The 72,089-nt window shown below is 37.8% G+C and overlaps 1 long non-coding RNA gene across 1 annotated transcript; it reads left to right on the forward strand.

The window, feature by feature from the left end:
• Positions 1 to 36,632: 36,632 nt before the first annotated feature.
• LOC148128267 (uncharacterized) lies at positions 36,633 to 42,303 on the forward strand. Its single transcript, XR_015741158.1, has 2 exons — positions 36,633 to 37,068; positions 42,025 to 42,303. It is a non-coding gene; the product is annotated as an uncharacterized LOC148128267 (long non-coding RNA).
• Positions 42,304 to 72,089: the final 29,786 nt, after the last annotated feature.

Below are 72,089 nucleotides of genomic sequence, written 5' to 3' on the forward strand. Positions count from 1 at the left end.
AAAAGTTTGTATTCAAGTTACATGTATTAAAATGTTTATTAAATATGGAAAATATATTATGTTTCAGAGTTCTGAATTATATGAGATGACAGTTGGCCATCTCACCCTCCCTAAATCCTTTTAGACAACATATATAGTTAAAACAAGAAATTTATATCTGTATAATCAAGGAAGGGGTTAGGCCAGGGGTGAGCCTAAACTGCGAACAACCACAGGATGTAAACCACTGTTAGTCTCTTAGCACCCATTTGGGAATCTCTAGATGATTTCCGAAGTACGACTAGAGCAACTGGAATCAATATTTCAAGGTGATGGTGAACATAGCAAAGCCTTGAAGCTTCATTTTAGTTTGTAATCCTTTTACCTTAGTGATATTTGTGGGGACAGGTCAAAACAAGCAAGATGGTGCATGTGACGTCATGATGCCAGCTCTGCCTCCTTTATATGTACATCAGTGTTGCATGTATATCTAAAAGAGGTGAGTCTTGCATGTTATGTTTCATCTGTCATCTTGCCTAGTGCAGCCTCCCCCATACTGTATGCACTTCAAAACATGTTGTCATTACCCTCAAACCTAAGCAAGCAGGGACCATTGCCTAGTGCTTCAACATCTCGCAGACGACATACAAATCTCCCTGACTTGAATCTATATGCAGCCTTTATTGATTTCAAGGCAGCTTTTGACAATATCTCAAGGGTAAGACTGAGACATTCAGACAAGATCCTCCATAGATAAAAGATTCTTTTTCCTAATTCATAAACCACATGATAAAAACAGCCCTAGAGTAAAATTGGGAGGCAGGCTCTTTATGACTTTATTTAAACTGTCAAGATATATTTTATCACCATTGCTTTTTAACATATATCAACTCTCCAATTTAAACTCTTGAGAGTTTATATCCATGCCCTAAATTAGCCAATAGACATCACCCAATTCTACTCTATGCTGATGATGCAGTTCTTCTCCCTTTGTCCTCTGTGGGCATGAAGTGGGCACTAGGAACTCTACCCCTATTAATATGAGGAACAATTAATCAATATTGATAAATCTAGTTTTATTTTTTTTTCTAGCAAAAGATAAAGACACAGGTGAACAATTGATTCCTATGAATTAAAGCAGATCATTTGTTTTAAATACATGGGCAAAGTATTGCAGGCTTCTAGGAAATTAACAACCCAGGTAGATCCTGCCATTGCTACTGCCGAAAAGAGCAAAGGGGGGCAATAACTAAGTTTTATAGGCAATAAGGGGCAAATTATATTCTAGCACTTTAGAGAAGAAAATGATACCTTGAATGTCCAAATGAAAAATAAAACCAGCACCAAAAATGTAAAATAATGTATGGTAGAAAAGTTCTAAAACTAAAGCTGCACAGTGTAATACAATCAAAGCCATTAATATCTGGGCTGTTTCTATAATACTGTACAAGGTATTTTCATTGACTGGACACTGTGGAATTAGATCACAATATATACTTCTGCATGCTCAACACCTGAAAGAAATTGAAGGCAAGGTGAATAGTAACAAAAGTTGGCAATGGTTTCTGAAAGAATCCATCAAGAAGGTAGCACAAGAACAAGCCCTAACAACAAATGCTAGAAAAACAAAAACTAAAAAAAGGAAACAACTAGAAATGTAGATGATGCAGAGAAAGATGATTCTGTTGAATTTTGCTATAGCAAAATTGCCCAGATTAAAAATGTAATATCATTATATTATATGCAACAAAGAAGAGGACGTCAATCTATACTCCAAAGTAGCAGAAGGCAGGACAAGTTGCAATGGATGGAAACTAATTAAGAAGAGAAATAACCTGGAAATAAGAAATTTCCTGACAGTGAGAACAATTCATCTCACTGGAACATTTTAAGAAGAGATTGGACAACCATTTATCTAAAATGGTATAGGCTCTATTTAACCCTACTATAGGGTTTCTATTGGACTAAAAGACCTTTAAGGTGTCTTCCAACTCTGTTATTATATTATATGGCAAAACGATACATTGGAATTTGTGTAGAAAAAATCAACTTGATGCCCCAAAGTTCATGCAAGTTGACAAACTACTCCAGGCTGATTACTAAAACATTATGGGATTTCCAAATTCAGAAGAAGCAACATCTCGAATACAACACACTAGACATCACAGTAGTGGAACAGAACCAATATGCTATGTGGTTTTAATCTGTCATGGTTAATTTATTTTGAAAATCCAGTTAATAGAATTAATTGAATAAGACATTGTTCGACTAACCATGAATTACCATGCTGAGAAAACTTAACATTTGTGAATAATTGATAAGAAAATGGAATGACTTTCTCAACTATAAATGACAACAAGCAGAACTAATTCCTGTTGGTTAACAAAGTATTTTTTTAACAGGAAATCACAAGCCTATGACTCACAAGAAAGAGTTGACTAAAGCCAATGTAAACTTCATTTAGCATTGGCTAAATGAAAAATGGGGTACATGGGGACTGTGTATGGGGGATCGTTTTGGCTGGCAGAGTGCTGCAGACCATCCAGGCTGAAAACAGGGCACACCACATTTTGGCTGGCAGAGTCATCATGGACATTTGTTATTTCCAGGCCTGCCTCACAGGCCAGATCTAAACACCCCGTGGGCCAGATCCAGACCGCGGGCCTTGAGTTTGACACCCCTGGATTATAAATTGTAAAAATGGAGGTTTTTTTTTAATTGCACAGCCTCCAATTTACTGGCTCCTTCAGATGTAAATACAATAGTTAGCAAACTTAAAAATTAGTTATATAAAGTTGAGCAACCATATTGGGCCAAAAATATAGGGAAAAAAGTATTAATTCTTTTCTAACATTTCAGTTTCTGCAGTCTTCATATTCTTTGTTAATCTTAATTTTTAAAAATGGGTTATTAGTGTCCACTAGATGGCAGAAATGAAACATGGAAAACTTTCCATGAGCCTTCTGTTGAAAGATTTTCTCTCTCTTTTAATGTTCATCATAGAACTAAACAACATCTGTAACTAAAATGTATTTTTAAATGGTGCACAATATCATATAAAACAACATCTTTATGGTGCCAAATTCTTAAGGAGTCCAATTTCTAAAGAGAACTTTTTTTCAGTTTGATAAATTAACAGCTTTTTTGGAGTGAGAGGATAAGAATATTTACTAAGAAGAAACTGCTGAATTCCTGGAAGAAGAAAGTAACACTTTATTCTTCCCTTGATCCCAAGAGGGAAGTCAATAACTTGAGCCTAGAACAATTCACCTTGGAGAGGTGATTTTCTGTCCTTCAAAAATGGGCAACATTTTAGTGGGTTCTGCCCTTGATACGTGGAATATCAAAGGCAACCTGGAGAAGAATGCTTGATTGTGAACCAACATGTTATGGGTTTTTTTTCTGGCAAAAAGTTACTCAAAATTGCAAATGCTAGAGGAGAAATGTACACAACTATTTATATACAATTCTGTACAAAAAGACATGAAAATCAAAAATTAAGAAGAAGAACTGAAGAAACCAGGAGCCAAGACATTTTTCTATTTCAAGTATATTTTATTTATATTGTTTGGCTTCGCATTCATGGTTGTGCCACATCTTCGTGGGTATGGGTCACACAAGATGCTACCACCACACTTCCATGTAGAAAGCAGACTCACACCCATACAGATGATGAGACACGACCACAGACCAGAAGCTGTACCACAGCTACATCACTACCCACTTCAAACCCCTCTGACCCATACATGAAGCGAACGGACGCCCACCATGAAGATGTGGCATGACCACAAACGTGAAGCCAAACAACAGGATCACAGCTCACCAACTCAAATCTCCCAGCAACTAAGACTAACCTGAGCACAACCAAGCCCCCACCTGAACAGAACACACCCCCAGCCAATCAGAACACAGCCAACCCCCCCAACCAATCAGAACACAGCCAACCCCCCCAACCAATCAGAACACACCCCACCCAATCAGAACACAGCCAAACCCCCACCCAATCAAGTCACACCCCACTAGCAGTTAAAAGGAAGAAGCAGCTGCAAGCTCACATTACTCCGAGAAGCACAAAGCCTGAAGATGACGAATGAGATTTGTCGAAACATCGCCAAGATACTTCCAATTTTACTCAGGAGAAAACCCGAATAACCAAAGATCCACATACAAATACCCATGAAAACCTCAAAAAACACACACACACACATTCGTAGATTTTCATGGGTACAGGTATGTAGGTCTAGGTGTGTTTGGGTCTTTTTCCATGTAAGATTAAGAGTTTCTTGGTGACGTTTCAGCGAGGTCCCACTCACCATCCTCAGGCTGGTGCTTTCGGCTTCGTGCCAGTGCAAGCAGTGCAGAGCTGCCATCTCTTTATATATACTGGTGGGGGGCTTGTGTGCTGGACTGATTGGCTCCGCTGCTGCCTGTTGATTGGTTGATGGAGTTGATGTTGGTATAATGAGCTGTGTGATGTCCTTGTGAGTTTTGTTGTGCAGATATCCTGGATCTTGTGCTGTAATCTCCTGGGTCGTTTGTTTTGTAGTGATCTTTTTTCCATTAGCCTCTTGTGTTTTAACAGCTTGGGTAATGAGTTGTGTGATGGCCTTGCGAGTTCTTTTGTTGTGGTATCCTGGGTCCTGCATTGTAATCTCCTGGGTCATTTGTGTTTTGATCTCTTTTCCATTAGCCTCCTGTGTTGTAATGGCTTGGGTAATGAGTTGTGTGATGACCTTGTGAGTTTTATTGCTGTGGTATCCTTGGTCTTGTGCTGTGATATCCTGGGTCATTTGCTGTGTTGCAACTTCTTGAGTTCTTGTGGTATAATTTCCTGAGTTTTCTGATGTGATAGCCTGAGCAGGTGGCCATGATGTAGCGTTCTGGGCTTTAGTCTGGCTTCGAGTTTGGGGTCTGGGTCTGTGTTCTTGGCGTGTGTCTGCTTGTTTGGTTTTGGAGTTGGGGTGTGTGACAGCTGGCGAAGCAGCTGTGGTCTGGTTTCTGGGTGGTGGTTGTCCTTCATTTATATGATGGGCTTGGGCCTGGGTCTGATGAGGGGGTTTGGCAGTGGTGTCCCGTGTTGTTTCAGGTCTGGTGTTGGTTTTCGTGGCTGGGACTCATTTGTTGGTGAGGGCTAGCTTCCAGATGTCTGGTAGGTGGGAGGTGTCATCCTGTCTATTCATGTTATGGGGGTGTTTCTCTATCTTGATTGCTTCCCTGATTATTCTCTTGTTGGAGTGTTCAGTACTGGATATTAATTTGGTTCCTTCAAAATTAATTTCATGTCCTGTGGCTTTAAGGTGCTGGAAGAGGGAGGAAGTATTTTCTTCTCTTCTGACTGTGTTTTCGTGTTCTGTAATACATGCATTTATTCTGCTGTTGGTTTGTCCAATGTATGTGGCTGGGCAATTGATGAATGGTATTTCATAAACTCCTTGGTTTTCTAGCTGGATCTTGTCTTTGGGGTTTCTTAGGATGTTGGCTATTTTTTGGTTAGTGCTGAAGGCTGTCCTGATATTGAGTTTGTGGAGAATTTTGCTGATTTTGTCTGTGGTGCCTTTGATGTAGGGGAGGAGCGCAATACCATTGTCTTGTTCTGTGTCTTGGTTTTTTGGGGGTATCTCTCTTTGGATTAGGTTGGTGATTGTGTTTCTTTGGAGTCCGTTGGAAATTAATACGTTAGTGAGGGTGTGTAGTTCTGTTCTCAGGTGGTCTTTGTCAGATAGGCATTTGGTTCTGGAGATGAGGGTCTTGGCTACGGAGTTGATCTGTACAGGGTGGTGATGGGAGTGTGCATTTAGGTAGCGGTTGGTGTGTGTTTTTTTCTGGTAGATGGTGTGTCCTAGGGAGCCATTGGGTTTTTTGTAAATTAGGACATCCAGGAAGGGAAGTTGGTTGTTGGTTTCTGTTTCCATGGTGAATTGTATTTTGGGGTGTAGGTTGTTAAGATGTGTGAGGAAGTTGTCCACTTTTTCTTTCCCGTGTGGCCAAATTACGAAAATGTCATCTACATATCTGAGCCAGATTTTGGGTTTGTGTTCGGATTTGTCTGGAGCATTGGTTTCAAAGTGTTCCATGTATAGATTAGCGATGACAGGTGAGGGGGTGATCCCATGGGTGCTCCTTCTATCTGTTTCTATCTTTGTTCATTGTGGATGAAGTATGTGTTGGTTAGGCGGTAGTTGGTCACATCTAGGATGTGTTTGGGGGGGTTGTATTTATTTTGGATGGCTGTCAAGGCTTCTTTGATGGGTATTTGGGTGAAGAGGGATATGACATCGAAGCTCACGAGTAGGTCGCTGGGTTGTAGGTTTTGTTTCTTTATTGTTTCTATGAAGTGGAAGGAGTTTTGTATGTGAGAGGCCATGGATCCTGTGTAGGGCTGGAGTTGTTTGGCGAGAAATTTGGCAAGATTCTGTAGAGGTGAGCCTATGGAGCTGACTACGGGTCTCAGTGGTGTTCCTTCTTTGTGTATCTTAGGGAGTCCATAGAGCTTAGGGCATCTGGATGATTTTTCTCGGGGGATGATTCTCTGCTGGATCTCTTCACTGATGGGAGATGCTTGTATTTTGGATTTGGTAGTTTTTTTCTAGGTAGGTGGTAGAGTCAGTATTCAGAGGTTTGTAAGTGGGGTCGTGGAGTAGATCGGATAGTTTTGAGTGGTAGTCTGATGTGTCCATTATGACTGTGCTGTTGCCTTTGTCTGCTGGGAGAATGACTATGTTGTCTTTCCTCAGGTTGGTGAATGCTTTTTGTTCTTCTCTGTGTAGGTTGCTTCTGGGTGGGTTGCTGAAGCAGAGGACATTGGTGACTTCAAGTCTGATTTTGTTGGCCGCATCTGGGTTGATTTTGGTTAGGCTAGCTTCAACTCCGCATATAATGTTTTCAGTGGGGATGCGTTTGGGGGCGACTGCAAAATTGAATCCTTTGGAAAGGACATTGGTTTCTGCTATGGGGAAGGTTCTGTCTGATATGTTGTGTACTGTTTGTTTCATGTATTGTTGTGGGGAAGGGTGTTTTAATGGCTTGGGTAATGGGTTGTGTGATGACCTTGTGAGTTTTATTGCTGTGGTATCCTTGGTCTTGTGTTGTGATTTCCTGGGTCGTTTGCTGTGTTGCAACCTCTTGAGTTCTTGTGGTGTAATTTCCTGAGTTTTCTGATGTGATATCCTAAGCGGGTGGCTGTGATGTAGCATTCTGGGTTTTAGTCTGGCTTCAAGTTTGGGGTCTGGGTCTGTGTTCTGCAAAACAAACGACCCAGGAGATTACAGCACAAGATCCGGGATATCTCCACAAGAAAACTCATATATATATATATATATATATACACACACTGCTCAAAAAATTAAAGGGAACACTTAAACAGCACAATGTAACTCCAAGTCAATCACACTTCTGTGAAATCAAACTGTCCACTTAGGTAGCAACACTGATTGACAATCAATTTCACCTGCTGTTGTGCAAATGGAATAGACAACAGGTGGAAAGCATAGGCAGTTAGCAAGACATCCCCAATAAAGGAGTGGTTCTGCAGGTGGTGACCACAGACCACTTCTCAGTTCCTATGCTTTCTGGCTGATGGTTTGGTCACTTTTGAATGCTGGCGGTGCTGTCACTCTAGTGGTAGCATGAGATGGAGACTACAACCCACACAAGTGGGTCAGGTAGTGCAGGATGGCACATCAATGCAAGCTGTGGCAAGAAGGTTTGCTGTGTCTGTCAGCGTAGTGTCCAGAGCATGGAGGCGCTACCAGGAGACAGGCCAATACATCAGGAGATGTGGAGGAGGCCGTAGGAGGGCAACAACCCAGCATCAGGATCACTACCTCCGCCTTTCTGCAAGGAAGGACAGGAGGAGCACTGCCAGAGCCCTGCAAAATGACCTCCAGTGGGCCACAAATGTGCATGTGGCTGTTCAAATGGTCAGCACCCACAGATCACTTTGCGCATGCACACAGAACTCAAAGATTGACCTCAGTGAGGTGAGCTGTTTTTTTAGCTCAGCTGAGGTGTGGCAATCCGCTCTGACGTGCAAATCAGCTGAGTTAAAAATCAAGGGAATATAGGACAGGAAAGGATTGGGGCAGGTGGGCAAGGCCAGTCAGAGGTGGGTTTTGCCAACTCTCTGAACTGGTCAAAATTTCTGCTACAGGTTTTCCCGAACTGGTCTTAACCAGTTGAATACCACCTCTCTAGACAAGTACATACATACATACATATATGCATACACACACACACACACACACACACACACACACACATATATATATATAAATAAAAAATTCTATGCCAGATAATGAAATCCATGTTGAGAAGGCTCATAAGTAACATTCAATTTTCTACAGTCATCCATATTTATTAAAACAGCCCAGATACTGTTACTGAAGGTTTCACTTATTTGCAGGTCACATATCTGCTATAAATTTAGAAAAACTACAAATGTGTTTGACCAATTTTAAAGCTCTCTATGCCATCTGGCATCTATCAGCTTTTTCTGTTCCTCCCCCCTGCTAATGGAAAACATCAAACTTGGACCTTGCTATAATGTCTTCTACAATAACACAACACCAATTTCTCATGCCCAAAGCTTTAAAGTTTTGAAAATTATGAAGCTTCTCTTATCTCCATAACACTTCTGTTATTTTCAAAACACTCTCCACTTTGACGTGTCTAGCAAAATATCACTTGTCTTCCCATAAAAATGCTTTCTTATCTTCCCTCATCATACAAAACGAATGGGCTTTATGCGTGAACAGAATTAATTCCTGGAAAAAGAGTTCACCAACCACCACTGTACTTTTTTGCTGATTAAGAGGAATGCACATACTCAACACAATCATAGCATAAGAGACATTTACACAACAACAATCCAGTTCTGTTGAATAGTGTTGCTCTGCTAAAGTAGAAAGAGCTGGACATAAGTTGCTCTCCACTGGCTAAACACAGCAGCTGTTGGAGGATTAGGAATTCAAGCATTGTTTACAATGGTTCCAATTCTTCATAAGTAGCTAATATCAGTCATGATAGTGAAGAAAGAGATGTTAGCCTGGTATACATTCTAATAGGGCCACACAAGTATCCATCGTTGACTTCCAGTTGTACATCATCATTCAAGGCTGAATCAGAAATGTTGTGGAAAACCTGAAGGTTACTGGAGCCTGGGTGGAACAAAACAGGATAAGGTTAAGCACTAACAAGCCAGAATAGTGATTATCTCAAGCTCCAGTTTTATATCTAGATGGACTAACACTTCCCAGAAGGAACTCACAGCTGTTGCTGAAGTTGCAGGTGGTGGTCATTGATTTTGATCAATTTCAACCTTGAGAGGAAAGCCCTGGCAGCAATAATTTATGCCCTCATCACCACTAGTCTACACTTGTACAATGTACACCCTTGACATAGGGTTGCCTTTGAAGACGTCTCAGAAGCAGTGATTGGTATAAAATCTGCTCCCATGTTGGCAGGAAATACTTGCTACAGCCATGTGACCTCTATATTTCAGGTACTGCAGTGGCATCCACTACATTTCCAGATAAAGTTTAACATGCTAGTTTTGACTTTTAAAGCCCTGCATGGCTTAAGCACCAGGAATCCAACCAGACTGTTCCTCCTAGTAGTATTGACTTGCTTGCCAGACTGCAGATGTTAAATGTTCCCCACATACAAAATATAAGAACTGTGTTTGTCTCTGATAACCCCAATTTTTGGAACAGCTAGCCCTCAAGAGGTATATAAGTATAATAAACAAAGAAACCAGTAACTATCCAGGCCATGAACAGCTATATTCAGATACAGTCCCAAGGATATTGTTCAATGTTAATAGCTGGAACATGAGCTATGGGTTTGGGCTGAAGGATAATATAGGCAAAATCCTGAAATGAAGCTAGTAGGAAGTATTTTCTGTTAATGAGGCTGATAGAAGGCTATGCTTTGGATTTTTATTCAGAGTATTATTGCAAAGGATACACTGTAAATTGGAAGCTCCCTAGATATTATGTAGCTTGCCTACAGTTTTCTTTTGGATGACTGCTGAAAGTTTGGACAGCTTCACATAGCCTGCCACTCATGCCAATTTTATTTCCACTGAAGGATAGCAGAGTCCTAGCTATGCCCAGTTCTAAAAGCAAGGTATTCTTAAGAAACATTGAATTAAGTTTTAAGTTCTTGGTCAAGCTTTTTGATTAATGTCCTTCAGGTAATCTGAAAAGATTGTTTATATCATCACCAGATGTGGTATTCAGCAGGTTCTGACCAGTTCCGGAGAACCAGTAGTGAAAATTTTGAGTAGTTTGGAGAACCGGCAAATACCACCTCTGACTGGAGATTTTACAATATCCTTCCCCTGCCACGCCCATCAAGCCACGCCCATAGAACCGGTAGTAAAAAAAAATTGAATCCCACCACTGATTTTGTTCCAGTGGCTTCACTTTCTGTCCAATAAATATAGAAGCCAATCAACCTGTGAAGCAGGAACAGCATCTCTGCTTTTCCAGCCCATCCACATTTCTTAGAGATTGGAGAGAATGTACAGTTGAAGGACATAGGAAGAGGTAACACAATGGATGACAGTTTGGCAAATATGGTGGGGCCATGATTTTTCTCACTTTTGATCATTCAGTATGTGAATGATAATTCCAAAATGTGTTATGGAATTTTTACCTTCTTATCTTGCTGCTCAATTATGACTTCCCTTTGAAAAAGGCATAAATAATTAAGAATAGCCATCTATGTTAGATATGGCTAAATTTTGAATCCAGGAACTTTCTGAAGTGAAGCAGATTCTGCACTGATCAGAATTCAATGTGGAGTTTTCAAAAGTTCATAAGCTATTTGGTGTTTTGTCATGGTGTAGCATTGTTGTATTCAGAATATTCACCATATGAGTACTCCAATTAAATAGTGCCTCCTGCTGACATCCATCAAATGATCCTGGCTTTCTGCAGTCAACATGTGTTCAGGACAATTCTCAGCAGGAGTTCTGCAGACTGTCACGCTGAATATGTAATGCCTCCAGTAACCTGACTTCATTATAGCATTGTCAGAATGAAATTGAGAACAGAGGAATCATCCAGAGCATTCATATGAGGTACATTTTAGGTATAAAACTGAACAGAATTCTTGTCTGAAAAAGAGTATTACTTTGGGTTTTTTTTAAAGATGTGGAAAACAATATAAAATGGAGGCTGAATGACTGACAGGTGTCACTTCTAATCATAACACAGACCATAATACAGCTACATTAGGACAGGATGCTGATTAGAATTTTATGTGATATTTGGCTCAAGTCTGATTTTTATTACTTCTTTTTTCTTTGAGCAGGACTGTTTAAAATGTAATGGTCTGAGGCTTACTTTGCATCATATATCTACACATACACACACACAAATACATATTTATACGATATAGTATAAACACACACACACACACACACATATATAATCTTCCCAGGTTTATTCTCTCCAATCAATTCAATTCCAAGAATTTTCTTTTTACGTCCTTCATTTTCTCTTCCAATACAATAATTCACAATCTTGTCTCAAGGCATTACGTTTTACCAATACTGCTATTTTTTGTTAATCTGTCTTGTTTCTTAAAACATCTTAGTTGTACAGTCTGTATTATTCTTTTCTTCCTACCCCTTTTATTTTGGCTTTAGTACTACAGTGAGATTTTGTGCTGAAAAGTATTGCCCTTTTCTCCTCTTTTATTACTAGTTGGCGTGCAATAATTGACTAAATAATTCAGAAATCAGACTTTAATTTGATTAGTGTAGGACTTTAAAAAAACACACAGAATGAATAATCTAATGCAATCTAATTCCCATGTGGTGGTGGTACACATGTCAAGTGTCGGAAATAGTCTAGTGGCCCTCAGAGGAAATCATTGAAACGTTAAGGTTTTGAAACTTATTATAAATGATAAGTATAAAGCAGAATACCTGTAAAAGTATAAAGGAAAAATAGGCTTTTGCTCCTATCATGGTGGGACTCAGACTCTGATATATACTTGCTAGAACAGGATACCAAACATTGAAAACCACTGATAATATATTCATACTTATTATTAATAAAGTATTATGCCATGTTTTAACTAATCAATAGGAAACTAGTTATAAGATGAAAAGTAGAATGCACAGAGGCATATTTGGAGCAGGTACTTCTTGGGTTATAGTCTCTATTTGACATGCTTCACAAAGAAAAATAAAAACATCAATTGGAGAAGACTTTTGAACTTTTTTGGGGGAGGGGGCAATGTTGTTTACATAGATGCTGATATTACAACCGGCACTTCATACCAGCAAAGACTGGTCTGGCACACAATTAACACAATCCTTGGTTGATGTGCAGGTATAAGATCTGCCCATTCAGACAAGCCCTTTCCCTGCTGGAAAGATTCAACAAATCCTATTGATAACAAGCCCTTTATTTTCTACTTACATTATGACTGCAATCCTATGTAGACATACTTGGGAGTCAAATCTCGTTCAACTCAATTCTGTGCATACATATTGCTGTAAACAAACAGATTTCGGGTATATATTATCTAATCAAGAAGACAACAAAGCAGAGCTGTGTATTTTCCAATAATTGTTTTTGCAGATGCTCATGGGATTAAGCAATCATACTCCCCCTCTATATTATTACTCAAGCACTTAATAGATTATGTAAACTCTTGTTATTTGAGTCTTATTTTTGCTTCCTCTAAGGATTTTTGGTTTGTACTAGAAATCTAGAGTGCTTTGCAACACTTTCTTCTGTTTCAGAGCTGTTAGAAGATAACCCAATGTGTCTGTCCCCTGTGATGGAGCTTGATATTTTAATGGATTTTTTTTTGTTACATGTGGTTATAACTAAAATAAATACTTATATAACTGAGAATGATGAAGACTTGGTCAGGAAGATAGAATAGAATGGAATGGAATGGAATAGAATAGAAGAGAAGAGAAGAGAAGAGTTGGAAGGGCCCTTTGAGGTCTTCTAGTCCAACCCCCTGCTTAGGCAGGAAACCCTACACCATTTCAGACAAATGGTTGTCCAATCTCTTCTTAAAAACTTCCAGTGTTGGAGCATTTACAACTTCTGGAGCAGGGGTGGGATTCAACCGGTGTTACTACTGGTTTGGCAACTACACTTCGCGCGCATGTGTGCGTGTGTAAAAAAACATATCAACTATGCCATCCGGACAGCTGAAAAGCACTGTGCACAGGTGCACAGTGTTTGAAAAGCCTCTTTTTTCTTGCTTTTTCAATCTCAGCTGTGCTGTGGAAAGCAGCTGAGGTTGAAAAAGCAGGAAATAAAGGACAGGTAAGAGACCGGGCGGGCAGGTGGGCCAAACAGCAGCAAACACAGAACCAGTTTGGTGTCTGCTGCTCTTCAGAGGTACCAGTTCTATAGAACCGAGCAGAACCGGTAGCATCCCACCCCTGTTCTGGAAGCAGGTTGTTCCACTCATTAATTGTCCTGTCAGGAAATTTCTCCTTAGTTCTACAGTAAGTTGCTTCTCTCCTTGATTAGTTTCTACTCATTGCTTCTTGTCCTGCCCTCAGATCAATTGTTATTTTGGAAAAGTGTCTCTCTTTAAGCATAGACTTACTGGATCTACAAGATCTATCTATCTATCTATATCTATCTGTCTATCTATCTACCATTGTCCTGCCACCGCATTTAGACTTTTTCTTTAAATCTGTTGGACCTTCATTTTTTACATAAGCATGTATTAACCTGGTGTTCTCCAAATACTTTGGAACATAAACCCCTATCATTTCCAGCCATTATAAAGCCATCAGGTTCAACAAATTTGTCCAGTGTGTTCTCAGCCACCCTACTCCTCAACTATTATAGCAGACATGGAACTTATGGCACTTAAGGCAAACTTATTGTTTTTGGCAGAACAATACTAGGCTTCTAATTAAGTTGATTGAGGATGGGCTTAGTTTCAGAATTTATGACTTCAGAAACTTCATTTTTAGCTAGGATCTGAGAATACCATGCCAGAAGAAAGAATCCTGAGGAGACAAGATAGTTGTGTGCAGGTACATATAGGGAGGCTACAGGGAAGATTGTCAATATTTTTCCATGACTACAGTAACAATGAACAGAAGTATAAATTGCTGCTGCATAAATTTCACTTAAATATAAGAAAAAAACTTAGTAAAGATATGTGTAACAGTGAAACTGTCTCCCTATGGAAATTGTGGGTGCTCCATCTCTGAAGGCTGTTAAAAAGAGGCTAGATGGCCACATCTTGTGAATAGTTCATAGTTCTGTCGTTAACATTTGCTTTTCTGCAAATGCATTGTTTATTCACTTTCTTTGGTTAAGAAAATTCAAATACTTCCTTTCTTCCTTTTGTTTTTCTTTTCTTTCTCAGAACTAGATTCAAGGAAGAAAATCTCCCCAAAGAACTGGCTGTCCTAGCATTCAAGCAAGAGCCAACAATGATGGAGATCTATTAGGACTTTCTCAGGATTGAATCAACAGCTCTGCTAATCCACATGAATATATTAAAACTAAACTTGGAGAATTTAGCATGCAGAATAGATGCCCTACCAGTTGACACCATGGCCTTTCTAATGCCAACCACTGTCACTATACAATAGGAATGACCTGTTATGTGCCATATTCTCACTATGGGTGCCTCCAGATCTTGTCTCTGTTTTTAAAAGCAGTTCCAGATCTCTTTGATTCCCCACAGTGTCAGCTATGCTGGAAATGGATAGAATGATCTCTTTAGTTTTTCAAATTACAATGACAATAGGAATATGTCTGCACTAGTCTCTTTTGTATAGAGGTGGGATTTGTTCTACAAGAAAGAAGGATATAAAATAGTAATATTTTATTAGCTTTCAATATCAACTATTTTTTTCTTCAAAGCAAAAATTGTAACTGACACTCATACTTAGATACCCTTAATTTATATGATTACAGTGTTATCTACATGAGGCTTTTCTTCAAGAAAAGAACAAACCTAAGGATAATACAGAATCCTGCATTTTAGCAAAGAGCTCTATCCCTATTCCTATCTATCCAATTGGGGCAGATTAGTATGTGTTCTGTCTTTAACTTTCTGGCTGAATATAAAGACAGTTAGATGAACTCTACAAAGGCTTCCATACAAAGTTTCTTTATTGGATTGAAATAGGCATCCTCAAGGTATAACTCACAGAGATTCATCTAATGTCCAATCTTTGCAGTCATCTTCATGGTGTGAAAATATAGTTATCTTCATCTTATAACGATGGAGCAAAAGGAAAGACACCAGCACAATGCTGGGGTCCAAGCAAGAATAAAGGGAACTCTCCCAACCCAACCAAGGGTCAGTTCAGTGACCAATGAGGATTACAGATGTGATCACATGACATGGACTACATTTCCCATGAGGTGTTAACTACATTTACCCTGAGGCATTCCCTTAAGGGGACATTCCCTTAATTAGGACAATTCCTAATTAACCATATACTGTCTGGACAGCACAGTATGACTCCAATAGAAGTTATATAAAACTTATTGAAAATTGTCTAATTGTCTTGATTCATAAAGAACTATCTTGAAAAGTTTACTCTATATTATACAGCAGATCAAATGGACTTGAATTCATCTTAAAGTTCTTGAGGTTGAGAAACACTGATAATAGTTGATTCTTGTGATTTTATGAGTACTATGTCAATAATACTGTTTCTAGACTATTATATAAAACCATTAAGCATTGAGTTAGAAAAAAACAATTAATCAGAATTACAGCTGGAAGAGGCTATTTAGACCATGAAGCAATAAGAACAGCAACATATATCTTCTTTTATATATAAAAAAATGCAAATTGTAACAATTACAAAAGCCTTTTAGATAGTGCTAATTTTTATTTGGTTACTTAGTTATAACTCTTAATTTGATAAATGGTGTTTACTTTGAGCTAAAAGGTATATAGAATATGCAGCATGAATTCAAATAATTGCTTGTTGTTTAAAGATGCTCAGCAAAAGCACTTTTGTCATTAAAGTGTTCTTATTTCAAGGACGGGTTGTGTAAGATTTCCCCAGTCGCCACAATTTTCCCCCTTCCAAATTGTCTATTAATTTAATTTACCTCAAGAATTTCAGAAGAGGCTAGTGAAAGCTCATTCTGGCTTTGATGTCTCCTGCTGGCCTCATTAGTAGGGCTGGATGTATTTAATGGAAGTTATTTGCTTTTAGCTGCCAAATAGATCTTGAATTAACCATCACATGATGACCTTGGGTTGATTTGGGAGAACTTTTCATTTGCTATCTTGATTACACACAGAAACAACAATAACAAAAGCTGCTTGCAGCTTTCTTCTAAATAGCTCTATGGTATGTTTGCAGCTCTCAGAACTTATAGTCAAGAACTTTTTTTATCATTATATGAATAGTAGCAAACTTAGACCATGACTTTTCTCTGATGCCACAACTGAAAAATTTTCATGTTTTGTTTTATCTTTTAATAATTATACTCTTTAATAATGGAACTATGTTTATTCAGGAATATATTAAATACATCATAGTCATATTTATATTCTGAATACAATTATATTCAAATATTTATTTCACTCCCAGGTATCTATAGCAGTGATTCTTAGCCAGAGCAACTTTAAGGTATATGATCCAACATGCTGCCTGGGGAATTCTGGGAATTGACATTCATACATCTTTAAGTTGCTGAGATTGAGAATCACTGATTTATAGGACTAACTATGATTGTCACTGTTTTCCTTTTCCGTCCAATGGTTGCTATTCTGAAGCAAAGAAATTTGGGATCAAAAGTATTGTAGTCTATATTCCCACAACATACTTAACCTGGTTACTGAAGCAAGCCATTTTCTGGTTTGCACATTCCACTGAATAGCAGTGGAAGCACTTAATAGTCCTTCCTTCTCTTACTATTTTCCCCATAACAACCTTGTCAGATGAGTTGGGCTAAGAGAGAGTGTCTGGTCCTTAGCCACTCAGCTGGCTTTCATTTTTTTTAAAGGCATAGAATTCAGTCTTCGGGTTTCTAGCCTGGCACCTTAACAATCAAACTTGGCAAACACTTGCCAAATGCTTTCTTGAAATAATATCTTAAACCATATGACCCCCCATTAAATACAAAAGGCTGCAAGAATTAGGTTTCTAAAGCTTGTGCATTTTGTACAAATAAAGGCACTAAAGAAAAATTTTGCAACCTGCTTTTCTTCATTCAACAGGTCGGAAATGTTTGACCTGACTCAGGCAACACTACTATTTTTGTTTTGGTCAATAAGATGTTCTATTTCTAGAAATCCAAATAAGGCATTTTTCTCAAATCTAATTCTTTAAAGCCTCTCTCCAGATCTAAATCTTTCAAGCATGTATTTCAAAGCTGGATGCAGGGGCGGGGAGAGATGGTGGGTTTGCTTTGCACATTCCGTTTTTAAGGTACTAATTATTTTAATCTCTTTGAGATTTTTGTTGTAGTATGTTTGATGCCTTATTTAACCTTTTGTAGATTTAACCCTTTCCTGCCATTTCTGAATTTCGAATTTCTGGCTGATTAGTGGTCATTGCCCTAGTATTTATGTTGCATAGTTTTAATTTAGTTCTAATCTAATGATAGTCTTCCAACCCAGATCCTGGAGCCCTGTTGCTGAATTTTTGGAATGTATATAACTGAGGAATGGAGAACTCATAGTGAGATATTGGCAAACTACATTTTTCAGGACCCCTTGTTGAAAAATGTTAGTGGTGTGGTTCAGTAACATGTGGAAGAATACTTTACTCTGTCTCTGTAGCTGAAAGACTGAAAGAAAATAAATTCTGTTAACAATTGCATTCTAAATTATATCATGAACTAGATTCAGTGATTACAACTCTATAAAACTGCCCTATTCATTTTTTTCAGTAACTTGGTCATGAATAATGTTTCTAGAGTTATTTTTTTCACTATCCAACTCCTTGTTCTTCCTTATCTGATCTGTTCTCTAAAGAACAAACCAATGGCAAGGATGAGGTTGAATTTGCTCAAGTGAAGTGTTTGCCAGGAAGACATGTTTTAAAACTCCACTTTTGTTTGGCTCTCCTCTTTTCCTCCCACTCCAGAGAGGGTTGATAGAAGACTATCCTCAAGAGGTGGAAGCTAAATGCAGTTGGAAAATGACGCTCTTGAAAAAAAATGTGACTTTGCATATGCCTTAACCACACACTTTTGAACAGATGGAAAAAAATGATTCGGGGAGATGACAGATGGAGGACCATTCCTGTTTTCAAACAGGAAAGGTTGCAAGAACTCTAGGTAAGGGCAGCCAAAGTTTAAGATTGTGTGTCTGCGTATGTGCATCAGCAAAAGAAGTTAATGACTTTAGCGTGAATTAGACACATGTGTGTATGAGTATTAACCATGCCACATATCCTCTGAATTATATTACAGGATAGTTATTTACTTACTTATTTACTTACTTCTTACTTACTTATTTATTTATTCTAAGATGCACTCTTAACATGGCTGTCCATTAACGATATTCTCAACAGCCTGTCAATGTATTAGATAGGTCAGATGTGTCAATCAATACCTGATATAGTGTAGGTAAGGGAAAGAAAAAGTGCCATTGTATATAAACTTTGGGACGTACTGCATGAACTCCCTTTCTCATACCATTGTCAGGGCCAAGAGAAGCAAAGTTACTTGTGCTAAGTTATTAACTTATCCTATACTTTCCTTAATGATCCTTTAGTGTGACAGCAAGTGTACTAAAAGCACATAGGGTGAAATAAAGATTCTCTCCTGTCGTATTGATTGTCAGGGTAAGCAAGCCAACAGAGACAAGAAAAGTCAAGACAAACAACAGAAGTGAATATTTGTTTAGAATGTAAAAAGAGAGGTAATTGTATCTGGGCATCTTAATTCCATACCTTTGGGGAAATGCCTATTAACTTCATAGTTGGAAAAACTGAATAATAAATGCTAAATACTGTGCCAAGGACACTGAGAGGATGTGGCTAGAAGAGAAATCTGTGTAGTGTTTTAATTGAAGCATCAGATAGGAAACGAGGAGACTGAGACTCAAGCAACTAGTTAGCCCCTGGGCTCCCTTGGTGTAAAGAACAGAGGGAATGGATTTGAAAGACAGGACAAAGAGCTACTACCAAGGTGATATGGTACCAATGGTCAGGTAAGAAGGGTTTGAATCTGGGCCAAGAAATTAGTGTGAATAAACACATCAGACAGGCCCTTCTTAGTTCATACAAAAATAAATGGGGGGAGAGGGGCACATTCAGGTTTGCAAGAGTTTGTTACTGTTAGAATAGTCTTGCTCTATACAGCATTTATTTTTTAGTCTGGTCTACTTTGTTAGGTGGACACATGGTGACTTTAAAGCAGTCATGATATAACAACCTAGACTGCATTACAGTGCTGTTGGGAATAAAAGAAAAGTGTTTCCAATATATTACAGAGCTCCCCTTACCAAAAATGTTATAGTAACACAGTGGTTATAATAGCTTCCTAGTAAACAAAAGTAGGAACCTTAAAAAGTTTCTGGCTTGAAGTCCACCAGGAACTTTTTAAAGTGCTTTTATTTCTTTGAACTATCTACTTTGCCCTATACTTAACAAAAGAAGAAAAGATTCAGCCATGCAAAATTTCATTATTTTTTGGATAATTTCAGGGCACTAACATGGCAATTTAGAAAGAAACAAAAAAAAATAAAGTTGCTTATTGTATGTGCGTGCTTTTTATGCAGGCACATAAACAAATAAACACCTCATAAGGCATGCCTACAGAGAGAAAAGCTAAAGGCCATTGCTCTGCTGGAATAGAAAGGTGAGAAGTGTAGGGGAATTATCCAGATAAATGATATGATATTCTGCTGTCTGGACTGAATACCTGTTGCCAAAATAACTTTGAATGGAAAGGATTTTGTTGTATCAAAATGGCATAAACACAGCATAGGAGCCACTTGAGAGTAGGTATGCCATAATCTTATAACTGCAAGTTCTACCTCAGCTTGTAGCTAACAGAACTAACTCTTTCACTTGCAGTCATCAACCATCATGTAGTGTGATCAGTATAAAAATCTATATTACCCTTTTTATTCTCACCAAAGGCAATTCTAGGCAGCAGGCAAACATTCAATAAAAATATATAAAATAATAATTTTACTAGATTGAATTTTGTAGTGATCATTGTTCAAAGTAATTTATAATCTTTATTCTTAATTGGTCATAGCTTTAAGTCATCATCAGAACTTTCCTTTAACCTCAAATGCTATCTCATATTAGATAATTGAGCAATATTTTGTAGTGCAGACTTGGGAAAATTATATGAATTTGTTACTCCAGAAGGAATCAGTTATATAAAACATTAGTTAAACACAAAAAGAAATACTCTACACTGTTGACCAATCAAGTTTAGCTAATCTTTTAAACAGAATTTTACCTTTAATAATCTTTTAAACTCTAACAATGTTTTAGAAAAATATCTGAGGCTACTGTTAGGGATACACCCTAGCAGAATCTGCATGGCAGTCAGGCAGGCAGGCAAAATATGTGAGATAAACGTTTTTGTAGCTTGCACTCAGTAAAACAGATACACTGTGCTAGTTAAATAGTTTATTCCAGTAAGAGTTATAGCATAGTCAAACAGTCCATATATCATTCATTAATTCAGTCCATCCAGGGATTATTCAGTTGCAAATTCCAGTGTTGAAAAACAGGTCAGTAAACTTACATCAGTCCAGTAATATATCTCCACGCAGTAGAGATATGAAGAAGACAAAACTCCTCTCTTTCTTCAGCAACTCAGCAGTAGGGAAACACACAGTTAACAAACCATCAATCCATGCAATCCAGTCAGGAATCATCAGCAATCAATCAGGTTCTCTTGCTCCCTCTTATGGCGGTTTCACACCGCATCCAAAATTACATGCTTTGCAATTTAAAGTGACACACACTTAAACTTACTATCATAGTCTATATATATTATTTTACCCAAACTACATTAGGTAACCTTGTTATTCCTAACATTCTCCCCTTTTGGGTAATATAATAATATATATATCTATTTACAACCTCAACCCATAGTCATCACAACTCTCTTTGTGTTTTACTGCACCTTGGGCTTTTGTAAACTGATCAGCAATATTTTGTTCAGTCATACAATATTCCAGTCTTATTAAACCATTTTTTACAGATTGCCTTACATTCAGATATCTAAGATCTGTATGCTTAGATCTCGTTTTCACAGCAATATTTGTAGCCATCCATATGACTGCTTGATTGTCCTCATACACTACAATGGAATCTTTAACAGTTAATCCCATATCCAATAATAACTGTTTATACAGAATTAAATCAGTACATAATAAAGATAGACATGAAAATTCTGCTTCCATTGTGGACATACTTATGTGTTGCTGTCTAATTGACCTCCAACCAATCAATGCTTTTCCTAATAGTATAGCCATTCCTGAAGTTGATTTCCTAGTGTTTATGTCTGTTGCAAAACTTGCATCAGCATATGCACTTAAAATCAAATCATCTTTTGGCTCCAAATACAATGCATAGTGCATTGTCCTTTTAAGATATCTTAAGATATGCTTTGCCGCTTGCCAGTGTCATTCAGCGGGTTCAGCGTTGAATCGAGCCAACTGATTAACGCTATAGGCAATATCTGGCCTTGACCAATTACTAATGTAGGATAGACTACCAATTAGCGACTGGTATATAGTCTTAACGAATTTTGAACTCTGAGCATCAGTGCAGCAAAATTCCTGACTCATCGGAGTTTTTGCCAGTTTACAAAGTTCCATCTTATATGTTTTTAGTAATTGGTAAATCTTATCCTCTTGAGATATTTTATAGCCACCGTTGGTTTTATTTATTGTCAATCCTAGATACTGTTTTATCTCTCCTAATTGCTTTAATTTTATCCTCTTATCTAGTAATGATATTATTTCAGTAGCTTCATTATTAGTAATTGTAATTAAAGCAATATCATCTGTAAACAACAATAATAATGACACTATTCCATTTGTCTCTTTTTTAAATAAACATGGATCAGCTAAACCTGCTTTAAACCCTATATTGTTTAACTCCTTAACAATATATTGGTTCCATTCGTAACCAGATTGTTTTAATCCATAGAGACGCTTTTTCAGCTTCCAGCAGTCATTATTTGTTTCATCATCCTTAATCCCTACAGGTTTCTTTAGGTATATAGTGTGCTGCAATGGTGCATGCAGATAGGCAGTTTCTACATCTAAATGATTTATGATATAGTTTTTCTTAGCTGCCCACACTAAAGCTGCTCTCAAGGTTGTTGCTTTTAGACTTGGTGCAAACACTTCATCATAATCACATGCAGTTTGATTAAATCCTTGAGCTACCAACCTAGCCTTATGGGTAACAGTCCCATTTTTACCTGTTTTTAATTTAAATATCCATTTACAGCCAATGGACTTTTCACCTGGAGGTAATTTAACATTCTCATAGACTTCCATCTGTTTCAATGAATTTAGTTCCTTTTCCATAGCTCTATGCCAATTCTCTTGATCCTTTGCAGGATACATTCTAAGTTCTTCCACAGTAGTTGGAACTTTATTAACTTGGCAAACTACACTCGCTTGGTACCTATCAGGTGGTCTGGTTTCACGTGTTGAACATCTAGGTATTACAGGGCTTACAGGTGGACTTTCGTCTATTACCTGTTCCTGGTTATCTATTTCTTCCTGTTCACCTATTTCTTCCTGTTCTGGTCCTATTTGCTCTTCTCGTACTTCCTCTTTAATTGGACTTTTCTTATTACTGATATGTTGGTTTGGTCTTTTGTAGGTTTCTATAATTACATCCTTATTTGAATCTTGCTCCAGTTTTTCCCATCCTACATGTTCAAGGAATTGTGCACTAGCACTACAGTAAACTCTAGTTGTACCTTTTTCCCAGAACCTGTAAGATTTATGGTTAGATTCGTAACCTACAAAAAATAATCTTTTAGCCCTATGCTGCCCCTTATGTCTCAGTTGTGTAGGAATATGCACCCATGCTGGTGCTCCAAATGTGTGCATATAGCTTAGGTCAGGTTTTCTACCATGCCACCGTGTGAATGGTAATTCACCTGTTGTTGAGTTAACAACATTATTCAATATATGATTACCACACATTATTGCTTCTCCCCACAAATTCTCAGGTAATCCTGAATCCAACAACATAGTACGAGCCATTGCCTGCAGTGTTTGGCCTCGTCTTTCTATAAAGGAATTATGTTGTGGCCTATATGGTACAGACTTTTTATGTTCTACACCTGCCATCTTCAATCTATTTTGGAATTTATTATTTACAAATTCCGTACCATTATCAGTTACAAGAGTTACTAGTTTCCTTTTAGTTTTTCTTTCTGCAAACTTCAACCAATTAAAGAAATTCTGATATGTTTCCGTTTTACTCTTCATTAAATAACAGAAACCATATCTAGAATAATGATCCATTATACTTAATATATAACGAGCACCTCCCACACTTGGTTTTTTAGGACCTATAATATCAGCAAATACGACCTCTAGAGGCTCCTTAGTTTTAAATCCATTAATTCTATTTGCTGGTATTACCTTGCTTTTTTCTTGACTGCAAGCATTGCAGTGCAAATACTTACTGCAAGGCTTCAGTTTTATACCTTTAGACAGTTCAACCGTTTGCTTGAGCATTTTAAAATTTATATGCCCTAAACGTCTGTGTAACAAATGTATGCATTCATCATGAGGTTTAATGTTATTATACACTGTGTTAGCCACCTCTAACTGATTATCTTTTAACACATACAATTCACCTTTTAAAGTTGCAGTCACTTTTTTACCTTCCTTTTCTATTATGCAGTTTTCTCCCCTAAAGGTAACTACATAACCTAGTTTAATCAAAACTCTAACTGAAAGCAAATTAAACTTAAGTTGTGGTACATATAACATTTTTACATTTTCTTGTATGCAAGAACAATGTGCAGTACCTTCACCTTTTGCTTTCAGTTTCCAGCCATTAGCTAACGATATCTGTTGTGAACTTGTGGACATCTTAACAAATCTTTTCTTATCTTTGGTTATGTAGTGCGATGCTCCACTATCTACAACCCACAAATTATTATTGTTCACATTTTCATTGCTATACATGGCTAACTCTAAGCATTTTTTATCCTTTTGATGCCTTTTTGCATTCTGGCTAGCACTGTGGCGTTTTTTTTTCTTGCAGAATCTAGCCAAATGTCCTTTTCCTCCACAATTAAAACATTTTCTAATTGTGTAGGCTGATGAAGATAATTTCTCTTCTTGTGGTTGTTCCCTTCTGAGTTGATCCCTTTCAAGCCTTCTCCTGGCTTCTTCAATTAATCTGCCAGTAATGTCAGTTAATGTGAGGTTATCTTTTGGCAGTACTTCCAGCGAAGTTACATAGTCGTCATAGCTCTCATCTAACGAAGAGAAAATTATATAAACCTGATGTAGTTCAGTGAAGATAAGTTCTTTTTCATGCAGTTCCTGAAAAATCCTGTTCATAGTGTTTATATGAGTCAACATGTCTCCATTCTTTTGAAGATGTGTTCTCAACAGCTTCTGTGTAAGATTTATACGTGCTCCTACACTATCTCGAACATAAATCTTCTTTAAATTCTCCCAGCACTTAGCAGCTGTTTCTTCTCCATGAATATGGACAAGCTGCTGGTCACAGAGTGTCAGTCCTATTATACAGAAAGCTTGCTCATTCTTCAGTTTATATTCTTGTATTTTCTGGGCATCATCTTCATCATCCGGATCCCAAGCATCTACCTCTGGTGGGTTTTGAATTATACTCTACAAACCTTCTCTGCGTAGAAGTAGGCTGCATTTCATAGACCATGAAACATAGTTTGTTCCATCCAGTTTGGATATTAGAGACAAACATGGTAAATTGACTTGTGCCATCTTTCTCTGGATATTAAACTATAATTAATAAAACACAGCTGTCTGTTTACAGTATTGTGTAACTACACTAACTCTCACTTTATATAAGCCTGTTATATCCTGGTTAGTCTGACTGTGCAGCTGGGCCCATAACCAGTGTTAGGGATACACCCTAGCAGAATCTGCACGGCAGTCAGGCAGGCAGGCAAAATATGTGAGATAAACGTTTTTGTAGCTTTCACTCAGTAAAACAGATACACTGTGCTAGTTAAATAGTTTATTCTAGTAAGAGTTATAGCATAGTCAAACAGTCCATATATCATTCACTAATTCAGTCCGTCCAGGGATTATTCAGTTGCAAATTCCAGTGTCGAAAAACAGGTCAGTAAGCTTACAAATATCAGTCCAGTAATATATCTCCTCGCAGTAGAGATATGAAGAAGTCAAAACTCCTCTCTTCCTTCAGCAACTCAGCAGTAGGGAAACACGCAGTTAACAAACCATCAATCCATGCAATCCAGTCAGGAATCGTCAGCAATCAATCAGGTTCTCTTGCTCCCTCTTATGGCGGTTTCACACCGCATCCAAAATTACATGCTTTGCAGTTTAAAGTGACACACACTTAAACTTACTATCATAGTCTATATATATTATTTTACCCAAACTACGTTAGGTAACCTTGTTATTCCTAACAGCTACTACTTGGAATTCAGTAGAAATCTCCATTAAGAATACTTTATTATTATATATTATACTATAACAAAATATTAGCAGGAAAATTGTAGCAGGAAAGAATGTGGTAATATCTGTCCATGTTTTGCAATTTTTATGTACCTTCCCCCATTAATCTACACATTTTAGTTGTACAAATCCTTAATGTGTACCTTTTAAAAAAACAAATCATATTAATTGTTCAAAAATTGGGAGAAATACAAATCCTGAACTGAATTGTACATTGAAAAGGGGGAGTAAATTTCGAGTTAAAGTGTGAATTGAATTATGTAGGAAGTCTTTGTTCATTATTTCTTAAGAGATGATTAATTGTACTATCCTGTTTGTAACCCTCTAGAAGGATTCATCAATGATTCAGTGATGAGCTTTTAGCTAAATAGCTGTGCTCTAGTTTTGTTTTCTTCTTTTGCCAGCACCTGTGGCTGACATCTTCAGAAGTAGACTATCGCCATTCAACCCAAGAACTCATCACTGATCACTTAATTGATGCCAGTTGTGAAAGTCGATGCCAATGTGTTTCAACAGTGATGTTTGCCCGCTCAGTGATCATGCTTAGAAGTATATATTGGTGGCTACACATACCTAGAAGTATGAACTGATAGCTATCATGCAAGTCTGGAAAGTAGAGTCTTTAATTGTGCTTTCCAGAGCAATAGGTGAAGAATATTTTTCTTCCCATATGTGATAGAAAATCCTCACATGGTTATAAGCAAACAGACTTAAACCAGATCAGGCCATTACCAGGACAAGAAGCAGATGTAATCCATTTCTCTTGATATACCTTCTAGCTGATTACCTACACAAATGGGAGAAAGAAGTGTAAGACTTTGAACCTTGATTTTCCTATAAATAGGGATTACATTTAGCATACAGCAGCAATTGCAATTTTTTTCACAGTGGCTTTCACAATTACATTTTTACAATAAACACGTTTATCAGAAACTCTTGTATCCCTGAATGCCTTGTATCTGTTTCAATTCCAGCTTCCACAAGAAGCCTAGTAGCCCAGGCTTTGTGTTTTAGAAATCTATAGATCTGTTAACATTAAGATTTGAAACTTGACACTTCTTGAATAATTCAATGATCAGAACACACATTTCACTCATGTAAAGTCAATGGCATCTCTAGTTAAGGCTGGGGAATAACACCTTGTTGTAATTCTGGAAAACCTCAGCCAGTTGGTGTTGATGATATCATGTGATCAATATTTAATTCAATATAAGTATACTTTATTTTTATGTTTCTGTTCCCATGTTCCTTTTGTTGTAGCTGAACCAGATTCTTCCAATAGATGGCCAAAAAGATGCAACAGAAACTCTTCTTATGGACTGGCATCAAGTGAAAATAAAAGAAGAAAAGCCCAAGGATTTAACTAGCCATGGACATCATGCTTATGTCTTCTGGACTGAGTTTAAAGGAACAGTTGCATGGCATTAGCCCTGACCCTTTGCAGATGACAGACAATGGGGTCACTCTGGGGCTCTCCTCCGCCCATTTTTCCCCCCTTGAAGCCTGTGAAGGAAAACTGGATGCTTTCCTAATGCACATACTGTAGTTTAGCCAGAACATCTGGGGCTGATGCAGAAACCAAAGGGTGAGATTGACTATGATGCTAGGTAGTAAATCAGTTTAGATAGACATGAGGTCCCATCTGGCCTTAATCTTTCACTTTCTGGGGAAAAAAACAAGATTATCATGCCTCCAAATCATCCTTTATTTATATCCTTATTATGATCTCAGCCTTTCTCATCTATTTAGTCTTTAAAATGTGTATATGTATCTCACACAGACACAAGAAAGATAGATAACTGATTTTCAGAAATAAAATGGAACTCAACAGAGTTATAACTAATTGCTTCCCAACAGCATATATTAGTCCTCTCCTTCCTTTGAAATGCTTTTTAAATCATTCATATATATTATAAACCTGAAAAAAAAACCCAGCAAAGCCTCGCGAAACAGCGCTTAAAGCGGAGGAGGTTGTAGAGATCGCCCCTCTGAAAGGAGAGGAACTGGGAACTCCAACCTTTTCTGAAGAGAGTGAATCCGAATCAGAAGACGACTCACTGGTAAGTCCAAACAAGGGCCCTATGACCATTCCAGTGAGATTAAGGGTACCCACATCAGGAGCCAAAGGGGAAATGTTGGCCTTGTTAGACTCTGGGTGCACAAGGTGCGTAATCAGTTCGGAGGTAGTAGAGAAAATGGGCTTAAGGCTAAAGACTTTAAAAACATCCATAGCCTTTTGCCAACTGGATGGATCAGTAGCTGGGGGCGGCCCTGCACATTTCACAATGGAACCAGTAGAAATGACAATGGGGAAGCATAGAGAGACTTTGTGCTTTATTGTGGCTCCTGGGATGGAGCGCCCCCTAATACTGGGCTTGCCCTGGGTCTGGAAATGGAACCCCCATGTCAATTGGAGGAGGGGATCATTGCACATACATACTGACCAATGCCCAGAAGGGGAGGGGCAATCCCAACTGAAACTCAAGAATCCCACTGAGCTAGCCTCCACTGGCACTGAGAGTCTGAGGGGGGAGGAGAAAATTCCAGAGGAATATTGGGACTTAAAGGAGGTATTCAGTGAAAAGGCCTCAGACAAGCTTCCCCCCATCACTCAACAGATTGCATCATTGAAATTTTGTCAGGAGTAAAACTCCCAAAACCGAAACTGTACTCGATGACACCATGGGAGATAGAAGAGCTGTGGTCATTTATCAATAAAAATTTGGAACGTGGTATCATCCAACCTGCTAGACCCCGAGTAGCAGCTCCAGTATTGTTCCGTGAGAAAAAAGATGGCTCTCTTCGTTTATGTGTGGATTACAGAAACCTGAACGCTATTTCAGTGGAGAACGTGTACCCCCTCCCCTTGATGAAGGATATGTTGGCCCACTTGGCCAAAGGGAAATTTTTTACGAAACTCGACCTGAGAGAAGCATACTACCGAATTTGAATTAAGGAAGGGGATGAATGGAAAAGTGCTTTTAACTGCCCAATGGGCTGTTTCCAATTCAACATTCTTCCATTTGGGCTACAGGGAACCTCTGCAGTATTCATGCAAATGATCAATCAGGTGTTGCATGAACATTTATACAAAGGGGTGTTGGTTTATCTTGATGATATTCTTATCTACACAGAGACTTGTGATGAACATGTGAAACTAGTGCAGTCAGTTCTGGAAAAACTTCGAGCTGCTGAGCTGTAGGCAAAGTTGTCCAAGTGTGAATTCCACCAGGAAAAAATGGACTATTTAGGCTATCACATATCACATGATGGCATAGTAATGGATCTGGGGAAAGTTCGTGCTGTTTTGGAATGGACCCCTCCCCACACCAGGAAACAACTTCAAAGTTTCTTGGGATTTGCTAATTTTTCCTGTCAGTTTATCCTGGCTTTTGCGAAGATTGCAATGCCCATCACAAATCTCCTAAAAACCAAAGGGGAGGTGAAACCAAAGCCTAGTAAACCACTGGAGTGGTCCATGGAATGTCAAGCCGCTTTTGAGAAGCTGAAATGACTGTTTGCTGCTGGACCAGTACTCAGGCACCCAGACATGGACACTCCTTTTGTAATCTAAGCCAATGTGAGTGACGTAGCAGCCGGGGCGGTGTTACTACAAGCAAACAAGATGGGGACTCTGCAACCGTGTGCATATACTTCCTGTAAACTAACTGAAACCAAAAGAAGATGGGCCATCTGGGAAAAATAAGCTTTTGCAGTTCACTGGGCTCTGTTAACCTGGAGGCATTTCTTAAAATGGGCAAAACACCCATTTGAGGTGTGGATGGATCATAAAAATTTGGAGGCTTTGAAAGCACCTTGGAAGCTGTCTCCCAAGCAAGTTCACTGGGTGCAGTACTTTAAGCGCTTTAATTTTTCATTGAAGTACATTCCAGGGGGGAAGAACTTCATGACAGATGCTTTATCTAGATTACCTCAATATAATAGTGCTCTCCAAGAAGTGGTATGGCCGATTGTCCCAACCAAACAGTTGGCAGCTCCAGTGGTTACCAGAGCCCAGAAAAAGAAGGAAGTTGATTTATCAAATGATTTAATTGCACAATTAAAAGAAGCTCTAAAACTTGATGATTGGTTCCTTGCTCACTCAAATAACTGTACGGTTAGAGATGGTTTGGCATGGGTGGGGGGCCAAATTATATGTGCCAGCAAAGCTGAGAAACCAACTATTACAGCAAGGTCATGACTCTAAAGCTGCTGGACATTTTGGATTTGTGAAGACCTTACACTTGGTTAAAAGGCAATTTTGGTGGCCTACCTTGAAAAAGGACATTGAGACTTATGTTGCTAGCTGTCCTATCTGTGCCTCAGCCAAATGGCTTCCTGGTAAACCAGCGGGCTTAGTACAAAATGTGGTTAGACCAACTGCTCCATGGAAGGAAATTTCTATGGATTTTATAGTGGAATTATCTGAAAGTGGGGGGAATATATTTATTTGGGTAGTAACCGATTTGTTTTCCAAACAGGTACATTTCATGCCTTATCCGAAAATCCCATCTGCAAAAATGTTGGCTAAACTGTTTATTTTACATATCTACAGGTTACATGGGGTTCCTGAATGCATAATCTCAGACAGGGGTGTCCAGTTTACCTCAAACTTTTGGAAGGAGTTCCTGAAGTTATTGGGCTCCACCCAGGGCTTCAGCTCCACCCCCACCCACAAACCAATGGGGCTTGTGAGAGGACTACCTTGGTAATGGACCAGTATCTTCGATGTTATATAAATTATCAGCAAGATAATTGGGCTGACCTATTGCCATTCGCTGAGGTGGCATATAACAATTTGGTACATAGTAGTACTGGGTTTACTCCATTTAAAGTGGCTTCAGGACAAGACTTTGTACCCATACCCGAGCTTCTACAGGAGAAACCTAACGTTCAGTCATTAGATGAATGGATAACACAGCTCCAGCTTACCTGGCAGGTTACCTGTAAAGCATTAGATGATGCTCATCAATCCCATAAAAAAATTGCAGATAAAAAGAGAACTCCACAAAAACTATATCAAATTGGTGACAATGTCTTTTTATCCACCAGATATTTGCAGACCACACAAAAGTCAAAAAAGCTTGGACCTAAGTATGTTGGACCTTTCTCAATTGAACGAATTGTGAACCCTGTGGCAACTGAAATTACCTAAAACCCTCCAACGGATCCACCCTGTTTTCCATGTTAGTTTATTAAAACCTGAACATACCTCCAACTTGAGACCAACTCAGGTCGAACCCCCTGCATCATTGCTAATTGAAGGTGAACAACATTTTGAAGTTAAAGATATTTTGGATTCTCAAAAACAAAGGGGTCAACTCCAATATTTGATTATTTGGAAACATTTTCCTCCTTCCCAAACTGAATGGGTGAATAAGAAGGACGTTAGAGCTCCTAAGCTTGGAGCTCCTAAGCATCCTAAGGCATTTCATACTAAATATCCTGATAAACCCTAAAAATAGTATTATGGCATATTATGTATATTTTCTGTTACCTTCTATTTTTATATTTTATAGGACTAACGTCTCTTTTGCAGGAGGGCCGAATGTCAGCCTTCAAGATTTTCTCCCTTTGCTTTGCATCTTTCGGCTGTCATAAGTAACGGGGGGAGGAGGGGGAAAAACTGGCGGAAAAACAAATCTGGTCACGTTGCCAATTTTAAAAGCTGATACAAAAATTTATGCCACCAGATAAAGACTGAATGCACCAATTATCACATTAAACAAGAGGAAAACCTACACACCAATTCCACCTGTTTACAAAATTTTTACAATTTTTACAATTTTGTAAACAACAAACTAAAAGACTCAAGGTCCATCCCACCCCTGATAGGACCTCATGGTAAAGACTGCAATGACGACACCATTAAAGCCAACTTCTTTAACATATTCTTCAGCTCAGTATTTGTAAACAGCAATGGATCATGCCCAGTATTTCCTAGCCGAACCACAGACAACTACAATGATCTAATACATATTGATTTTACAGAAGGCAATGTTGAAAAACCACTACGCAATCTAAAACCATCTCTATCTATTGAAGCGGATGGAATATGTGCCTACTTCTTTAAAAAGCTATCCACTGCCATAGCTGAACCTCTAAGCATAATCTTTGAAAAATCTTTCAGGACCAGCTCCTTGCCTAACCTATGGTCACAAGCCATGGTCATCCCCATCTTCAAAAAGGGAGACCCTAGCCTAGTTGAAAATTACAGACCAATCTCCTTATGTTGCGTCACCTGTAAAGTCATGGAATCAATTATTAACCAATCCATTATCCTCCACTTAGAGACAAACAACCTACTCTCCAATAAACAATTTGGTTTCAGGAAAAAACTATCCTGTAATCTGCAACTCTTACACTGCAAAAACATATGGACTACATAACTCGATCAGGGCAAAGCAATAGACGCAATCTACATAGACTTATGTAAAGCTTTGATTCAGTGGTACACGACAAACTACTCCTAAAACTAAAATCTTATGGTATCTCTGGACAATTGCATAACTGGATAGAAGCATTCCTGTCAAACAGACAACAAATGGTCAAAATTGGGAAGGTCCTATCAAATTCTGTACCTGTCAATAGTAGTGTCCCCCAAGGCAGTGTTCATGGACCAACTCTCTTCATACTCTACATAAATGACCTCTGTGATCATATTAAGAGCAACTGTGTTCTCTTCGCTGATGATGTAAAGCTGTTCAATACCACAGACAATACTGCTATCCTTCAAAAAGATCTTGACTATGTATCAGAATGTATCAAATAGCAACTTCAAATCTCAACAAATAAATAAATCTTACATATTGGCAAAAAAATAATAATCAGAAAATAAAATACAAGCTGAATAGTCAAGATCTTGTTGATGATCCAAGCTTTGTAAAGGACCTTGGAATACTCATCTCTAATGATCTAAGTGCTAGAGCCCACTGTAACTACATGGCCAAAAAGGCATTAAGAGTTGCTAACATAATCTTACGTAGCTTTTTCTCTGGTAATATCACACTACTAACTAGAGCAAACAAAACATTTGCTAGACCAATGCTCGAATACAGCTCATCAGTCTGGAACTCATATTACGTATCTGATATTACCACAGTTGAGAAAGTCCAGAAATATTTCACAAGAAGAGTTCTCCACTCCTCTACTCATTGTAGAATACCTTATGCCACTAGACTTGAAATTCTAGACCTAGAAAACCTTGAATTACGCTGCCTTCGGTCTGATCTAAGTATAGCATATAAAATCATACATTGCAATGTCCTACCTGTCAATGAATACTTCAGCTTCAACCATAACAACACAAGAGCACACAATAGATACAAACTCAAGATTAACCGCACCCAACTTGATTGCAGGAAATACGACTTCAGCAACAGAGTGGTCAATGTCTGGAATACTCTACCTGACTCTGTAGTTTCTTCCCCAAACCCCCAAAACTTTAACCTTAGACTGTCTACTATTGACTTCACCCCTTTCCTAAGAGGTCTGTAGGGGGCGTGCATAAGTGCACCAACGTGCCTACCGTCCCTGTCCTATTGTTTCTTTCATTTTTCTTTTTGTACCCATTTCATGTATTCATAACTATGTATATACTTATACTTATTATCTTGTAAGCAATTGACAAATCAAATAAATAAATAAAATAAATAAATATGGTTATGGGAAGTGAGCTGGAGGTGTTACAAAACAGAACTATATAAGCGGCGGGGGGGTAGATTCTTGCTGAGGCTTCTATCCTATGCTATGCGCAGCTCCAACTCTTCACCAAAATATGTCAAGAGATGCCCACATGATGATATACACAACTTTTAATTGGATGAGCCAGTTGAACTATTGGGGGTGGGAACATTGCCATTACTTTGTATATGTGATTTACGCACCCATTTTCTCAGATTCTGAATTCTTTTGTTGCTATCACTTGATTTCCAGTAAAAGATATATTTTCTCTAAGTGATGGAGTCTAAGTATTTCTTTCTTGGATTTTGAATGGAGCACCAGCTGACAATCTCCTTATTTTCTTTTTTGTGTGCCTTTCTCTGTAGATTCATCAATTTATAATGATATACTTCCTGCAATTATAAGAGTAAACCAAACTGTAATGAAACATAAATAACATGATTGCAGTTAAAATTAAAGAGCTTATGGTACCTTTGCTTATTCTGAAACTCTTAAGAAGCTGATCCTTTCCTGTCTGCATCCTATAACCAAATATGATCTTCACAAATGAATGCCCTCTATGATCATGAAAGAGTGCTTGGTCTTCTGTGAAACTCAGAAAGACCCCTGGCATAATATTCATATAATTAGAAACAACATGTAATTTCAGTACTAGTTTTTTGTTTACACCATAGCAGTGCAGTGTAAAAAGAGCCAGCCTGGTCTAATGGTCAGCAATCAAGAAATCCTGGATAAATATCTCCCTTGCTGGACTATGTCCCATGAAAGTAGAAGATTCCCAATAATTTTTTCTGAGCAGGTAACTTCCTCAGCAATTTTGTCTAAACTGGAATATTCTGTAGTTGATGAGAATATGCCATCTCTAATTGCCAGAGATGTTCAAATCAGTTCCCCAGGCCTTCTGACTGCTTCTGCCTATTTCCATCAATTTTAGATTTTGAGTTTATATCTCATATTTACTAAACTAGAGGTCCCTCCATTCATAGCATAACATATAGAAAAGGAGACAACTCAGCATTTCCAACAAGAATTCTGCATCTGTTCTATTTTTTTTTTTTTTTGTTAGTTGCAAAGTCGTGTCCGACCCATCGCTACCTGTGGTGGGATTCAAATTTTTTTACTACCGGTTCTGTGGGCGTGGCTTGGTAGGTGTGGCAAGGGTACAGTAAAATCTCCAGTCAGAGATGGCATTTGCCAGTTCTCCAAACTATTCAAAATTTCTGCTACCAGTTCTCCAGAACTGGTCAGAACCTGCTGAATACCACCTCTGATTGCAACCCCCATGGACAACATTCCTCCCGGCCTTCCTGTCCTCTACCATCATCTGGAGTCCATTTAAGTTCACACCTACTGCTTCAGTGACTCCATCTAGCCACCTCATTCTCTGTTGTCCCCTTTTTCTATTGCCCTCAATCTTTCCCAGTGATAGATTCTTCTCCAGTGAGTCCTTCATTCTCATTAGGTGGCCAAAGTATTTGAGTTTCAACTCCAGAATCTGGCCTTCTAAAGAGCAGTCAGGGTTGATCTCTTCTAGGATTAATACCACTCTAATGGGAGAAAGTGAAGAGGAACTAAAGAGCCTCTGGATGCAGATGAAGAAGGAGAGTGCAAAAGTTGGCTTGAAACTCAACATTAAGAAAAATAAGATCATGGCATCCGGCCCTCTCAATTCCTGGCAAATAGATGGGGAAGAAATGGAGATAGTGACAGATTTTATTTTCCTGAACTCCGAGATCACCACAGATAGGGACTGCAGCCAAGAAATTAAAAGACTCTTGCTCCTGGGGAAGAAAGCCATGGCAAATATAGACAGCATATTAAAAAGCACCCTGCCAACAAAAGTGCATATAGTCAAGGCTATGGTTTTCCCAGTTGCAATGTATGGCTATGAAAGTTGGACCATAAGAAAGGCTGAGCGCCAAAGAATTGAGGCCTTTGAACTATGATGCCACGTTCTATTTATTTGTATATGATTATGCCCATCTGTTAATATCTGTCAGTCCTTCCAGGTAGATGTGATTAGGAAATCAATTTAATACATACTAATACTATTTTTATTTTTAGGTTATAGTAACAGTTTTTTGCAAGTCTGAATAACCTCCAGTCCTCTCTGCCTTTATCTTCATGACAACTAGGGAGAGTCTTGCCTGAGTCTCAGGTTACAGGTTACAGTTCTGGTTCTGGTTCTGGTTCAGATTCAGATTTCTTTTATCTAATCATTGTCTTGGTTACAACTCTTCCTCCTTTCCTCAAGGTTGTTCCTTCTTCCCATTACAATCTCTGGGAGATGAGCTGCTCTGTCTACTGCTCCCTGAGGTCCAGGAAGGTGCACATCAATTAAGCAGCCTACAACAATCTAGATCAGGGGTGTCAAAATAAAGGCCTGTGGGCTGGATCTGCTCCCAAATGCCCTGTTTTGGCTGGAAAAGTACTAAAGGAGGTGGTCCAGTCTGAAAACAGAGAGGGAAGGCTGTACCCTGTTTTGGCCAGCAAGGTGCAATCTCTGTACCATCTCCCCCCTCCCGTCCAGCCAGTCCATGGAGAACTGCAATGCTGATCCATCCCTTGAAGAAATCCAGTTTGACACCCTTGATCTAGATCAGGGGTGTCCAACCTTGGCAACTTTAAGACTTGTGGACTTCAATTCCCAGAATTCCTCAGCCAGGGAGTTGAAGTCCACAAGTCTTAAAGTTGTCAAGGTTGGACACCCCTGATCAAGATCAATGTTTTTCAACCTTGGCAACTTCGAAATACGTGGACTTCAACTCCCAGAATTCAAGCTGGCTGGGGAATTATGGGAGTTGAAGTCCACACATCTTATAGCTTCTTCAAACATAGATTTAGATGTTTATGAAATACAATTCACAAAGACAAATGGATGTGCATAAATGAAGTGGCATCTTTTTTTAAAAAAATAAGCTTATCAAAGCAGAGAAGCTAGTGGGGGTGGGAATCTAGTTTTCTTACTTGGTGTCATTCCACTGATAAACCACCAGAGAGCAGCACCATTCAGGTTAGTGTTCCTCAAACAACCTCAAAAGTTATAATTGTAGCCTCACTATATATGTGATATAACATGTTGCTCAATACATTAAATGAAACACTTGTTCTTCCTCTTGCATTACTCACTGATTCCCGATGCCAACAAATTGCACGGTCATATGAAAACTATGTGATTTATATATTTGATTCCAATTTGTCCTCTGTTTTTATGCTGTTGAGGGAAATTCATAAAAATTCATCACAGATGTAATAAGGATTTTTTTTTTTAAAAAAAAGGAGGAATTCAATAATTCAGTAAGGGCAATCAGTCATATAAATGTTTCCATGGAACTTCCTGAAATGGCATTTGCCTTAAGTAACCTATTAAGAAGGATGGGGAAACAGAATAGACATGGTTTTAGACAGATGAAAATCCCATCACCTCTGATAATTTAAAGATTTGGTACTGCCTGTCCTTTCCCTTTTCTGAAGCTACCGCAACATCATAGATCCAGAGATTGGACTGGACTTCAGCTGATACAGTGCAGCGGCTCAGCTACACAAGCCCCTTTGTATCCTGCATTCTACCAAGAACTCATAAGATAGCCTCAACAAGATTTCTGTCTCAGCCTCAACTTTCCTTTCTTGGTCCACAGCACAGGAGATACTAACATAAAGAAGTACTCTAAAAACCTGTGACAGCTACAAGAGATTGGGATGATTCGTAAGCCACTTTTGCCAGCTGAATCTGCTTTCTCCTGCAAATACCCGATAGCACAGTTTAAAATCCAGAGATGGGTGAGTCACAAATGAGAGCGTTATACGCATTGTGTTCAAAAGATGAATTGTGAAATGTGAAAGCAAGATTTTTTTTCTTTTTTAAAAAAAACCCCTTTGTATATGGAGAATATCTTTCAAATTTGCAATATCAGATAGCATAATGAAGTAATTGTGTGTTCTGATGTGTTTTTCTACCAATAATTTTGATTGATTGATTGAGAGGCATAAATAGATGGCATGCAGGCAAAAGCCCAGTGGTTAATGTAATATTGCAATGTCATCCCACTGGGAAAGATTTAAATAACCTGTAAATAAGTTAATTGTAATTAAAATTATAACCAATCTAAAACAATACATTCTTCTAAGAAATTTTAGAGGTTTAGTTTTTCTTTACCTACATTGCTTGAAAATGAAGGACGATGTTAATTACTACTGCTATTATTCATTCAGTCTTTAAACTACTTATTTTCTAAGATCTGAATTCTAACTTAGCTTAGGAACCATGATAACTTTGTGGCAAAAGTTAGAAGTCCCCCCAAAAACAAGCAAGAAGTTTGTTTCTTTTTATCCCAGTTTTATTTTAATCAACTCAAGGTGATATTTGTTTATACCATTTATACAGCTGTCCATCTCATGATGGTATCTACTCAAGTTGGTATTTATTTATTTATTTATAATATTTACACAGCTGCCCACATGAATCTGGGCAGTGTGCAATAACACATACATATATATTCCTGCCTTCTATTTTCCCCACAACAACCTGAGATGAATTGGACTGAGAGAGGGTGATTGACTCAACATTATGCTTCATGCTCGAGAGAAAATTAGAAATTCACAGCCTATAGGTTTTTAATTCAGTACCCTGAACCAATATACCAAACTCAGATAAGTATTTGCAAAGTCAGTGATATCAAGTCCAGTAAAATGACAACTTCCAAATATTTGGTAAATCCCTTTGGTGTGGTTGCAAGATCTTGGATTACTATTGGTATTATAGTTGGCTTTTTCTTTCAAAATCTTTAACTTGCAAATCTTGATATTTTGCTATTTTTTCCATACCTCAGGATGGATACCCTATCTCAGGATATTGCTCCATCTATGAATCACAATTTTTATTTATTTTCAATAAATAAATAAATATTTTCAATATTTTGTTTCAAGTGGGTGGTCCCAGTCATTTTTGTTAATAGAACAGCTCAACTTTTTATATAAATTCCAGTGCACAATTTTTGCAAACTCTATTATAATATTGCATGTACAGAGTTTGGGTAATTTTGTCTCAGCCACTAGTAGGGAGATCTACAATTTCATCTTTGATCTTATATAGTTGGCAATTGTTATCACTTGAAAGACATTCTGGAATGAATGTTATTTGTTTGTTTGCATAGCCCATTCTTGAACTGTCATGCTTATTCCATTTTTTAAAAAGAATTCCAGTTTTAGCCATTGCCATTTATGTTTTAATGATAATGGGGGTGATGATTTGCAATTCTCCAGAATGATGGGGAATGCCACCATAGATAGCATAGAAAATGGCAGGTACATTAACTTGGGGAGCAAGATGACATAATAGCCAGGAGGGGCAGGTTTATTTTCCTAAATAGCTTGACCTTCTCTATTTGAAGAAAGGCAATTGCTTTTCTAGGTTATTGTGAAACTATGCTATTAAGTAAAAATCTGAGTGCAAAGGAAAACGTTACGAGGTTCAGAGTAAATACATTCCCTGTATTAAGAAACAATTTAGTTATAGTGAAATTTCATATTTAAATAGTTAAACATTCAAGTATAAATAACAGCAAAATGCACATGTTTTAATGTAGCAAGAGGTATATATTAATTTAAAACATTTATAGAAGTAGTGCAGAGATATTATGATTTCAGTTGTCTTGAGTCAGAATCATCAATCTCTGGGTAGAAACAAACTGATATGTGAACCATACAATTTATTCTGCTCACTGTCATTGTCTCTGCTGAGTATTGATATATCTTCCTCATTGTAATGGTTGCCATGTCCCCTTCTATATCAACTAAAGGGAAAATGGTATTCTTGAGAGTGCAACTGATGGTACATCCAGCTGTATGTTACTGAACTAATCGGTTTAATGACAAATCCAAACACCAGATCATATCACAGTACAGTTATGATTTACTAGATGCTCCTCATATGTTTTATTTCCATATTATTTTCCATAGAACCAACCTGAATTCCAAAATAAAAAAAAATAGATATTCATGCAAATATACTTCATGAATGACAATCCACTGATACTAAAATACTAAAAGTGTAATAGAATTACAAGAACATAATATTTAAACCAAAAATGAGACCTTTTGGTCATCCCAAGCTCTGTCCAATTGATCAGGTTTCATTTCTCATCTCTGACTTTCTTAATTGTACAATGAATCTGTCCACACAACTCCTTTGTTTTTGGAACAAATAATAATAAAATCAAATGCTAGTGCTAAAGAAGTATAGGAAGTAGAACTTTTTAAGAATGACTTCTCCAGTTCAACCCCAATTGAAATAAATGTGATGTTAAATAAAAATACGGTACTGTCAGTTAAGGAGTTTGTTGATAAGCTAGTTAAATGATGGATAAAATTACTCACATGACATCACAGTACCATCAAAAAGTTTATTTATTCACCTTCATAGCTGCCCCTTCAGCATGCAAGTCTGAGCAGCTAACAAACAGCTTTTTTAAAAATCAGCAATATAAAGACCAGCAATGAAAACATATTGTGCCAGAGGCAGCTTATGCATTCATAATGAGTAAATATCTTTAAAAGAATTCACCTAACTTCCTGGAGAAAAAATCATGTTTTCAATGCCTTAAAAAGGTAGGTAGAATATTTGGGGGGGAAGGTAGAATAGGATAGAAAGAAAAAAGATATCCTGGGTCCCATCAGATTTTACTAGAAGGGATCCAGAGTATATCAGCCTTCTCAGTTGTTGAGATTAAGCCTGTTCTTTCCTATCCAGATCTCCAGAGCCTCCGGGATCACTTGCGTGCAATGTGGCTTTATGTAGTTGTTAAATAGAAATGAGGAGAGAATATGGCCTATGGAAACTCATTAAACCGGAACTTAGGAGTGGACCTCTCATCTCCAGAACTGGCCCAGTAAGGAGTAGAATTACTGCAACACTATGTTTCCCCTCTCCCCAAACTCCTGAACTAGTCCAGAAAAGTACCATGATTGGTGGTACTGAATGTCTCTAAGAGATCAAAGAGGGGCAGAAGGGATATACAACAATCCATCCCAATCTACCAGAGATCAACCACAAATGTGGTCAAAATTGTCTCAATGCCATATCTAAGCCAACTGGAAGGAGCCTGGATAATTCACTTCATCCATGGCCAGCTGTAGCTGCAGCCCAATCACCTTTCAAACAAATTCCCCCAAAAGGGAAGGCTGGAAATAGGTCAAAAATTATGCAGTCCTTGATGCTTTCTGAGCTGAACAATTAGAAATAATAGCAGTAAATCACTTTCTGAAAATTATTCTGTTCTTGGATGTAGATGAAAGTGGAAGGAATGCAAGACAGCTTTGTTTTATACTGGATGTGTTGGAGTGAATTTCATGTAATGTAACAAGTTTTCTCAATCTGGTGACCTTTGAATGGAAGTTAAAATCCACCACTTCTGAGGAAAGACTCATGTACAGAATAACTATGCCTGAATAAATAGTAGCAGCCAAATAACATATATGAGGGTGTTGCTTTATGTCACAGAGCAGCATCCTTAAAAGCAATGCTCAGTCTGGTGATGCCAGCTGTTAAATAATCATCCAAATATTAAACTCATAGGGCCAAACCTACATAGTTGATTGGGAAATGCTATTCAATTAATTGCATAAGACAGTAATTCTTCATTTAGTTCAGACACTGGTCTGGCATATACCCTGGGTGTGGTGTGAATAAGCTTCAGGCTTATATATACCCTTTTCATAGAATGATGAAATTGGAAGGGACCCTTAAGCTCCTAAATCCAAACTCTACATGAACAAGCTATACCAAAGGGCTGTTTAGTCTGGTTTTGAACATTGAATTCAAGTGAACCCACTAGATCAGAGGTTGCCAACCTTTTGGACCTCAGGGGCCACCAAACTCATAATTTTAGTTCCCAGGGACCACTAACCAATTCTGTGGGTGTGGCCTAATTTGTGGGTGTGGCTTGGTGGTCATGTGACTGGCTGGGCATGGCTTGTGTATAAATATTATAAATATTTATACAAATATTGAATTTTTTTTATAAAAAAGAGCAACTTTTACCCAAAATCAGGCAAAGCAGGCAGATTGAGTTGCTCACAGAATCACAGATTCATTCAGAGATCTATCTATCTGCTATTGGCTAGCTCAGTCTGCCCCATAAAATTTGCTTGCAAGCAAACTCACAAAATTAACTCACAACACACCATGCGTGTAAATATTGAATTTTTTATTTAATAAACAACAACTTTTACCCAAAATCAGACAAAGCAGGCAGATTGAGTTGCTCACAGAATCATTCAGTGATCTGTCTATCTGCCATTGGCTAGCTCAGTCTCTCAAATTTGCTTGCCATAAGTCTGCACTGAATTAGCTTGCAAGCAAACAGTCCTAAGGGAGGTTCAGCTGTGCTGAGCCAAAGATCTAAAAGATTAGCTAGAAAGCAAGAAATCCACCATTTCCTGCTTCCTAGCTAATCTAAATCTCTGGGCACAGCAGAACAGATGATGGCCGGAAAAAGGAAAAATAGCAATTTAGTAGGCAAGTTTACCAGATGAGTGAGTGGGTGGGGAGGGTTCCCATGGGCAGCGCAGCCTTGTGTTTCTGCACAGCCTGGATTAATTGCTTTGTGGGGGTGCTCTGGGGGGGTGAGATTTCTCTGGGGCCCACCAAAATTTTCTCACGGCCTACCAGTGGGCCATGGCCCACCAGTAGGTGACTGCTGCAGTAGATCACTCATTATTTTGTTTCCTTTCTGACAGGCTCTTGAAGACTCCTTTCTGTTTAAGAATAAAAGAAAAATGGAAGATCTGCCTATCTCCACAACAACCTCGTAGAGTGAATGAGTCAAGTCTGTCTACCACTCTGAAATGTTTATTTCTAGTCATTAAATTGATAAATAAGTGAAAACTATCCAACAAAAGTGAACTATGAAAGAGTAAAAGTTCAGGCATTTGCAGGTTCCTATTAGAGTTTTGAACAGCCTCAAAATTTATTGAAATGGTGCATAAAACACTCTAGAAGTAAATGTATTCAATACAGTGTTTAGAATTTCTTTTTAGATTTTTATAATGAAAATGCAGAAATGTGAATGTCCCTTCTACAATATGTGAATATTTAGGGCAAGACCAACGTTCAAGGAAACAGTTCTCACATATAGCTATTAATTTTAGATGCCAGAAAGAGAGATTATTTGAGCACACTAAGAATTGCATCACATAGTTGCAACTCACCTTAGAAACTTTGTATAAGAAAGCGTGGTTTGGCTTTTGCATATTGTACAAATGATCCTAAAATGCGGGAGTCAGCTTTGGCAAACCTAAAATAAACTTTCAATCCCACATACAAGGCCATTGAAATAACATTCATCAACCTGAGATAAAAATGTTTTTCATTGGTGTGACAGCCTGATATATAGATATCTATATATTCTATTCTTCTCATTTGCTATAGGGAAAAACTGGTTCAGTAAACTTCATGAATTGCAGAGTGTTCTCCTTGGAAAACAGAATTGCATAATATGTTGTTATACTACTGCACGTAGTAAAAAAAATCCTGGATCACCGAGCCAGAAAAAACAACACATGAAAGGACAAACTGACTACAAGTTCGCTGTTTTGGATGGAGAAGGGTATCTGGCAAGATCCTGCTTCTTTTAGCTCATGTGTTTTTCATTTGATTTAGTTCATGTAAGGTTCTTTCAAGGAGAGGGAATAGAAATGCAGTAAATCTCTGTAGGAATCAGCGCTGTGTGAGTTTGAGAAACATACTGGGCAAATCAGCTTGTTTTGTCCATTAAATAAGAGGGATCTGAGAGCCAACTGAGAATTCAATTAAAATGGATGAGTGTGTGGAGGGGGAGATAGTTGAATTGAGAATTGGCATTTGACAATATGGAAAAGAGGAAAGTTAACAATTTCTTCCATTTATGTAGTTCTTTTTCTTCTCTTCATCCAAGACAACCCATAAATGTAACTACTTGGAAATCTTCCATTAAGCCTTCCGTTGTCTCTTCACTTTCTTACATTTCCCAGATAAGATCATACAAATATACAGTTGGAAGAAACTGCTTAGGTCATGACATTCACCTTCTGGTGGAGGCAGGAATTCTCTCTCTTCCAGCAAAAAAGGTACAAAGTGTTGCAGATGTTCATCTCTGCTGATGGATTGCCTATATTTATCTAAGGATAGGAAGAGACCTCAAGAGATCTTTTGGTGGTGCCTCAGTGATTGCCAGCTCACACAAACCAGTTCCAGGTAGCTGATTTGCTTCCATAACTGCCACTTCAAGCCTAGCTCATTCCCAGATATGTTGAGACTACAGCTCTCAGAATTCCTGGCCAATATATCATGGTGATTGACAATTCTCAGAAGCTAAGCGCCCAGCATATCAATCAGATGGCAAGTTGGGGAAAGCTGCTGTAATAAATTCTAATAATTAATCAAACACCTTTTCTACTCAAAAGTATGGAGTTCTGATGCTCTATTTAACAGAGAGAGAGAAAAAAAACCTTTTTTTTTTACAAATAAATCTTCTAGCATTTGAGTAGTACTGTGGGAATTATAAAATAGGAACTTCTATACCACCATCTGTTCAATCTGCAAATCATTCCCAACACTGTTAAAATTTAATCCTCCTTTTCCCACATTGTCTGTATTGTCTCCAAAATGAAAACATGTTCAAGATGGCATTGTTTATATGCTAGCAAATCTGGATCTTGCAGGGACCCAGATTCAGCCAATCATTACTCAATCACAGTTAACTCACAGCTGAGCAAAGACTGTAATAGGCCCATAGGAACTCAGTAGCTCAACTTTAATCTTGCTCATTACTGAGAATTCTTAAACCCACATGTATTTCTGTACAAATGCCTAAGGGTTTGCAAATCCTTTTATCCTGATAGACTGCTGTGGGGCAAGGACAGCATGAGTTGTAAAAATATGAATGCAGAGAAACATAAAAAGTCACCTTTTTAACACAGTGCCAGCAACTGAGCTATAAATGTATGCATTTGGCAGCAGCTATGCCAAATGCATAAAAGCAGGGGTGGGATTCTACTGGTTTGCACCTATTCACTAGAACCAGTTGTTAACATTCTAAGCAGTTCAGAGAACTGGTTGTTAGAAGAAATTAGTGGCCTAATTCTGTAAGAAAGGCAGGAAGGAAACATTCTGGTGTTGCTTACAGAAACTACCTCTCAGTTAAGCCTTATTACATTCTTGGCAGGACTAGACTTCCTGTCTCAGGAACTTCTCTGGAGTTTTTTTTTCCTCCTTTGCTGGTACTTTGCTTGTGTGAAGTGCCATTCAAAGTTACAACAGCACTGAAAAAAGTGGCTTATGACCGTTTTCCACACTTACGACTGTTGCAGCATCCCCACAGTCATGAGAGGCCAGACGAGGAGATGCATGCCTTGATGTGAGTGATGTTGAGTTGGCCATACCCAGCCAGTCACATGACCACCAAGCCACACCCACCAACCAAGCCACACCCACAGAACCGGTTGTTAAAAAATTTGAATCCCACCCCTGCATAAAAGCCTCTGTGCTCTTTCTTGACTCGTGGCCCAATATTAGCAGATCTATGAAATAGAACACATAATGTAGAATAAGAGGATCAGATGTCTTCTACTCCAAAGCCCTCCTTGAGCAGGAAACCCTAAACTAAAGGTCTTCCAACTTGGCAAGTTTAAGACTTATGGACTTCAACTCCCAGAATTCCCGAGCTAACATGACTCGGGGAGGAATTCTGGGAGTTGAAGTTCACAATACTTAAAGCTGTCAAGTTTGAAGATCCCTGCCCTAAACAGAGATATCATATAGTATCATACAACATTATGCAACAGGAAGATATTCTTTGTATGGGTCATTGTTTTTGGAGTGTACATGTTGCTGAGTTAAGAACCATGTGCATAGCCCTCCTTTTGCTTACAAGCAAACAAAAGGGGTTTTTGTGGGCCAGCGACTATGGCCATTAATACAGATGCTAAGCTCTAGTGACAACTTTGCAAGTAACTGGAATTGAATGAATGAATGAATGAATGAGAATAGTCTGCAACTTAATGACCTCTCCCATGTCTATGGTAGTAACATGAGACTGACGGGACTTATTTCATGTTGGCTACCATGCTAGTTATATATAAGAAATCTTCTGGATAACGGTGCAAAGGGACATTGGACTCAAGGATGCCATATCATGTCATGATACCAGTTGGATGCAATTGACTGTGGTAAACTGTCCTGTGTCTTTGGCCCAGATCCATTGAATAAACTAACATTATAATGAAAAAAGTGTGACTGTTAACCAGGAAGTTCATAGCAGGAATTATATTTATGATTATTACGATTGTCTATTATTGATTTTACAAAATCTTTTCCCTAATTGCTACAAGACAAACATCTTTGTTGTATCTTTGTTCCTCCCTTGAAAGTTGGTTTCCAAGACTCAGTAGCACAACGCATATAGCATCCATCCACCAAAATGGATTATACAACCAGCCATAAGTCATGTGTTCCCAAAGCAAAGGGTATTTTTAGGCTTGTGTTTACATTACAAAATTTTAAATTCCCAAAATTTCAGTAGCACAGATCCTATTACTAATTTGGGTATTTTAATTCATAGAGCCTTGACTTCAAGTTCCTTGTGAATATTATAATCCAACTTAATGGAATTAACCCAAAGGAAATATTAACTGGCTCTCCTAGCAAAGCTCCATCATGTGCAGTTAATTCCCAATGTTATTTTATATTTAACCACAGTACTCTAGTCTGGATAGATACTTATTTGGAGAACAGGGGTCTGTCAACAAATTATTTGTTATTTTTCTTACATATTTCATCTTGGAAGAAAAATTAAACTTTAAACAAAATCCTACTTGTTGCAGAGAAAATGCCAAATTTTGTTGCTATAATGATCTTACAATCTTACTCTTGCCTTTCATTTTATTATAATTTTAAAGTGCAGATGAATTAGAAAAAAAATGTAGGTTGTATTTACTGCTCGGTCATTTGAATTTTCTTGGTTTAAGGACTTAAGGACAAAAATTCTAAGCCAAGAAATGTTACAGCAATTAAAGAAGAAACCCAGTAATAAATTTATATCTGTGTGTGTTGTGCTGTGCTGTGCATTACCTTGCAGGCAAGTAATAAAGAAAAGTATGTGTGGATGCACTATTCTGCTCGAGTGTTCCTAATGCAACTAAGATTATATAAGTTTAAGAACTACTAATATAATCAGTTTATTCAGCTTTGGCATATATGTGTGCTCTCATTTACTTTATTTACTTTACATAAGCTTATTCAGGCAATTGAGAAACACCAACAGTCTTTTTTAAAAAAATAATAATCAGCAGCTGCCCCCATGTGCAGGTGATAAACATCTGAAAAAATAACACATACTTTTCTTGGGCTTGCACTACAGAAACCCAAAAGTTGATTGTTTCAGAAAACAATCTTAAGAAAAGCTCTGGACAGATGTATTGATTGAAAAGAAACATTAAGAGTTTAGCTGTTCTGATTCCCCTATAATCCATTGGCTGACAGACCTGCAGGATACATTTCAACAAATCCAAAAGATCCCTGTCTCTTCTTTCTATTGGGAGGGGACTTTGGGGGAACAGATACTATTTACTTTAGTAGGCGAGACAAGTGTTGTATTCTACTGTTTCCTATATTTGTTGTGTTTTAAAGGTGCTTTAAAAAATTATGCTTTAGGCAAATTTCCTAAAATAGGATGTAAAGAGTATTCTTATGGATAGCCACCTTAGCTGTTCTTGCCTTACAATTAAAAAAATTATCAAAACAGGGGAGCCATTGCTGGTACCATCTTTCAATTCTACCATACATTACATACATAGCCCTTCCCCTCTGCCTCTCTCTCTGGGGAGGCACTGACCTAGGGTGATAATATTTAGGAAATCCCAACATCACCCCCCATTCCAAATCATTCTAAAAGTGCAAATCTTTGCATTAATGGGAGGTGGCACTAATTATGGTCTTAGGGTGCAATATACTTTTAAGGTGATATTTGTGTGAGAGAGAGAGAGAAAGAGAGAGGAGGAAGGGGGGAATGAAGGAGGGAGGGAGGGAGAGAGAGGGAGGGAGAGGGAGAGACAATTTAGGTCATGATTGCTGGTAAATTTCTTGCATGGCATTAGTATGACTCCTAGGTTATAGCCAACACTGTGTAATACATGGATTATTTACTTAGGGTGGCCAGTCATTAAAGTTTGTCCAGAAGAATGTCCTACTATCCATCCACCCAACCAACCATGATCCATCCATGCATCCATCCATGCATCCATCCACCTTTCAAGGTACCAAACAAAACACAAAAAACCTTACCCTGAATGAAAAACTAAGCGTTAACTGGACCTACTATGATGACACAAAATGTACTGTGGGTGGTGATGACACAAAATGTACTGTGGGGGTGATACATTGTGGGTGGTAATCATGAGTATTGGTAGACATCTTACACACGATGAGATTTTGTTCTAATGTCCTACAACAATTTCTGCCTTTCTAATGGTACAAGAGATGAAGACAAGAAAATGGTATACTTGGCTGTATATCACAAATTTTATTGCACTTGTATAACACGCAGCAAACTTAGAAATTTTATTACAGATTAGTACCTATTCCAAATTTTGGAGTGGGATAATGCCTTTAGCATAACCTTTCATATGGCCTTGATCCTCTTAGCTAATAGTCAAACTCACAGCATCACATGATGTATTGCGACTTTCTCCCTTTTGCTAAAATGGGGTGGGCCTGGCCAGTGGCTGCGGGGTGGCCCCTGGGGTGCAAGTTTGACACCCCTGTACTAGCTAATCTCTTGCCAATTGAAAAGATGGCCAGCAAGCAAAGAATAGGAGTGTTTTTGCTACTGAACTCTCCAGCTCATCTGTCTATATCAGAGAAGCAATGTCTTTTCTGATATATTCCCCTTATAAAATCTCAGTGGGTATCTGATCAGGCCATTCTATGAGTCCAGTTTATTCTGGCAAATCACTGTTTTGCATTAGATAGTCTTAAGCAAGTACATAAAGATCTGTTTGAGTCTAGCTGTATTTATTTGTGGAAAAGCTAGCTGTTTTCTAAAATATAAAGAAATAATAGCACAACTCGTATTGCTCCATGTCTTGCTCCCCCCCCCCCCCATCCTGCTGGCAAGCTTGTATTTCATAATAACACCAAATTGCAGTAACTGGAACACCTGGACAGTATCTTTTTATTATATAGCAGTCTCTCCATTATTGCTACATCAAGAAACAAGTCATCAGTTGCATGGACACTGTTAGGCCAGATAAGCTCCACTACCTGAAGTTCTGACTACGCCTTCCTACTCTTCCCAAATTGCAGCAACGTCCCTTAAGCATTAGTTGCAGTTATAGGGACTAAAATGCAAATATTTAGAATTAGAGAGTCAGTTAAAATACATATCCAGATGGACCAATAGACTCAATGGAAAATAAGTTATGTCATTTGGCCTTTCCTCTTCAGGAAGTAAAAATAGTCTAAATCCAGTTGACTTCTACAGGGCGTTCATTCAAACATTAGTTTGCTAATTTAGGATTTGAAAATAAAATTTAAAAACAGCATATATCATAGTTTCTGTAAGCTAATATATTTTTATACTTCATTAAATAAATTATTTTGTGTAATCCAATTCTCCAATCTGTTCAGTGAATAAAATAATTCTACTATACTTTTCTGTTACTAGATTTGCTATGTTAAACCAGAAGACTTTCTTTCCCATGCTGACAAGGAACATTTTTTAAAAAAATTGGCTGTGCTGACACATTTACATTAACTTTTCAACCGGTAGCTTTGATTTTTTTTTAAAAAATGAAGTAATTCACATTGTCCTACTGAATCTCCGCTGATGACTTACATGGGAAAAAGATGTAGGTAGTAGCTTGTTAGGATCTACTAGAACTGAATCCCTGTAACAATTCAAAGCAGGACTGTGTGTAAAGATAATAAATGTACTATATAAATTACTTGAATGATTGGAATAAATTTCTTGATTTTAGCCTGAACATTATAATATTTTCTGGATTTGATAGATATTATTTTTCATCACTGGTCTGCCACTATCCTGATCCTTCAGATTCTTAGAATCAATAATAATTTAAAAGACTTCTAGATGTTAATGTTATAATATAATTAGCATATAAAAGAAGTGTAAATTGCTTTCAAGAATTACAGACCACACATATTGCTTGGTTACTGTTTTTATGTCCAATGTGTTTGTGAAACAGGCATGTATCTGCTAGCCACCAGGCAACCTTTGAAGTAAGACCTTTTAAAATATTCATTTCAACTCAGCCTCTATAATAGCAAACAGAAGGGGAGAGTAATGACTTGGACGGTGATCAAAATTGAGCCACTGGCCTATTAACAAAGAAAGCTGCCTAACTTAGGAGAATCTCAATGTTGGCAGAAATATAGAAAATCTATGTTCTAGCAGGTGAGAACACTTACGTGACCTCGGCTGACCCATAAGCTATGCTAATTTAGGGTTTTTTTTAGTATTTGGATTGGGGAATGCCTGGAAACCACAGTACTGTGGATTAAACTAGGATCAAAAGAAAAAAAAATGAAAAATGTCCTGGAAGAAGACAACACAAACCATTTCTACAAATACAGAAATACCCCCCAAAATACAGTATAGATATGATGAGCTTGTGGGCATCTTTCGTTTTTGCACATTCTCACCAACTTTGCAACTTTAACTTTTTGCAGCTGCTTTACACTGCTACATAAGTCTCCAATTTGTTGTACTCTGTCCTCCAGTTCAATTGACTGGTACTCCCTATAGCATGACAAAGGAAGAAAGAAAGAAAGAAAGAAAGAAAGAAAGAAAGAAAGAAAGAAAGAAAGAAAGAAAGAAAGAAAGAAAGAAAGAAAGAAAGAAAGAAAGAAAGAAAGACAATGCTTCAACCCATTTCTTGGTGTTTGCTGTTCATGATGAAAATCTCAATCAGTTCTAGATCAAGGAAAACATCAGTTCCACCATAACACAGGAATACTATCTTTTTAGAAGAAACCTGATTCTTAAGTCAAATTATTTTCAACAATGTATGGATATATTTTAGAGAGAAGTTGTTAATTCTAATGCTTGTAATAAGGTGTCACAAACAGACTTTCTTCCTCATGACTAGTGCCAACATCATCAACTTTATGCTATAAACAGTGGTGAAAAAAGAGTCGATATTCTCTGAGCATAAAGATACAATTGATTTTATATGTGTGGATATCTGTGGAGGTTCTCAATCATACAGGTCATAGCTGTCTCAACTCAAAGATGATTTTTATTTTCTTCAAAAGACAACTGGATTTGTTTCTTTTCCCTTCTTCCTCAAAGAAAAAACAATCCAGTTGCCTTTTGAAGAAAATAAAAAGGACTTTGAGATTTATATGTGGGTGCTTCAGTTCAGTTATAACTGAAACATACATTGGCCCTGAAAGTACATATCCAGAGTAGAGTTTGTCAACTTGCCTGTTCACTCATTTTCTACTCCCAGCAGTTTTAGCAGAGGATACCTCCAGCAGTGGTGGGATTCAAATATTTTTACTACCGGTTCTGTGGGCGTGGCAGGGGAAGGATACTGTAAAATCTCCAGTCAGAGCTGGTATTTGCCGGTTCTCCAAACTACTCAACATTTCCGCTACCGGTTTTCCAGAACTGGTCAGAACCTGCTGAATACCACCTCTGACCTCCAGTCTTTGGAGAGGTTTCCAGTCCTTGCTTCAAAGATTGATAGCAGAGAAAAATATATCATATGAGGGATTCCAGAGGCAGAATGGCAGTTTAGGATTCAAGAGCTTGGTAGCATGAGTCATCATTGCTAACTTTAGAAAATTTCATCCAGAGGGAGAGGAAATGTGACAGATGCAAAAACAAACAAGAGATTAAATAATGTTTTTGTTCTATATGAAGTTTGGCTTGTTTTAATTCATAATTATATTCTCTAATGCTTCTGCAGTGGTAAGAACTGCTATAATGTCCATGGTATCATTGACCAGTTTTTAAAGCTGCTGTTCTTTTTGTTGATAGATGAAGCAAGCTTGCCTTTGATACACATATTATGTTATTTAGTGACTTCTGGCAAGGTGGACAGCATGTTCCAAAGTCTTTTCCAAGCCAGCAGCTTTTGTTTGTTACATTCTAGATGTCAGCATAGATGGATGTCATCCTGTAAGGATGTACAGTCAAATTGGGAGGGATATGACTGGCAAGAGCATTGACAGATTTATTAATAAAGGAGTTTTGTTATGTTACAAAGTTATAGCATGTATTCTAATATAGGAGCATGAATAGATTATTTAATCAGCAGCTCCTACTGTTGTTTTGACATGAAAAGAAGGGACAAGAGAGCTTGCAGCTGATCTATGCTTCTCGCAGCCAACATGTGACTAAAGTTCCCCACCATTCTTCATCCACAGCAAAATGATAGGCTGAGAATATGATTTATATGGTGAAAGTTGGGGGCATGGGACTCCATCCAGCTGAATAATGGTTTTTATTTCAGCTACATCTTCTCTGCAACACTTCCACTGAGAATCTCAAAAACTGTTTGCTACATCAAATGGGGCTTTCATTTTTTAAATACTTCACCATGATTGTTGGGATTTGGGGCAGAATACAGTTTAAGGTAGAGGAAATCATTCAACAAGGGGATTTGTTCACAAAGAAAGTGATCCTCTGGATCGACTCTTTGAAGTTACAAAGTAGGAGCTCAGAAGGCCTTTGAAGCAGCAGTGTGAAACATTCAAGCAGATATGGTTGCTTTATGAGGAATTCCATTTGAAAAATATTTCCAAGAGAATACATATGTAATCAATTAGACATAATAGCAATAGCACTTAGACTTACTGTATACACCACTTCGCAGTGCTTTACAGCCCTCCCTAAGCCGTTTACAGAGTCAGCATATTGCCCCCAACAATCTGGGTCCTCAATTTACCCACCTCAGAAGGATGGAAGGCTGAGTCAACCTTGAGCCAGTGAGAATTGAACTGCCAAATTTCAGGCAGCTGGCAAATAGCAGAAGTAGCTTACAGTACTGCACTCTAACCACTGCGCCGCTGCAGCTCATAATAAGGGGAAGCAGAAGAAAAGTGTTAATTATTGTGGTGGCAGAGGGCTAACTGGGGTGGGGTGGGGTAATAATGGGGCTGCTCACCTATTAAGCTGACTTTTCTTACACTAAATAAATTAAATGCAATTCCTGTATTCATATAATGACATTTTAAACTTTCCCCCTTTTCTCTGTCTCCATTTTCTCCCTTTTGCTTCTAATCCTTCATTAATCCCCCACCCACTCACCTCCAAAAAAATGTGAATTTGAATTTGGACAAACATTGCTAAAAACTAGAAACATGCTGTGGAAGCAAGCAATAAAGAAAATAATGTCCCTAAATGCAAGGCAGCCATACAATATGAAACAAAGAAATAAAACATTGCGTTCCTGATGGACCATAACAAAGCATAGCCAATTCATTATGTACTGGCTAATATTCAGGGTGTGTGGTGTATGGATCAGGTAATAGACCTGGCAATCTGTTACCAAAATTTGGCTGGGCAAAGTCAACAATGCCTTGTCAGAAATTTTAGGTTCTTTAGCAAACTTAACACCAGGGGAGGTGTATTGGCTTTTATTGTTATTCAGCAGTATTGTTTAGGGTGATCAACTCACTATTAAGTTAACATAGACATCTTCTGCCTGGATGCAATGTCCATTGTGCTCAAATTTACTGAAGTCATGAGTGTGATGAGCAGAGTCTTTGGTGGTACTTTGATATGGTATCATCTTACCATATCACCTAGGATTTCTTTTAGCTTGTGTAGGGCAGTGTTCCTCAGGCTTGGCAACTTAAAGATACTGGTTGGGGAATTCTGGAAGTAGAAGTCCACACATGATTAAGCTGCCAAAGATGAGAAACATGAGATAGGGTATAGTCTAGAACAGCTGTCAAACTCACAGCCTGCAGGCCAGATATTTCACACACTGGCCATGCCCACGCCTGGTTTAACGAAGGGGAGAAAAGTCCCAATACATCACGTGATGCCACCATGATAATGCCAGTTTGACAGCCCTGGTCTGGAACATCATCTGTCAACTGTTTGTTGTATAACTTAGCTTTATGGCAAGCGGATGGCTAAGCAACCATTTGGATCTGAGAGACTGTCAATGCATTTGTGGAGTAGAAGTTACTCCACACAGTAAGACTGCCAAAGAAGGCTGTGGTCTTTCTAAAAAGATGTCCTTGGATCCAGAAGTTTTATATAACTGTCAACCAGTTTTTAATCTCTTTTTTATAGAAGGTTGTTGAGATAATGGGGCAGACTTAAAAGAAGCAGATTGTCTGCATTGTTTTTAAATAGAGTTGAGGATTAAATACAGGACAAAGATGGCAGGGGACACTTTCTTAGATGATGTATATTGGGACCTAGATCTTGATAGTGTACCATCTCTTGCACCTGTTGGACATCTTATTGGTTTCCAATATCACCAAGAACAATATCTTACAGGACAGCTTGCAGGGACTGAGAATTGGATCAGTGAATTGCACAGGCAGAAATTTGATTGCACCATTGTGGTTGCCATTTTTGTGGTTGACTATTTTGATCACATCCTGTGGGCTACATCTGTGGCAAACTTCTTCAGCTGAAATAAATACAGTAAAATGTACATTTACCATAATGTGCTGCCTCCTAAGACAAGTGTATTGTTTCTGTATTTGCTTTTGTATCTTAAGCACACAGCCATACTGAATGGGGCACTGTACAAACATTGTAAAAAGGTTTTCTCTCCAGTTTCTTCTAAAGATACCTTGAAAGAAATCAGACCCCTCTTCCTCCTCCTCCTCCTCCTCCTCCCAGATAAAGCTTTGAATTAATATGCATGGCTTCTTCCCATGATAAACAATTTTTATCAAGATCAATTGCATTTAATAATGGACTGTTTAAAGAAATGCCATATGGTTTTAATATAGTTTGAAAAGAGACGCATTAGAACTGGAGAAATACTGCAGCAGTGGCCCATTAATACGTTAATTGATAAATGCTGAAAATGCCTTGACAAAAAAAATGAGAAAGGGAAGGAACTGCTATGTCACGAGTCACTAAAGTCATTCTGCATTATTGCCAAGACAGTTTATATAGCTTGCTTCATACAGTTCTTCAAGATCAGTCTTGCTGGCCATTCAGTACTTTGGAGCAGGCAATGGTGGTAGTGTCTCAGAGCTTCCCTGCTCTTCTGTTACAATAATTTAATTTCTTTGGTGCCTGATGCTCTTAGCAAGACTAACCATAACACACCCAGATACAATGCTGCCATGTGTTTAATCTTACTTGTGCCTAAAGTTCAGGGTTTTTCTTTTTTAAAATAGTGATGGTATTGTAAACTAATATATTATTCCTCTTAACAATGGCTCAAAGCACAACTCTTTTCTAGAAAAGTTCAGTGCCCCAAATAGATAAACTCAATAAGGCACCATGCTATTCCATTGGGCTCAGTTAGGTATTGTTTTCCTTTCTGCTCTTAGGAGCAGAACATTCCTTGAGGAATGTTTATTTCATCCTTATTTTATCAACTCAGAATTTATCTTCTGCAAGGACATTCATGGGGGACAGTAAGGGAATCAAAAAATCAAGATGGCAGCTGTGACCATGTGATTGACCCTGTGCTTTGATGCAAATATAAAGTGGCAGGATTTCAATCAACTGTTTTGATATCCCTCCCTTCTATGGTCTAATGCCTCTTTCTTGTATTATGTTCCTTTTGCAGACAAGCTAGTATTAACAAAACTATTTATCTAGTATTAAATGAGCAATTTGGTTGGTTGTAAACTATTTGATCCTATTTACTTTAAAGCTGTAAATAAAATGCATTCTATGCTTGAGCCATAGCTAGGACAGAGCAAGGGAGATATTTAAGTTTAACTACCTGGTAAAGCTCTGATGAGACAACATGAAACAAAAACTATAAAATGTTGCTTTGTTCATATATTATAACTCAATGATCTGAAGTACAGGTGGTAGAAGTGAAATGCTAGTGATGACTTTTCCCCAACATATGTTAACAAAATTTGAAAACCACCTTGAAGACAAGGCAGCAATTTTATGAAATGTCATATGGGTTTGTCAAGAACAAGTTTTTCAGACCAACCTTCACTTAAAATCAAAGTTCTTCCAATCGGAAATATAAATCAAAAGGGTTGCTATAAAAATAGAAGATACTTACTTTGGCAATAATACTTATATTCTGAAATAGTACAAACCAATAATGAATCAGCAGTAGTCCTGTAGTTGCCAAAAAGCAAGTGTAATTTAATCTGCATCAATGGGGGATACAAATAGTTCTCAATTTACAACCATTTTTGGCAATTATTTGATGTTAATAATGGTGAAGTAATATTTGAGCTTTAAATGTTTGCATATTTTCATGTCTTTCATTGTTAAATAATAACAAGTCATATGACCATATTTTGCAACCAACAAGCAAAGTCAATGGGGAAGCAAATTCACTCAACAACCATATTACAACTGCAGTAATTCTCTTAACAACTGTGAGAAGAAATTTTGGTTCAACTATAGTGGTAAGTCAAAGACTACCTGTATGTATTTCCATTTTAATTGCTATTTGAAATTGTGCTGGGAAGCAGAATAAACCTTGATTTATTGAATATAGAAGATGGCCTTTAATCTCATTTAATTTATTTCTGAGATGATCTATTTAATAGTACATGGTGTAGTTTGGGACCATTGCCAAATTGTTTCCATTGCAACCACTATTTTTTGTGCCAGGAGGGCCAACAGGATACCAACTCACCCAGGACCTCCTTTGCCATCTTTCCCCATGCCTCCACCATCCATTCTTGGTTTTGCATCATGTACATGGCATAGATAGTTTTAAAGCAAAGTCATTTTTAGACAGATTTTCTAAAGTTCTTGTTTTATGGGTTTTGGAGAGGGGTTCTGGCAAGAGAGGGGGAGGCTTTGGTGGTTAATAATTCTTGGAATAAAGCTTTTGGCAAATTTTCACACACAATATTTGTTGGAATGTTACCACTTCAAATGAGGTTCTTGTGTAAGTGGCTTTACCTAGTGCAAGTTCAAGTTGTGAATTGGTTTTACACACAACATCCAAGAGTGCAGCCAAGACATACAAAGTTCAACTCCCTGAAATATTTTATGTATTTATTCTGGAACTTGAAGACAGCTTGGAGCCATGTCTTTTGGCCAGAAATATTTACAATGGTGTTCACTATTCTATCCTCTGATTTCTAGACAGTGGGCTTACATTATGTTCCTAGAATTTTGTGATGAATGGTATCAGCAATAACTTTGAACTGGTATTATCTAGATGCTGTTTTTCAATATCCTAAGCATGGTAGTTATTGACATAATTCATCTCAGGAGAATACTATGTCTTGTATGTGAGAGTATTTTTAGAAATGATATACCCAATTCTCTAGCAGATATCTTGTAAACTATATGGTTACCAGTGAAAACTGTGGCTTGAAATTGGGAAACTCAATGGCTTGAGACAGTTAAAGAACATCTTATTCCATATTTAGAGCTGCACAAAACCTCACTCCCTTTTCCATTAGTTTGTATAAGCAGCCTGTCTATTGGGTAAACATTGCTAGTTTTCCTTTTGCCATAAATAGCAGGAAACTATCTAGTCTAATCTCTGCCAAGCAACAGGTCACTTAATTAACTTGCTAATGAGGACCAGTTGCAGGTCTCCCACTACTAATTGCACAAGAAATCAGCAATCTGTATTAAAGCATGATCATAACATTAAAGGAAGAATATGCCTTCATTTGTTTTCTTACCCACAAATTAAGTTAGCTAGTGGTACAAGGCAGTGGGAGTGATATAAAGTGATCTGTATGTGAGAGAGTAAATGAGTAAATATATTCATGTAGATATGAAATCTGAAATGCATATCTAAATAAAGTTATAACTGCCAGAAACCTGTTGAACCCACAGAATCAAATATGTTTGCAAACATGAACAAAATCAAATTTTGAAGTACTGAACTTCAGGGAGCAGCATGATGAGTTGAATCTCTGTGAAGGCAGAGCTGAAAATCATGGCAAAGACCAAAGAACTGATGAATACACTGGTCTTTTGGACCCTCTCTGGACAAAGATAAGATGGAATATCTTCCACATGTGCTCCTCTGGAAGGTTGTTTCTTAAAAGACCATAAGACAGTGGTCTTCTGTATGTTTGAGCACCAAGAGGCAAAAGAATCAGCTATCAGTTCCCAACTGCAGCAGATCCTTTTAAAGGACACTGAGTTTGCAAGCTCACTTTTTAGTCACATTTGGAAATTGCCAATAATCATCTTAGTCTATTAAAGACTTTGAAAAATCACTGCCTATGTTTACTTTCAACTCTGAACAAAAGAAAAAATATTTATAAGCTAAAGAAATTAAAATATTTGAAATAAATAGCAAAAACTTAGGAAAGATTTTGATCTAAGAAACCTATAAATGAACTAAAGATCTCGTTGAATTTGAAATATTAGCTTTTATTATAAGATTTTGGAATTAAAAATAAATACCATCTTTTGGGAAACTGGCTTATTTTGTCCATCTCAAGTTCCTAACACAGATAAGTGGCTTTATTGTTTTAGAAACTGGCCACTACAAGGGATTAAATATTCTAAGTAGAAGAGGAAAAATTCAAACCTGTACACAAAGACACAAAATGTCATAGCACTGGAAATATTAAAGATGATCTTTAAAAAATGGAGCTAGCAATTAGTACTATAATATCAACTCTATCAGTAATGTCCAAATGATATTAATGAGGAGCTGACAGATATAGAGCAAATTTTGTCTGACAAGACAGAGGAAGTACCAAAAGTATAATTGCAAATGAGACACCAAGAAAATGAGTTAGAAAACAATGCTTTACTGAATACACTGAAGAAACTGGCTGACATTTTAAAAACTAAAAAGGAAATACAAATGATAAATTAAGTGAATGACCTGGAAAATGTTTTCTGATTGGATCCACAAAAGAATTTTTATAAATCCTTGCAGAATTCTTTGCGATGAGTTAAAGAAGAATTGAAGATAAATTAAACCTTACGACAATATTTGAATGAATTAAAGATTGAGAATGTTAGAAGCTAAAGGAAGGCATATAAATTTGGTTTATTTGATCAAGGGTTAAAATAACATCTTTCTTTTCTTTTTTTCTTTTGCAATGTTCTGGCAATCCTTGTTTTTTACTGGCACCAGTTTATGCAAGTTTATAGGGGATGAAGAGTTACAAATTTGTCAATATTTGTTGCAATGAAGGTCAGAAGAAACTTCTTTACATATTTCTTTTTCCTCATTAAATTATTTTCTTTTTTCTTGCATTATTTATTCTTTCTTTCCATTCTCTTTTCCTTCTTTAAGTTTAATTTGCATTGGTTTTTACTATTGTGATAAAAATCCTTAATTAAATAAGTATATATTCAAATGTCAAAGTACTATTCCGTGCATCCATGTGAAATAAAGTATGATGGAAATGTCCAAAAGAGGTTTTGTACTAATCATACTCTGGTTGTACAATGCTTTAAAAAGTATATTTGGCAATTTATTAATATCCTTTTGATTTATTATTTTTGGGTAATCCTTTTGGATTATTTTTTTCAGGAAAAGAGTTTTATGTTTGTACATGTCTTTTAAAATTTATAATTTGTTGCATTGATTGTTCTGTCATCTGGTTTTATAACACTATTAGAAAAGCTGGAAGGCAAGGCGAAGATGCTATAATTTATGTTCAAATTTATTCCATTTTAGTATTCTACATTGTAATCTGCCCAGAGAATATTTCTGAGTGACCTACAATGCATAAAATTACATAAAGTACTGGAGACAATTGTATCTCCCGGGAGCATATTATTCTTGGAGTATTCATTGTGATTTCACTCATATATCCAGTTTCCATCCCCCTTAGAATTGGTTGAAAATCTACACCTAAACAATTATTGATAAAACAAACCTGAGAAAGGAATTTTCAAATAAAATAACATATATTGAAAATCATATAAAATCATTTTCTACAGTGTGTAGAAAATATAGTATAGTATGTATTTTTTCCCATTTTTTAAAAAAAGTTTACAAAATGGGAATTTATACTTAAAGCCCAGGATAATAGAGAATTTAAAAAACAAAAAACAAAATACTGACAAAATCTACAGTTTAGGCCTAAGGTGGATGGAATCCCTTGTTTTTGTCTATATTTTTGCATTGAGAGATTGGCTCCATCTGCTTTTTTATGACTTTTTAAAACCTTTTGAGTTGGCAATGTCATAACTGAACAAACTAGCTAAATGAATATTGAAAAAGTAGTGTTCAAAACTCTGCTTGTTAGGGAAAATTGTGAATAAGAAATGGATGCAATTTGCTTGTATAGACTTTTTCTTTCTTTTCTACTGGGGAAAAAAAACCCATTATTCTGACATGGTCAATAAATGGATTGGATTCTTACAAGAGGTGGATTTATACCTCTCTGCATACCCCTAGGCAGCAAATGTATGGCTTCCTTTCATCATCATTTCCATTTTCAGAACACCTTTATCTGATTAAGTACAAACCAGACAGAATTCTGTTCACATAAAGGACAATTTTTTTTAAAAAAACCTAACAACTTCAAATTCAATTGTATCAGGAGAAAAACTAGACATTCCTCTGGTATTTCTGGAGGGCCACACACTAAGCCAAAAAAAAAAAAAAATCCTCCACCTCTTTTCCAGAAATATGCCTCACAGGAAGAAAAATTTTCTAGTGGAACATTAGACTTACCAATTCCCACTGGAGTGCAAAACCAACAATTTACCAAGCACTGAAAACACCAAGGACTCCTTTCAGTCTTGGAAAAATATCCAGAGCATATTGCAAATCAAAATAAGTTTTGCCCAGATGCATTTCATGCCTTCTGTTGTATTTCTAACCAAATCCATAACAACCATATCCATGAGGAGGGGTTAGAAGAGAATCACCCTATTAAAATCAGCATTTCCACATTTGAATCTAATGGCAGATTCCTTTCTTCTCCTCTTTGAGGATTTCTCAATAGAAAAGTTTGAGCTATTTCACACATACCATAGATAAAACCTAGCATATTACGTATGTTATTGTTTTAATTTATTTTATTGTAAGCTGCCCAGAATCATTGGGCGGCTACATAAATCAAATCAAATGAGTGAATGAACCCACCCACATATAAGCATTGTTTTAGTCATTCCCAACTTTTCTTGACATAAAGACAAGATAGCCCATCTGGTTTAATCCATTTCTAAAGAAACTGTCTTTCTTATTTTCATTTTAACAGAACATAGTTAAGCATTCATTCTTCTTAGAATTTGGGTGGAAATTGGCTTGTCTTGACCTCAAATTGTAAAGGTTTGAACCTTGTTAGTGTTTACATATGTAGCATTTATTAAACATTTTTAATATAGTAGGCGTTGTATTCAATATATCTGGTTCAGTGGTGGGATTCAATTTTTTTTTACTTCCGGTTCTGTGAGTGTGGCTTGGTGGGCATGGCAGAGGAAGGATTCTGTAAAACCTCCAGTCAAAGGTGGTGTTTGCCAGTTCTCTGAACTACTCAAAATTTTCACTACCAGTTCTTCAAAAACTGATTAGAACCTGCTGAATACTATCTCTGATCTGGTTATATTTTTATATTATTAGGGTTTTATTTTCTTTCTGTTTCCTTTATTTGTATTTTTTTCCCTTTTCTTTCTGCTTCTTTTTAGTAGATAAAATGGTATTTCTTTTTTAAAAAAAAGCTATGGTGATTTTTATATTGGAGGGGACAATCATCTGCAACTCCTTTAATTTTGTTCTGTTCCCTGACCTTTCTAAAACATGCTCCTTATTGACTCTATTCAGTTGTTAACTGGGCAAAAATTTTCATGAGCTTCTGACTCGGAGAAATACAAAGACAGGTGATTCTCAAAGTTGGTCCACCTAATGGCTGTCTCCCATTTAGAAATGAACAATAGTACTCCTAGTGCCTCTGCATCCCTGGGGAACTTCTTTTGGACTGAGGAGAAGGAAGATGATGTAACCCTCAGGAATAAGGACAGTAACATTTCAGAGATGTTGTAAGAACAGAGAGTTAAACATTAAAAGTCTGATAGTCTTTAAAGAAGGTAAAGAATTCTATAGTTGGAGAGTTATTGAAAAGTTCTACTTTGCCTAATCCCATTAGCCAAACGATTTTTGTCTCACAATTTTCCTGAGCAAAAATTACATTGAGGGCATGCCAGGGCCTGCAGAAGACTGGGGAATTCTACTGCCTGTTCTGCTGGGATACCATTTAATTAATTGTCTTATTAATTAAATATATACCCGAAATAATATTTTCCTATCCTTATTGGAGCTGTTACTTGGAAATAAATCCCCTCTTTAACATCTGCACTTGCTATTAAAAGACATTTTATTGTAGATTTCACAATTTTTGTGCTTTGCATACTCATACAAAAATTAAAAGAAAGAAAAAGCCTGTTCCCGGATGTTTGCCTCACATTAGAATAAAAACTAAGAAAAGTACAAAGTAATAAATTCTGCTCTTTCAAAAACAAGCCCAAGAAAATACTACTCACTCCAGCAGCTTATATAAACCAATCAGCAATGTGGCTGAAATGAGAGGACAAGGAACTGCATACCTTTTAGCCAGTAAAAAAACATCAGCAAAACAATCCCAAAACATTACATTGGGTCTGCACCTCAACCCACAATGTGACAAAATAAACAGAGAACAAAACCAGCAACTAAAAATCACATCTACAATCTTGCTTTTTCTTGGAAAGAGGGGACTGAAGCTCATATTATAGGAATTAAATTAAAATTGTTCTGAGAAAGCAATTCAGAAAGAGTTCAGAAAAAAAAAAGATAATTCTCATATGGACATATAAAGGACAATAATCTTTTAATATGGACTTTTAAATATTCATCCAAGGCTTCTGGATCACTTTAGATCAGCTTTCTCTAGTTTGAGGTTGTCCAGTTGTTTTGAAAATACAACTTCCAGAATTTTCAAATGGGGAAGGCTATCTTAGAGAGAAAGAAAATATATAACATCTCTCACCCCCCCCCTCAAAAAAAATTCCATGTACAAGACAACCCATGTACAATCTAGAAAGTTCTCAATTCAGCATCTATCTAAATCTTAAAATGTAGGAACAATTATTGGACTTCTCTCCTCAGAGGAATGGGAACACCAGAATGCACTTTAAGCTTGTAATGTCTAAAAGGAAAGAAATATATTAACACAGGTTATAGGTTGCATTTGTATAAACAGGTCATTTAAAATAGATTCTCTTCACTGTGACCATATATACATTGGGCATTGAATGAATATAAAGTAAGGCATTGAATGTAAAGTATGACAATAGTTCCTCTGCCTGTAGGATTATTTTTTAGGTCTTCCTCGAGATGCTAAGCATTGTTAAGCATGATTAAGATATTTCATAAGAGAGCATGTACATTATCAGAGAATTATAATTCTTCTCCTTTTGGTCCTGAAACATCAAAAGCATCTTCAGTTCTCACCTGGCTTAGTCTAGAGCTAAGAAATTGATGTCCCTTCAGGAAAAAGATATAGTCAAACTTTGGCTGCACATATTCATTATGTGCATACTTATATTTTTCTGCTTTGCTTTTAGGAATAAACCAATCATCTATATCCCATTGTTTGCTGGAATGCTGTAGCTTCAGATGTTGGCACAGACATGACAAACCCTTGCCGTAAAATAGACCTATTGTTGAGTCATGTTATGATCATGCTTTTTTCATCATTAAATGAAAGGCTGAGCAATCAATGTTCTTTCTCTATTACAGAAATCAAATGATGAGGGGAATGATTTGTTCATTGTCCTTTTGCCTACCCTGGAAGTGAACATGGGCATGTGCTGCCAGAAAAGGGGAATGTTGTAAATTATCTTCTTGAACTTCACACGCTTCAAGTATCTTAGTGTTTTTCTTGCCATGTTCAGACAGGCTTTCAGAGAAACTGACTACAAGTTATCAAAAACATATAGCAATTAAGACCTAAGAGGCATTTAGCCTGAACACACCAGAATTAAAATTATTTTAATAATTTGGCACAGAGTCAGTAGATATCTTTTTAACCCAGGCCATAAGCGCAAAAAAGGCCTCAAGCTCAAAAAAAGGCCTCAAATTTTTAAATTTAAATAAAATGAAATTCTCTGTTACTTATGGGAAGTTGTTATTATTTTCATTGAGTGTTATTACAAAATACATGCTATACCCAGGAACCTAAAATATAAGTTTTTCTAGATCTCTGGGAGATTGTAAATGAGAATTTCAATGGGATATGCATACACAAGCAAGGTACTATGAATACACCCTCGTTTGTATTCTCTATCAACTCTGAGCACAGCCTGCTTGACAGACCTGTCAGCATCCACTTGCTTCCAGAGTAAGTGCTTCTCACCATCAGTTTCTTCAGCAGGAAAAAAAATGACAACCCTTCTTCCTCTGTTTTCCTTTCTGTTCTGACGTAGGCTTCCCAAGATCATGAAGCAAACTCCTTGTCCCAATAAAACCTCTTTTATTTAGGTTAAAGTGAATTCCTCTCCAGCAAAGCCCTGTCAAACAGTCTTTTATGAGATTTCACAACTACAGACCTTTATCAGGCATGGAAAGTTGCCAGACCGATATTTTCCAAACGCCACGCTGTAGCAGCAATTACTTGGCAAGAAGTCAGGAACAGTTCTTCACTCTAAGGAATTGAACTAATTGTCTCCTGCAAACTCCGCTCCCCTTTTGCTACTCTTTATTCCCTATGGGAGGAGCCATTCACCATCCACCTGAGCCTTTACTCTTGAGTTGACCTTGTTCCTTAACTGTTCCTATCTCCTTGCAGCTCTGCATATGCGCACACTGGGAACAGGCACCAGTTGTTGTTCTGCCCCACTAATTTCCAACTCCAAAGGCAGCTGATAACTGTCATACGGCCCTGGCCCCATCTCTGCCTCTGATACAGAACACTTGTCAGAGCGTTCCCCAGAGTCCAGGACTGGCCCATGTTCCTCCCCAACCTCCGCACTGTCCGAGTCTGCCGCCAGTTTTTCTGGCCTCTGGCAGGGCACAACATTTCCTTTCCTGTAACTCAGGGCTGTCAAACTCCCAGTCTGTGGGCCAGAAGCATCACACACTGGCCATGCTCAGGCCCAGTTTAGCAAAGGGGAATAAAGTCCCGATACATCACGTGACACAGCCATGAGGACGTGAGTTTGACATCCCTGCTGTAACTTAACCAAGCAGAGAAATGCACATTAAAATCAAAATCATTTCAGAATGAGACAGCTGATTTCAGTAATAACGTTATTCCTTATTATAAATATCAAGGCTCAGATACTAAGCCAGAGCTGAAGGCCAGGAAGCAAAAAAAAAAAAAAAAAGCAAAATTGACATCTGCATGGTTTATCTTAATGGTTGTTCCCCTAGCCAGAAGCACACTAAGAGCAGTAGTGTAGAAAAAGAAATAACTCATTTTTTTAATAAAACAAAATTCAATACTCTGATTTATATCTAATTTCCACCTGTTGCAAATACTGATATATTTCCTCCACTTTCAGCTCCGGATCCCACAGGCCTGACTCTGAGGCACTGGTTAACAGATACTTAGCTTATCTTTTTTGCATAAAAAAGACAGCACAAGGAAGACAAAATGAAGTTGGTTCTTTCTCTATTCAAAGCTTACTTGAAAGAGAAAAGCCTCCTGATTGGTCACTCAAGATTTTAATTTTTTTTATTCTTTGATGGTCTCTGTCAACTATCTAGTATGACACATTAAGGTTGACAGACAAATTAAGATTAGTTTGTCCTTTTATGTCTGAAGCTCTTGGAAGGGGATATTTTCTCTTTCATCATAAGGATACACATGAAAATCTCATCTCATGTCTCCCTCTGTAACCCTAACTCATGTGCTGCTGAGGGAAAGCCCTTTCCTATGACTTGGAACAATAAGAAAACAGGTCCTGTTTATTGGGAAGGCTGTAAACATTTTGCCAATAAATTTTACAATTCTTCTGTAGAACAATTACACAATGATCTTTTGTGCTGAGGGTAACTGCCAGTTTTTGTTTTGTTTTTTGAAAGACAAGATTACAAAACTTCCCAGTTCGAGCCTTTTGGAACAGATATTGAGTTTTTTTATTTATTTATTTTGATTTGTCAATTGCTTACAAGATAATAGGTATAAGTATATACATAGGTATGAATACATGAAATGGGTACATATAAGAAAAATAAAAGAAACAATAGCAGAGCAACGGTAGGCACATTGGTGTGCTTATGCACGCCCCCTACAGACCTCTTAGGAAAGGGGTGAGGTTAATAGTAAACAGTGTAAAGTTAAAGTTTTTGGGGTTTGGGGAAGAAACCACAGAGTCAGGTAGAGTATTCTAGACATTTACCACTCTGTTACTGAAGTCGTATTTCCTGCAATCAAGTTTGGTGCGGTTAACCTTGAGTTTGTATCTATTGTGTGCTCTTGTGTTGTTATGCTTGAAGCTGAAGTGTTCATTGTCACGTAAGACATTGCAATGTATGATTTTATATGCTATACTTAGATTGGACCGAAGGTGGCGTAGTTCTAGGTTTTCTAGGTCTAGAATTTCAAGTCTGGTGGCATAAGGTATTCTTCAACAAGTAGAGGAGTGGAGAACTCTTCTTGTGAAATATTTCTGGACTTTCTCAACTGTGTTAATATCAGATACGTAATGCGGGTTCCAGACTGATGAGCTATATTCAAGTATTGGTCTAGCAAATGTTTTGTATGCTCTAGTTAGTAGTGTGATATTACCAGAGAAAAAGCTACGTAAGATTAGGATAACTCTTAATGCCTTTTTGGCTATGTAGTTACAGTGGACTCTAGCACTTTGATCATTAGAGATGAGTATTCCAAGGTCCTTTACAGAGCTTGGATCATCAACAAGATCTTGACTATTTAGCTTGTATTTTATTTTCTGATTTTTTTTTGCCAATATGTAAGACAGAGCATTTATTTCTTGAGATTTGAAGTTGCCATTTGTTTGACCATTCTGATACATAGTCGAAGTCTGTTTGAAGGGTAGCAGTATTGTCTGTGGTGTTGAATAGCTTTACATCATCAGCGAAGAGAACACAATTGCTCTTAATATGATCACAGAGGTCATTTATGTAGAGAATGAAGAGAGTTGGTCCTAGAACACTGCCTTGGGGGACACTACTGTTGACAGGTACAGAATTTGATAGGACGCTCCCAATTTTGACCATTTGTTTGTTTGACAGGAATGCTTCTATCCAGTTATGCAGATGTCCAGTGATACCATAAGATTTTAGTTTTAGGAGTAGTTTGTCATGTACCACTGAATCAAAGGCTTTACAGAAGTCTATGTAGATTGCGTCTATTGCTTTGCCCTGATCAAGTTTTGTAGTCCATATGTTTTTGCAGTGTAAGAGTTGCAGATTGCAGGATAGTTTTTTTCTGAAACCAAATTGTTTATTGGAGAATAGGTTGTTTGTCTCTAAGTGAAGTATAATGGATTGGTTAATAATTGATTCCATGACTTTACAGGTGACGCAGCATAAGGAGATTGGTCTGTAATTTTCAACTAGGCTGGGTTCTCCCTTTTTGAAGATGGGGATGACTGTGGCTTGTGACCATAGTTGTCTTGCTTCCTGATCTAAAAATAAATTCTGTCTTTAGGTAACAGAGTTGCCCTCTTGAAATTCTTTAGAGCAGTGGCCCCCAACCTTTTTTGTGCCACAGCCCGGTACCGGCATCACAAAATGATCCACGGCCCGGTACCGGCATCAGCACGCATGACAAGGCATTTCCTCCCCCCCCCCACCTCCCCTTCAGGTCTTCCCCAGCGACTTCCCCACCCTGCACGGAAGCCTCAGCTGGTGCTTTTGGGCTCTTCCTCGCCCACCCCTGCATGAGATCCTCTGAGCTGCGGGCTAAAGGCGGCAGGTCTCCTCCGGGCTGATCGTGCAGGCACCTGACAGCTGGGGGGGGGAGAAGAGACCCGGGGCATGATGTGGGTCCACTTTCCTCCCCACAGAGAACTTTTTTGCATCTGGCGCGGGAAGTTCGGCGAGAGGCAGCGGCTCTATAACCCCAAAGGCAGCTCTCGCCCGGCATCAGTGTGCGCGCACGACCACACACAGAACACCCACTCAAACACCCACTCACTATCCCCACAGCATGAGAATAACAGGAATAATAGTCTTCTCCCCTCCCCGCTCCGCCCGCCACTAGTCTTGTGGTTGTGACTTGTGTCCTCGCTTGGCTCGGTTTTTCCTGCAACTGACTCCTGCCTCACACTTTTGAAAGAGCGAGAGCGGCCTGAGGAGTCATTGAAGCACACCCCATTGGGGGGGTGGGGGGAGAGAGAAAGGCGTATTATTACCTGAGCCTTTTAAACTCGTGAGAATGGGCTTCCCGGGCAAAAACCATTTATTTACATCTGGGTGGCCAGAAATCGTTTGCAAAACTGCTTCGCCTTTGCCAGTCCTCTTTGCAAAGCACTGCCGTGGCTCTTCCTTTTTGCCTTTCCCTGCCCGAGGCAACGCGGGACTGGAGCCATGTGGAGCCACGCCAGGCAGTAGCAACTCCTGACTCAGGGGGCCTCTGAGGAGAGGGGAAGGAGGAGAAGAAAGGGGGGGAAAGGGGTGGGTGGGGCTGATTCCCCCCAAAAATCGGAATTCTGAAGAATATCATGTCTGTCAAAACAAGATGGCAGCGCCCAGCAAACCGGCGGCCTGGTAGAAGATGATCCATGGACTGGTACCGGTCCGCGGCCTGGTGGTTGGGGACCCCTGCTTTAGAGTGAACCAATTGGTTCATAAAGGAACACTAGGAGAGACTTTGCAGTCTCATAGAAGAAGAATTTCATATTTTGGGGTTTTGGGGGGAGGGATTATTAAATGTCATTTGACATTATGGGGTGTATTACAGAAATGGTAGGAGAATGGGGAATAGCATTTGGCCTGGGGAGCAAATGCTAAAATACAGGCAGTCCCCACTCCCCAGGTTATAGAAGGGTTTTCTTCCAGGAACCATTACATAAGCCAATTTATTTGCAAGTTGGATTGGTCATCACACTCACATTGAAAATAGCAACAGTCATATTATGCTCCTTCGCATAACAGCAGAATTCTGTAACTTTGGCTTTCTACCCAACTTCTGTAGCCCTGTTCCTTCTGCCTATACTAAGAGACAAGAGCAGATAATGTGGGGATATTTCAAGGGAGAGAGAGGTTTGTGATTTAACTTCTTTTGCTTCAGGGAACTGCAATGTAGCCAAAAAAGTCTAAGCGACTGGGAGTGGGGTCTCTAAATGGGAGCAGATCAATGTTTCCTACAATGCAGTATTTTTGGCCTGTTTAAAGATGAAATTGGATTAAAATCTGTTTAAGGTCTTTACAGAAGAAAGAAGAAATGCAGGGGTCTGGCTACCCTGGTGTTATAGACTTAATATAGCAACCGTTTTGGAAAGAAGAAACATCCATATGAGCACATATGCATGGTTCTAATTTTGCTGAATATGAGTTTAGTAATTCAGGAAAGGAAGTTTCTTTCAAGCCTTGAATTTTCATTTGAATCTCCACATCTTACATGTTATGGATAGTGGATTATGTTGGAACTGCTATGGAAGGCTTGCCTCTAAATTCCTTTCAGAAGACATTGTTACAAAGAAACAACTCAAATTCTGCTCACCTTATTAGAGTGTGAAGGGCAGATGAGATCCAAGCTGGTAAAATATGTGCTGTCTGCAGAGATCGTAATTGCTCAGAGATGAAGAAAAGAGGATCATTACAGTTTGCAGGAGTTCAGGCCTCTCTATAACTCTGTCTGAATAGCACTCAGGCACCCAAACAGATACCCTGTTCTTATTACCTGATAAATAGAATCTGAACATAGGAGAGGAGGATAACAGTTTTTTTATGGGAACTGAGTTTCTTATTGCCACTCAGAAAATTATCAGATAAATTAAAAAAAAAAACTGCTGCTGAGTTGGAAAAAAAATTCAAAAAAGGACTTGATGGAAGAAGAAGAAAGAACATTGGGGAAATTGAGGTGTCCCAGCTGCAAAGTAGATTTATATAATGTTGGCTGTTAAAAATTTGGGGTGAGTTTTAAGGAAGTGGGATTATGGTTGGTACATCTTAAGCAATACTGCACAGCTGAAAAATTGTTGTTTCTGGCATAGCTTGGGTAAGACTCTTGAAGGAATCTTGAAGGGGAGGATCCAAACATGAAGAAATTGGGTACCACTACACAACATATATCTACCAGGTATAGCTTCTATGAAAAACTGAAGACAAAAGAATAAACTGACTGCTTGATAAGAAGACAGATAGCCTACATAGAGAATGGCAATCAACATAATTACCCCATTTTTACCTCAAACAAAGAAATAAGAACACAGAAGTTAATTTGTATTTAGCTGACACACTAATCTATGCACATGACAAGGTGACCTTTGTCAGGAGCAAGAAAACCTACATGTCAATAAAAAATGGCTTTTTACTCTGGGTCATTTCTTCTATATTTAATCCATCAGACAAGAGGAAAGAACAGAGACTGGAGCATGACTATCTAATTGTAAATGATTATTGCAAAGAAATAGCAGTGGCGGGATTCAATTTTTTTTTTTTACTACCAGTTCTGTGGGTGTGGCTTGGTGGGCGTGGCAGGGGAAGGATACTGTAAAATCTCCAGTCAGAGATGGTGTTTGCCAGTTCTCTGAACTACTCAAAATTTCCACTAACAGTTCTCTAGAACTGGTCAGAAACTGCTGAATACCACTTCTATGAAATAGCCATTTAGAGTTGCCTCAAAGTGAGAGGTGGGCAGTATATAAATTTAGTAAATTAATAAATAAAATAAAAATTGCTACTTAGATCCCAAGTACAGATAATCCTCGAGCAACTCAGGGCTAACCAACAGTTCTGATGAATGGATCATGAACTCGCAAAGCACTGTATTTCAGACAATTTGTAGATTCTCAAAAGACTCCAAATGTTTGCTCATGCATGCCATTTGGCTAGCCCTTTTAACATATAGCACTCCTAACATAATCACAACAGGTCAAATCTTCATTCCCTATGGTTAGTATTATAGCAGCTGGAATCATTCACTGTTTTCTGCAACATCAGACAGGTAACTCTAGTCAGCTGTATTCCTTTAAATCTATTCATTTGGGTTTTTTGTTTTTTGAAATTAAAACTAAGGGCAATAAAACAAAATTAAATAAAGCTTATTGTTTACATTCTTTGTCTGGCAACTCATCTAAAAGAAAAATCTGAAAGTACCAAATAAATAATAATAATAAAACACTCCAGTGTTTTATTATTATGATGTTTAATTCATGGTCTATGGATTTGGCTGAAATAATTATCCCTACCTGGGTTGCTATTTTTCTACTTTTATTGTTGTTTACTTGAGATCTCTTTAAAAAAAAGACATTATTTCTTTGTAAAAGGCTCCATATGTTTTTAAGCAGCTTCCAGAAATCTTATATCATGATCTGTCCTGTTTTTGCTTTATTTCATCTGTACTTTCTTTAGAATAAGTGGACTGTAATGGCTGCCAGGGCTGGTTTGGAGATAGGTGACCCAGACAACAGCCTGAGAGTTCAGATTTTAGGGTCATGGCTAGGCTCTCTATTCAGATGTTTATTAAAAACAATGTGAACAGTTATATATGATATGTATGAATGTGCATTTATAGATCATAGCAAGCAAATTCCTTGTTCTTCATACAGGGAAAATCATGTATGCATATTGGATGAAAGTTGTGCAATATGCTATAAAAGGGGGGCATTTTCATACAATTAATGGCTCTCTTTCCTTCTGCTGTACGTTTTTTGTCCCTGTTCTCTGGGCTTCTTCCTGGAATTTCAGTGAACAAGGAGGAAGAAGAAATTATCTAACTGGATAATGGGAAAGCAAGCAAGCTGGTCGGTCTTTAACCAACCCTCTATCCAAGTTCGTTTGTAATTTTTTTTCATACTGATAGTGTAAGGGGAACAAAGACATCCCCTCTCATCACTCCTGAAGACAGGGATGTAGTTACAGTCCCATGGGTTCAGGTAATCCAGAAAACATCTCCAGGATCGAGAGTTCCTTCTACCAGTAAGCCCCCTGTCCTTTAGCATCAGAATATGTGCTACTATGCTGCTTACACAGTTTGCCCTGGAGCAGGTGGCGTACCGAACATTAATTGGTTTAGTTTTTTATCCTCAGGAAATTCTCACATATTGTTCAGGAATTAAACAAATGAGTAGAAGGATATGTAAATGCTTTAGGCACCATATATTTTAATACAATTCTGTTAGTTGCCTTGTTGTTCAAAAGCAATAAGGACTTCTTCCAGACACACAGAAATATCTGTAAATGCCAAAAGTCTCTATCCATGCAGTAAACTTTAGAGATGAAATGTTGAAATATTTTTTTCATCCAATTGTGGGTTCATGCAAGCTTATTGTCCTCTACCTAACATTGATTTTCAACCACTACTATTGCCAAGATTTTTTGAAAAGAACAGAAAATTAAATTCCTCTCATTGTCACAGCAGTTCCTTCTCAGTGATCTTCAAGTTGCCAAAATTTCAGTCAGGAGAAAGTTTGTTTTATTTTGGAGAATCTAATCAAGATATCTGTATGTTCAATATTCCCTTGGAAAACCACTCTCTTGCAAAGTTTAGCAAACACACAAAAACACTATTTCCAGTTCTTTACTTTTGCGACCCTTCATGATATTCAGTTGCTTTGCGT

The sequence above is a fragment of the Pseudonaja textilis genome, chromosome 1 (genome assembly GCF_049901715.1).
Source record: "Pseudonaja textilis isolate UNSWEBS1 chromosome 1, rPseTex1.2, whole genome shotgun sequence".
Classification (NCBI taxonomy): Eukaryota; Metazoa; Chordata; class Lepidosauria; order Squamata; family Elapidae; genus Pseudonaja; species Pseudonaja textilis.